Raw genomic sequence first — 72089 nt, forward strand, 5'->3', positions numbered from 1 at the left:
AGGCTCTGTCAATCAGGAAGCTCTTTCATTTGGGGCCTTTGCTGTGTGACAGGAAAGGTTGGGGTGCCATCAGGTTCTATACAACCATCCCTGATGAGGAAAGGATGCTAAGCAATTTTCTGCTGTGATGTGTGTGATGACGGTGAAAATACCACCTTTTAAAATACCTCCTAGTGGGGCTGTAACTGACTAGTCCCTTACAAATTCAAGACAGTAACGAGGCAAAATCAGTCTCAGCCCCTAAAGTGCCTAAGGATGCCTGAGTAAGAGATTCCTGGCCACTCCTGTTTGACATTTCTTTCTTTTAAATTCATTGTGCACTGAAAACCAAGGTTGTCGGCATGCCCTTTCGAAGTTAGTTTGAGTGGCATGTGTGAACAAACACGGAGCTTTTCGGGCTACACAAGAGATAATACTTTTGCATCTGTTTTCTTCTCCTCTTTCCTCCTTCAAATGCAAAGCTAGCTAACATGCAAAGAAAATCAAGACTAAAAGGAAAGCTAGATTTTAGTTGGGGTGGCTACAGGTCTATGTAAGAATTAACTAACGGAAATGGTAATGGCACGCTTCCTGCATGGTAGAGTGAAACCGAGGCTTTCAATAAGAAAAACAGGAAGAAAAAAAATCGTATTACAGAATTTACAGAGCTAGCTAACATCCGAAATGGTGGCCTATATTGATAAACATATTTCTAAATAATATAAATTAAACTTTTGTTAGGCTATTTCTGTAGTTTCATGATAAATATAACACTTTTGGTAGGGCCAAGATACATAGAAAATAGATTTGTCCATTTATCAGATTGTTAAGTTAAATTTCTTTGGGTTTTTAAATGAAAGTTACAGGAAATATAATCCTCACCACCAGAGACTCTGAGGATATTATATATATGGTAACTTACTGTTCAATAAAAAGGCCTATTCCATTAGGTCCTACAAAATAGTATAAACCAGTACCATGTCTAAAGGGTGACTGAATCAGAAGATGTGCTCTAATAAGTGCTCAAAGTTATCTCTATACCACATGTTGCTAGGCAAACCTAGTAATTTTAGCATCTGTATGCATGTAGAGATACCTTTGCATGATTTCTCAGCCTTGATCTATTTAAAATATACATAGCTTGTCAACATAAAAGTGGGCTAATTTTGCTATTGGTATGATTTCTAAGACATAGTACATTTGTTATAAATAATATTTCAAATTAGATCACTTGGTATCAGGAATCAGATTGATGCTCAGACAGTGCTGGGTCAGGGGTTGGCAGGACCACACCAAGGCTAGGACCACACCTAGCCTTCCTGGACATGCACAGAAGCCCTGGTGTTCCACACCATGAGGGTAATTTTAAGACGTGGAATTGCAGACAGAGAGCATCAAGCTGCGTGGAGCAGATGTTAGGAAATAATCCACTGCTGCTGTTCTCTGATACTGTCTATTACCCCGGAGCAAGCAGGGCACAGATCTGTAATGAAAGTCTGAAATCAAACCATTCATCTGGAAAGAACAGAAAATGCTGCACAATCACATCCCAAACTCCAAAGCCCTTCTCCACCCACTAAGAGCAAGAGACCAAGAGAATCACAGACCCACAGGACACCCTATGGGAGCTGCCCTGAGCTGAAACCATGGAGCAAGCAAACCCAAGCGAAGACTGGACACAGGCAGCCTGAGCCCCGGCAGGAAAACTATTTGCAGAGGTAAATGAAACGCTCGCTGTGGTGGGCCCTCAGCATCTGAAACACACAAAAGCAGGTCCATCCAGAACACTCAGAAGGCAGGAATAGCTGATGCCAAGCGTCCCGAAGGCACGCACACATGACCATGCCCGCGTGCACCATAAGAAGGCAAGGAAACATGACTGCTAGAATCAAGATCAGCCATTAACTACTCATACCATATCCATCTGTGGCTGTGTCCCTTCCACCTTCATAGCTGACTCTGCACACAGGCCTCAGGCTAACAGACTCACCCCCCCCCACACACACACACACCACAAACCACCACCACCACCACTTAGAAACCTGAGACTTCAGCGCATACTTCAGACTTCTCTTTGATTTCACGGTATAGCACCTCACTTTCCTGTGAAACCCTTAGGGAAGGACTGCTCCTGCTTTGCCACGTCGGCCTGAACTCTCCTCAGAGCCTCCTGCCATTCTTCTGCCTTCCTGCCTGCCTGTCTGTCCATGGAATTAATAACTTCTAACAAATCTCTTACCCCAGAGGACAATCTGTCTTAGTGTCCTCCTGGAACCCCAAAGCTGAAGCCTTTCAATGGCTCCTCTGAAAATCATCAGTTTGATATTTGAGGTATGAATTGGATAAAATATCTGACAAATAATTTGAAAAAAAAATTATAGAGAGACATGCAATCAAATTAAAGAAGATGTGAATAAACTTCTAAATGAATGCAAAGAGAGTGCAAATAGTGAACTGGAATAAAGGAGGTTGATACAAGCTAGGAAAAGGAAATTAAATAGAGAGAAATGCTTACAAATTTTGAAACTTAAAAAAAAAAGGTTAATCAAATTAAAAAACAGTGGAAAGTTTTACTAATAAAACTGACCAAGTAGAGGCAAAGTATCAGGACTTAAAGACAAGATCAATGAGTTAAAACACTCAGATAATTATTTTTAAAATTTATTTAGGTAGTTATTCACTTTGCAACCCAATTGTAGCCCCGTTCCTCCTGTCTTCCCAGTCCCATCTTCCCTTCCTCTTTCCCCTACTCCCCTTCCTTATCCTCAGAAAAGGGGAACCCACTCCCACTAATCCACCCCAACATAGCAAATGGAATCATGGCATCAGGACTGAGCACATCCTCTTCCACAGTGGCCTGGCAAGGCCACCCCACCAGGGGGAAGTGATTGAAAAGCAGGCAACAGAGTCCATTTCAGAGACAGCCCCTGCTCCCCTTACTAGGGAACCCACATGAAGACCAAGCTGTCCATCAGGGAAATTATGTGTAGGGAATCTAGGTCCAGTCTATGCATGGTCCTTGGTTGGTGCCTCAGTTTCTACAAGCTCCCCTGGGTCCAGATTAATTGGCTGTGTTGGTCTTCTTGTGGAGATCCTGTCCCCTTCTGGGTTCTTCCCCTACTCTTCCACAAGGCTCCCTACGCTCCACCCAACGTTTGGCTGTGAGTTTCAGCATCTGTTTCAATCTATTGCTGGGCAGAGCCTCTCAGAGGACAGCTATACTTGGCTTCCATCTGGGCTTTCTGGATGAGTCCTCTCAGTCCCTCACTATGTGCTGCCCTTCCCCAGTGCAAGCCCAGCAAAATTCCACACTCTGAAGCTTCCTGGGTGAATTGCCTCAGTTTCCCGCCACATGTCACCTTCCCACGCTGACAGAGGAAAAGAGACATACTTGTTAGCTTTTGAGGTGAGTCCTTTTAGTCCCTCACTCTGAACCTTGTACTAGCAGGTATCTATGAAGCTTTTTGGAGAGTCTCGGATATGTTACCCCCTGCCCTCCCAGCCCCCAAACCTTGCCCCAGGACCTTACCCAAGCTATCACACACACTGCCACTGAGACCCTATTGACAAGCTGAGCTGAAATCACTACAGTCTCTATAATATGAAATAAACACTGAGCATCTGAAGAACTTAACAACATACTTCCATACCTAATCTTAAATCAACCCGAGTTTGGGAGGTAGCCAAAACAGGACCAATCTCCCTCCCAATATAGGAGGTGGATGATAAACTCATATCAGACACAGAGCTAAGTGCCCATACCCAGGTCCCATTGCAAAACCACAAATAAATGAAGGACCAAATCAATATGCCCTCCCATAAGACCCACCAGTCATGGAAGTTACCAAAACGAATCTCAGAAAACAGAGTTTGAAAGAACAATTATGGGCTAGGTCTGGCTACACACATCTTCAATCCATCACTTCAGAGGCTGAGAGAGTTGCCCAGGTCAACTAGGGCTACATAGTAAGACCCCATCTCCCCAAAAAAATCAAAGAACAATTACAATGATGATTGAATAATTCAACGAGTTTAAAGATGACAAAAACCCCTGAATGAACTTAAAGAGGATGGGTATAAAGAAAACACAGATGGCTGAATTAAATAGCAAAGGCAACCAGGATTTAAAAAGTGAATTCACTAAAGAGAAGCACTGAAGAAAATTCAGGGTGAAATGAAGATGGAGATGAAAATCTCAATAATCCAATTAAAAAAAAAAAAAAAAGAAACTCAGTGGAAAAATCTTCCAAGCAGAGTGAATCAAAAAAACACAGAATATCAGGACTTGAAGACAAAGTAGAAGAACTAGTCTGTTCAATCAAAGAAACTGGTAATTTAAAAAAAGAAACAGATGAAAGGAAAACACAGGAGTTTTGGGACACCATGAAAAGATGAATCTATGGATTTAAGTCACAGGGAAAAAAAAAAAAAAAGACTCCCAAGTACATGGAACAGACCAGATATCAATAGAATTGAAGAAGAAAATCTCACTAAGAAATGACACACCCACTCAGCCACAGAACACCAAATAGAGAGAGGACCAGAAAACAATACACACGAAGTAATAAATAAATTAAACAATTAATTTCCACATTCCACATTTCCTCCCATATCCTCCCTATGGGACAAAGTCCTCTGAGGACTGTAGTCATTTGTTGTAAGTTCCCGATACAGCTGTCTCCTGTGGCTTAGATTGCGCTCTCTGAGACTCTTCTGTCGCAGGGCTCTGGCTTATTTGGCGTTGTGACCTTGGATGACTCCCTTGGGGACATCAGCCACTCTGTTTGTGCAAGCACCACTGCCCGGTGGTACGGCTGGTGCTGCTTCTCTGGGAGACGTGGATTGGATGGGAAACTCTCACTCACCTGGTGGCTCCATGCTCACCACTAGCGCCCCAGGCCAAAGCTGACCCCGGAAAATGTCAGCAAACGGACGCTGCCCCCTGTGCTCCCACAGGGAGCACAGCTTATGCTGTAGGCCACAGCATAAGCTGATGGCCAGACATGTGTGTTTGGACCTTGTGTCGTGTCTGAATTTCCTGCTACAAAGGCAGTCTCTGTCTCTCTGTTCTCAGAGGCTGGTGTCCTTAGGATGGGCTAAACGCTGGCAAGGCGGAGGACAACTGAGAGGCATCTCTGAATCTTCCTCCCATGTCCTTTATGCTCTCAGTAGCCCGGGACCCCCTCTTCTTTATCCCAAAGCATCCATATCATCTTCCATTGTTTCTGGGCTCCCCTTGACCCAAGTATTTCGTGCACTGGGTCAGGGGAGGTTGCTAGCCATGCCGGTAGTTCACTCTTGCCTCTAGCGCCAGAACCTTCCAACTGTCCAAAATGCAACATCCCCTCTTCCCGTAGCTTCCACCATGCCCTGTGCCTCTCGTGACCTCTCAATACTCTTCTGACCCTCAGCCTCTGTCCAACACCCACTTTCTAGGGGCTCTCTCTGGCACCTCGTTCTTTTCTAACTCTCGCTGCCCATCTGCCCCTTGTGCATGCTGCTATCCACTGAAGCTTCACCCGTCCAACTGCGCTCTCTCTCACACACACACACATTTAAACACATAGCCATACTTACATGCACACACCCACCAACTCGCATACAACTGCAGAGCTCACATGCACACACATACAGTGATTGGCATCACCAGGGAGCTAACACAGCGTCTGTTGGTCCTCCAAAGGCCCACCCTCCCGTGAGCTAAGAGACCCTCCCACCAGACCCCATCAGTTCTTTTTCTTCTCTACTTCCCTCGCTGGCATATCATTGCTTAAATGTCTCCTTCCTGAAAAAAAAAAAAAAATGAGAAAGAGGAGGAAGAACAAGAGGAGGGGAAAGGTCAAGAGGCAGAAGAGAAGGAAATGAAGTTTCTCTTCGTCCCAAGTTCCTCCCTGTTCTGGCCCTTCTATTGCAGCAGCAAACTTCTGTGCAGAGCCTGAGATTGTGTACATGCACACACCTGTACACACCTGTACACACCTGTACACCCCTGTACACACCTGCCCCTGGGCTAGCCTGCCCAGTGCTGAGTCACTGCCCAGAGGATTCTTCCGGCTGGGTATGTTCCACTCTTCCCCAACTTACTTGCTCTCGGGAGCTTTATTTTCCTTTGTGCATATATGTGAGCTGTGCACGTGTGTATGTGTGTTCACATGAACTTGGGTACACGTGCGTGTAGGGTGTGTGGCAGGTGTACGCACACGTGAGTGTCGGAAGTTGATTCCTGGTGTCTTCCTCAACTGCTCTCCATTTTTATTTCCTGGGGCGTGGTCCCTAGCTGAGCGCAGAGCTCATCCATCCTAGCCAGTCTAGCTGGCCGGTGTGCTCTGAGGATCTTCTGTTTCTTCGCCTTGAGTGCTTGGATCTCAGGCTGCTGCCACCCTCAACCCCCACAGTGACTGTCCCTGACCCAGTTCCCCAGCTAGCCTCTGGTTCTCCTGTCAACCCCTCTTTGTTGCAGCCCTGGCTCTTCTTGCCTCTGAGCATTCCCAGAGGAGTCATAACATTTGCTGACCAGCTCACTGGGACCCATTGATCCTTGTGCCTGCAGCCTTGCGCCCTGCGTATTTCACTCCTATCCAGATGCTGTCCCCTCCGTTCACCTGAATCTCAGACACAGCAGGCCAGGTCCCTGCGATAAAGGGGCTCCACCCACCCACTCCATAAAGCTAGACTTGCCTCTAGGTCCAGCTTGCATAGCACAGATGTTCTTGTTCATTCCCTCAACCTCCAAGGATCTTCTCTCCCCCCTGCTTCTAAGAGTCTTCTTGAAGCATGATCTTCCCCAAGGCAGATCCTACCATGTTGTTTATACCATCAGGTTATGAACATGCTTGTTGCTCTCTGAGTACTACCTGTTCTCCTGGCCTCTTTTTCTTATGCTACACCCTGTTGTAGTATTTATTTTCCTCTAGAGGGCTATTCTATGACCCAGCTGTCTCCCCCAATAATTGAGACAGAGACTTTAAACTAGTCTGGCTACCTCCCAGCTACATTCCCCCCAAGTTCCTTGTCAATAAGTCATCCTGTCGGGGCTGGATCTTCTCCACTGGGCCATGTCCTCTTTCTCTATCCTCTTCCTTCTCTCCCTCTCCCTCCCTTCTTCCTGGCCTCTTGGTCCCTACCTGAGACCTCGAGTCTGGGAACTGTGCTTGCTGTCCTGTCTGCGGGGGGCCTTCCAGTGGGGACTGGTGCCTCTCTAGATCTCTTGTGTTCTATGGACTTGCTGAGCCAAGGGAGGTGAGGTGGGCGGAAACGATATGGTCAGGTCATGCCCAGGCGACCCAGGTAAGGAAGGGGTGGCATCTTTTGGCCCAAGCCGTAGCCATTACCCTTTCTGAACTTTCTCACTTGCCTGCCATCACTACCTGCCTCCCCCGAGAACAGGCACCCAGGAAGGCCAACACGGCCTGGCCCATACTAGACCTTGGTGGTCAGCATTTATGGGAAGAATGAAAAGGAAAGATGCGTGCACCCACGGGTTTCTTATTCCAGTCCAAAGATGTCAGAGACTTTTTTTTTTATTTTTATTTTTTCTGTTTTGCTTTCTCTCTGACGGGGCATGGTTGGCCATCATCACAGCTGTACTAGTCAGAATTTCCCAAGAGGAACAGAGCCGCTAGGAGATGTGGACATGTCTTAAAACTTGTATTATGGGCGTTTCTCACATAGTGATACAGGCAGAGAAGTTCCAGAGCTGATGGCCCGCAAGCTGGAGACCCATGACAGGAGGCGATGTGGGTTCAGCACCAGGACAGCTGATGTCATAAATCTCCATCCCTAGGCAGAAGAGCCATGCTGCGACCCAGATGGGGCAGGATGGGAGAGAATCCCCATCCCTCTTCCCTAAGGAGGCCCTCAGCAGACTGTGGGGGCCTTGCTGAAACCCCTCACAGACACATTCAGAATCCTGGTGAACCCAGGGGTCACATGGGCCAGTGCTGATGGCATAGTCAAGCACCTTGTCACTAGCCTTCATGCTTGGGCTCACCTGCCTTGACCATGTTAGCTGCTGAGACTGGACAGACACCTCTTTAGTCAGGTCCACTAAAGACCAAGACATGCGACCTGGCCGCCAGGCACAGTGCCACGTATTCCTGGCTCACAGGGCCAAGTGGACAGCGACAACTATTGAGAGAGAACATGAGATTTTAACCCAGGGTCAGTAGCTTCAAAGCTCCCAGCCCCTGGCCACAGGCTCTCCAGGGAAACTCATGCTCAGTGCACTCTTCGGCTCCGTTGCCTTCTGACACAAACAAGGACATCGCCAAGCTGGGTGTGCTCAGTCCCGAGACAGGCAACATCCTTAGGGACCCTCCCATGTCTGCCGGACCCCTGCAGTGAAGGGTTTATATGTATGCATTACCCTTCTTCATCTGGGTGAGTTGTGCCAATTCACAACATAGCACAAGCATAACCAAGCCAAACATCTTCACAGCTAGTCAATGATGGTTACCTTATGTAACTATATCACATTGATATTTACTTGGAGGCATGAATTACACACACAAGCACACAAGCACACACACACACACACACACACACACACACACACACTGCATCCACCTCACTTCACATTTGGGAGCCTGGATTGTTTTTTTATGAGAAGGCTGAGGAAGACAGCAGCACCAGGCCTCAATGATTTCTTAAGGACATGTCTCTAAATGATTTAATCTCTTCCTGAGACACTGCCCATGAATTGATGACCTTTGCTTTTCCTCTCTCTTGTCTGATGAGCAATGGCCGTTCTGACAAGCCAGTAAATTTTTCCAATTGCATCCACTGAGACTTTTTTTTAAAACATGATGAAGTGAAAGTGCTTTATTGGGAAGCGCTCTGCACCCACCCCCTCACTTAGCCCCGGGGGTGGGGCTGGGGGTGGGGGAGAAGAAGGACAGGCTGGTGGCAGTGATCTGGAGCTGAGCGGGAGGGAGACTGTTAAACAAATGCAGGTACCTTCCAGTTGGTGACTCATGCATAAAGGAGGCTAGAGTCAAGGAGAGAGGGAGATCGAGTGAGAGAGAGAGAGAGAGAGAGAGGGGGTCACCTTCCTAAGGCATACCAGGCTCTGCAGCCGCAGGGCCAGCAGCAGGCCACCGCTGGTCTCTTCCTACCCAAACCCCTCCTAATCAGCCATCTAGGGAAGTCCAGAAGGCTTTGCAGAAATCTGGGTAAGACCCTACTACATGCCAAACAGCCACCACCACCGACTGTGGATCTGTGATCCAGGCCCACAGCAAACTCACAGCTGCTGGGAGGAAGGATTGGTGGAGGAGACAGGGCAGGTACAACATCAGAGGGAGCGTGACAGAGGGAAATAAGCTGATGGGACAATGCAGAGGGAGAAGGACACAGTAGGTGTCCTTCTAGGGAACCAAGGGGGCCTCCATTGGCTGCCTAAGAGTCCAGGAACCCCGTCCCACCCCTTTGCGGACTCTGCAGCTGTAGGACACCCCTACCCCCACTGGGCACATTCCTCCCGCTCCTCCCGCTCCTCCCGTCCTTGGCTGAGATGGTCCTTTGGTTCAACCAGGAGGCGAAGGCTGCTGACTTTGGCACCGCACGGTGCTGGTGCCCCAAGCTCTTCACTTCTGGGAGAAAGCAGCCGGAATGAGAACTGAGCACTGCTCGGTATATCCAGGCACTGACCACAAATGCCTGAGACCTGCCCCAAAGACCGCTCCCATCCAGGCCAGACAGTGCCAAGGGCGGCCTCCCAATCTGAGTGGAGGTGCCAAGAAGATACACCTGTGCATGAGAAATAGGGCCGTTGCCCCCCTCCCTTCAGAATTACCATGACCCACAGCCTCTCCAGAGACACTGCCATAACCTATCATTGACTCATTATGTTAAAATCTATTTTCTGTTTTATTGATGTTGGAGTGTGCGTGTGTGTGTGTGTGTGTGTGTGTGTGTGTGTGTGTGTGTGTGCGCGCGCAAGCATGCAAGCATGCACATAATGGTGCACAAAGGCCAACTTGTAGAAGCTGGATATTTCCAACTCCTATGTGAATGCCAGGAGTCAGACTAACCTGTTTGGTGGTAAGGGGCATTACGCACTGAGACATCCTAACAGCCATGTTTACTCATTGCTTCTGTCCAGCCTCCTTCCAGAAAGGATGTCCTGCAATTGTCGATCATGAAGTGCAAAGACTGAACGAAAGTCTCCTCTGATGAAAAGCCAACACAGAGCAGGGGCTACGCCAGAGAAACAGCCAAATGGAGCAGATCTGCTGTCAGCCTAAAATGATACTGAGTTTCCTGGAGGCCAAAGCGAAAAGGAAATCCATGGCTAGAAGCTAGCATCATCTGTTGAGAAGAGCCGATGTTCCCCAGCACCTATCAGGGTGTATTACTGTTGCTAGACCCTGAAGATACATCCTTTATGTGACTTAGTTTCATCTTAGCATGCTCAGAACACCATGTTAGGTCCTGGTCCTCCGACACATTTTATCACTTAGTAGCTAACTCAAGCCTGAGTTTTGTCAGAAACGTATAAATGTCACAGTCACAACTGCTGGTTCAGTTGTGTTAGCTTTCATCCCATGGTGGGTACAGACAGGGGGAAGGAGTGTGGCAAGAAATGAAAACGCAGGTTCCCTTCCCTGGCTAAGAGCGGGTGGTGATGTCGGGATTCTGTACTGAGACACAAAAGGACACAGGCAGGTAGCAAAACAAGGAGAGTCGCCAGCTTTGAAAACTCCCTGTGAACCAGCTGTCAGCCAGAGGCCTGGCTGGAACACAGATCTCAAAGGTGCCTGCTCTGTCCTTAACCAACACCCCCTTTTCCTCTTAGAGTGCAGGATCCACGTTTTCTGTGTCTCCTGGGACTGGTCATCTGCGGCAGGTCACCCGGGCTGATTTAGCCTCCTGGAGCTAAATTATCCTCCAGTTACCAGGGGTGACAGAGCATAAGAGACAGGATCAATCTAGGAGCCAAGTGACAAGCAGAGAGAAGTTTAGAACTTTGGTTTCTTAAAAAATCAAAACAAAATGACAAAACCCACGGCAATGTTATTAGAATGTTTTCGTTTTAGTCCCAGGTGTGGGGATATGGGGCTGCTTCGCAGAAGCTGACTCTAATTTATTTGCCTCACATTCTAGCAGAGGCGTGGTTTTGCCAGTTGCAGAGAGTTTCTGGAATTCTGGAGACTTTTCAGAGGGTATGTAAATGCTGGAGCCAGTGGACCTATGCCCCAAGAAGGCCTGCAGGGACCAGGGGACCCCAATAGGCATCCCCTTGTCTTTGCCTTGCTCATAGGAACCCACAGGGAAACACCCAGTTGCAACAGGGAGTAAAGAGGCCCTGACTTTACTGCCCAGCCCCACAAGGGAGAGGAACACTGTGCCCAAATGGCCACAACAGCCACGAGGATGCAGAAGGAGAAGCATCTTCTGTCTTCAAGGTCCCTCTGCGTGCTCCCTATGGTGCTGCCAGTGCCTGGAGGATATGCTTCCGTCCCTTTGTGGCCCAGCTTCCCTCACTCTTGCTGGGAAAGCCGAGCTCACACCCCGCAGCTGGGTGCACGGCCCTTCACTCACACACACACACACCCCCCGTACTATCCACTTGTCCCTGTGCTTATCGCTGCAAATGAAGCCGTCATTTCTAAAGCCAGTCGGGGAGCTGACTGAGTCGGGAAACTTGAGAAGCAGGTGCCTCTCCTTCATCCCCTGGAATGCTCCTGTCCAGTCCACCAGCTCCTACCTGCTTTGGATGCCTGTTGAAGGCCAGGACGATCCTGGCGAGAAATCCTGGAAATTAACACAATCCTCAGAGTCTGATTACAACTCATTATCCTAATGGAGAGAGTTTCTGGACATTTCCCAAGTCTCTTGTCTTAAAGTGTTCCATTAAGGACCTAACTTTAATAGAAGATGACCGCTGATTCTCTTTGCTCAGTGTTTTTTTGGTTTTTTATTTTGTTTTTTTGTTTTGTTTTGTTTTTGTGTGTGTGCTTGTTGTTGTCGTGTTTCTAAACGAATGAAGCTCAATCATTCCGAATAAAACCGGAGCCAAAGAGAAGAGGTAGACCGACAAGCATGGCTGGTGGAGTCAATCTGGACTCTTCCCATCTTGTATCCAGCTGGTCCCTGGGGGCGCCGGGCCCTTCCTGTCTAGAGAAAAGCTGTGAGCATGGAGAAGCGTGCACGCCCTGGGAGCCGGCCAGGCTGCCAGCAAGGCAGCTGAAGTCTTGAGAAAACTTCCTGATTGCATTAACAAGGTCACACCAGCAGGACCTAATCAAATCCCCCTGGAGAGGGCGGCTTCTGGAAAGGCTGCTGCTTCCACATGGCAGAATGGGGGCCACCAGGCCCAAACGCAGCAGGAGGGAGGCTGTGCTGGGAGTCTCACTGCCTCACCCGGACTGAAGGGGCACACGAGCCAGGAGGCAGTGCTGGTCCCGTGGCCCAGGACCTTTTCCTCCCAGAGTACATGAAGACACTTGGCAAGCCAGGGCCCCTGGTGAGCACGTCTCCCGTGCAGATCAGGGGGTGCCTTGGGAGGCCACTGGGCTGCAGAGGGCAGGCTCTGAGTTACCTGCAAGGGCTCCTGCTCCCCTGTATTCACTCTGATAAGGAAGAGCTCCTAAGGGCGCTATGGCTGGAGACACACACACACACACACACACACACACACACACACACACACACGGTCACATAACAGATCCTGCATATCAGATCTTTACATTACAGTTCATAACAGTAGCAAGATTACAGTTATGAAGTAGCAACGGAATAATTTTATGGTTGGGGGTCACCACACGTGAGGAACCGTATGAAAGGGCTGCAGCGTTAGGAAGGTCGAGGGCCACTGATCCAGCACCTTCTCCTTATCCCCTGTCCAACAGAAGAAAGGCTGCTCAGCTTCTCTTTGGCTCAGTTTCTTTAACTATGCAGCATTAGGGATGCGCCGAGGTTTAAAACAAAAGGGCATGGAAGTCGTGCCTTGCCTAGGACAAAAAAAAAAAAAAAAAACAACGCTCCAACAGATGACAGGAGGCGCCCGAACTTTCTTAGCCCAGAAGGGAATCTCCGATCTGCCTTTTCCCTTTACAGTCTCGGAATACTTGAAACTGCGCTCCTACTAACAAAAGACCAGGGGATACACCCAAGTATATCTGTGCCAGTGTTTCTAAGTCTCCGCTAAGAACACATTTTTCCCCCTTGAAAGTTCCCAGGAACCTATGTCTATTCCTAGGCATCAACTGTAACAAGATTACATATTGGTGACAATACAAGGACGGATACAGACATGGCAGACTGGATGCCCCCTAACGTTCATGAAGTCTGCTTCCTGAGGGGCCCCAACAGGCTTGATCTGGGCCTGAGCTGGGACCCCTATGGCTCTGCTAGTTCATGCTGTGCTCCAGTGGGTTTTCCTACCTCCTGGGACCCCTGGAATTCTTGACCAACCGGCAGGTCCTTGTTGCCTTGAAGGTCTAGGCCTATTTTCCCTTCCCCAGACCAATGTGGTGGATAGCTCTTTGTGTCCAGGGCAGGGTACCAGTTGCTGCTTCACCTACGCTTTCCCCTTCCCTGGTTCAGGAACTCTCCTCAGCCTCCCCGGCACAGAGGGGAGCACACCCCCACACCCCAGCCCTGCAGCCTCTACTGGGTCCTTAGGCCCTGAGCAGCCCACGCTTCCGGTCCGTGTCCCTCCCGCTGCTTCCTGTGATCAGCCCAAAGCAACTACCCTAAATCGCCCTAAGGATTGAACACAGGGCCTGACGTTTGCCAAGCAAGCGCTGTACCACTGAACTATGACCTTCATTATTTATTTACACATCTGTTCATCTCGCTTAAAAATTTAATCCACCTGGAGTTTATTTTAAGGCCTCGAACAGAGGAGCGACTTCATGCCCGGTGCTAGGGCCTACCAATGGATGCCTTGGGCCAGAACATGGGCAATGATCGTGCGCTCTCGTTCCAGGGCGAAATTCTGCAATGGCCGCTTCCCTCTCCCTCCCCTCAAGTAGAGAATGAAACCTAGTGTCTCTATAAATAAATCCTTACACCCCCAAACACGACCCTTAGGAGGCATCTAGGCAGCGGCTTCTCCCTTAGCTCTCTGCCAACTTCAGCATACTTCCTCCCAACTTGCTTGCCCTTCTTCCTGGCGTTACCCTGCGGTGCAGGCACACAGCTTAGAGAATCCTAGGGCTGTGATAAAACACCATGACCAAAAGCAGCTTGGGGAGGAGAGTGTTGATCACATCTCCACATCTTAGGCCATCACAGAAGCCAGGGAAGGACCTGGAGCAGGGCAGGAACCATAGCAGAAGCCATGGAGGAGCACCAGCTTGCTCCTCATGGCTTTCCTAAGCTCGGGGGAAGCACTGGCCCCTTCAAGCTGGGCCAACCCGCATCACGGTTAATCAAGAAAACGCACCACAGCCTTGTCTACAGGCAGACAAGGGGGCTTTTTTTATTTTTTTCTTCAATTGAGTGTCCCTCTTCCCAAAGGACTCCAGCTGATGTCAAGGTAACATGGCTAGCCAGGACACTCACAGTCACACACATGTGCAGAGAGACACAAACACACACGTGCGTTCCCACAGGCGTGGGCGCACCTTACACCTCATGCTTACTCGTTTATATTTATTCTAAAAACTGATTTTATGTGAAAGAATGTTTGCAATAGACTCAAAGATGTGTCCAAAGTCACAGAGCTACTGACTGGCAAAATCAAAACCCTTTTGTACTTTTGGCTCAACACTGGATGTTTTAAATAACACACTTCTTTCTTAGACAACAAACAAGCATGCAAAGCTCTAGATAAGAGGAGAGAACTCACGTGCTGCAGTCAGCCCTGGGGATATAAACCCTAAACAATCCTAAGTGTCCTGTCTAGCGGTTATTCTTGTGGTCAGGGCTCACTGTATGCCTGGGTCAGCATCCCGGCTGGCCGCAACCATCAGCCTTCAGTGTGAGGGGGCGTCTGATGCGGAGGCCCCGTCAGGCTGGCCTTCCTCTTCCAGGGCTTGCCTATGGCGCCACCTCGTGGCCGCTGCGTCACTCCCAAGGAAGAGGCTCTGATGGGGGGGGGGGGGGGGGGAGCGGGGTTCTTAACCGGCCCCAGAGAGCAGCATGCAGCCTCTCTCTCTCTCTGAGCGTCGCAGCTGCTGCTAATCTCCCATCAAGATGCCAGGGAAGGGGACTCGTGCTTCTTTCTTAACCCCCTGGGAGCTAACGGGGAAAGAAAGGCCTCTGAGTCCGCTAGCCACGTGTGAGCACGTGCGTTTACAGCTGTCTCGCCTGCGTGTTGGACCGCGCACACCTGCAGGTGCTCACATGCAGCTGTACACACATTCACTCCTTCCCTCCCACTCGTACCCGGACACGTGGAATCGACGCTGGTTCCGGCCACCAGGGCGGACTTCAGAGCCACGGCGTATCCCTGGTTCTGCTAATTATATGAAAATCGACGATCCTCAGTGTGCGTCGCTGCCCTGCATACGGGGAGGGGGGGGGGGGGGGAGAGAGGAGTAGGGCGTAGGGCGGGTATCTGGCCAGCTCCCCGCCTGGAAAGCCGACCCAAGGGAACAGTCAACAGCTTCGCTCCCAGTAACCTGGTCACTGCAGCAGAGCTACAGAAGGCACCTCCCTAGGCCAGCCTTCCGGTGCGGTGCTGTTCGGCTAACAGATGTAAATAAAGTTAAAAGAATGGGCAGGGACAGACAGACCTCGCGCTGTGGCCAGGGCACAGAACGCCCAAGTAAAAGTGAATCTAAAGCAGCGGCAGGGCAAGTGGGGACAGAACAGAGCCAGGTGCTAGGGCTATAGAAGAAGGTGGGAAGAGGAGAGCAGCCGTTAAAATGCGCCTGGAAGATGGTGAGGGCTTAGATTGTGTTCTGGGGACAAAGTTAGCTCACTTCCTATCTTCCTATGGGTACCACAAGAAGTGTCACTGTGCTGCCTAGCTTCCTGTCAGCTTAGCACAAGCTATCTGAGAACAGAGAACCACAACAGAACTGGTTAGCATGCCAGGCCTAGAGCTGGCCTGGCACCTGCTGGGCCTCTGCATGCAGAGGATTACTGTTTAAGTGTGCTGGCTGTGCTTATGTCAGCTTGACACGCTAGCTAGAAAGGAGGGACCATTAACTGAGAAAATGCCTCTGTAAGATCTGGCTGTAGACATTTTCTTAGCGATGGGAAAGGGCCCAGAGCATTGTGGGTGGTATCATCCCTGGGCTGGTGGTCCTGGGTTCTGTAAGAAAGCAGGCTGAGCACACAGTGGGAAGCAAAGCAGTAAGCAGCTCCCCTCCATCTCTGCATCAGCAGCTGACTGTCCTGTCCTGACTTCCTTCAATAATGAACATCAACATTGAAGTATGAGCCAAATAAACCCCTTTCCTCCCCAACTTGCCTTTTGGTCTCGGTGGTTCGTCACAGCAACAGAAATCCTAAGACAGTAGGCAAGTCTGTCCTGATTAAGGATGGATGTAGGAAGGCTCACTCCACAGAGGCGTGGTGCCAAGTGGGCAAGTGATAAGTTGTATGAGGGCAGGCTGAGCAAGCCATTATGTAAGCAGCACTCCTCCACGGCCTCTGTACAGTTCCCGTCTCCAGGTTCCTGCCCTGACCTTCCTGAATGGTGGACTACAAGTCCTAAGGTGAAAAAAAGCTCCTTTCCTCCACAAGTTGCTGTGTTTTATCACGAAAACTCTAAGACTATCACTGTTAAAGTAAAATTGTGTGAATTGAGTAGTTGGTGTTAGGCATTCAACTGCAAGGTTGGAAACAGTGAAGAAGGTACGTATGAGTATGAGCAGACAAGGACAAGGCAGTTCAGAGAAAGAGTCAGGCTGGGTCTTTTCAGACTCCGGCTGGCATGGATGAAGCCCCGCCCTTTCCCCCATCACATCAAGGCATGCTGCCTTTTCGAATATTTTTATAATGCATTCAATCAGAACAGACTAAAGTGTTAGCTTCTAGAAAAGCTTCCATCCATTCCACTAAGGCGATCACTCCAGACCTCTGTAGACAAGGAATTAGAGATGAGCTAGGCAAGAAGCTGTGACTCAGTTGCTGTGTCTGTTGATGGTGTTAGAGGTAACTTCAGGGTCATAAAGCAAGCGGCCACTGAAGAGGAAGTTTCTTGTTGTGTCATGTGATTGTTTTTTGTTTTGGTCCTAAGTGTGGGATGTGGGAATGTTCCCCACCAAGCCCCCTCCCCCACAGAAAACAGACCCCGTGAAAAGGTGTGTGATCCTTGTCAGCTGGAAACTACCTTGTGCTAGGGAAATGGTTTTTGTGAGCGGGAAAACATCCTTGTGTGGATTATGAGAAGGGATAAATAGAAGCCCACAGTGAGACTTTTTTTTTTTTTATGATACACTTTGCAATGATTCAAATTGCTTTACTGATTTTCAAAGAAACACTGAAAACTTCGTGTTGCTTTGGTGGAGTTTTGCCACTTCTGCAAACTCCTGCTGTTCGGGTAGAATCTAGGCCCTTTTGCTGAGGTACCACTGCTGCTGCTTGCTGCTACTGCTGTGGTTTGCTGCTTTTCTGTTTGACTGGACTGTTGGTATCCTGACAACTGAGACTGGTATATCGCCAAGGAATCCAATGACCCTAATCAGCAGGAAGTAGCTGAAGGAGGAGATTCCCTACGAATCTCCTGGGTAAGGTCGGGGGTTGGAAGGGAGGTAGAGGTGTTTAAGGTGTTTGAAAAATCTAAGCCTACAGGTCACTATTTGAGTCTGGACAAGGGCAAGCTTTAGTCTTGGCTGTGCTCAGGAGAGCCAACACAGAAACACAGGATGTACTTGGTTTTTATTCTAAGGAAAAGTAGCGACTCTTTTTCCCCACTGGGGTGTGACCTCCCAGTCTTATACAGTTGGCCAGTCTAAAAAGAATAAGCACCAAAACAAAGAGGGATGGGCCTGTTATTCAATCGGAGAATGCAGCAGCCTTTGTGTGAAGGTCTGACTGAGTGTGTGTGGAGTGTGTTAAACATTTCTGTGAAAGGTGGGGGAAAATAAAGAGTTTAATTCCTTGTTCTAACCCCCTCCCCCTGCCGCCATCTTCCCTGCAGTGACGGACTGTACCCTCCAGCCACGAGTGGAATCCTTCCAGTTGTTCTTGTCAGATCAATTACAAGAAGAAAAACAACACAAGCCAATGTGGAAATTCTGAGGGTTCCCAGGTGCTGTCTATTCTAATTTCACATTTGGATCTAAGAAAATAACCAGCACTTGGGTTTCCTTGCTGGGGGCCAAATCTGAACTCAAGCTTATTGATCATTCAGCCTTCATGAAAACTGGCTTTGACTGGTAGGCTACAGTGACATTGTAGGTCTTTTGAATTAGTGCAAATTCTTTTGAGCAAATGCAAGTGCAACCGATAATAAAACCAGAAGTTCCACAGCAACTCCATACACTGAGACTCCTTTGAATGAAGGACCTCTTAGTCTGTCCCTCTTATGGTAAACTATTTAAGACTTGTAACTTATAAATAATGGAAATGTCTTTCTCTTGGGTCTGTAGATGGAGAATTCTAAGCACATTTGGGCTGAAGAAAGCTTATCCTTGGCTTAACAGATGATATTGCTTGCTGCACACACTCATATTCTGAAGGAGAAAAACAATGTTCAATCTCATTTGTGAGTGGAAGACCTTCATAATGTCATTACTTACTTAAGAGCCCTGCCTATTAATGCTCTTGAAATGGGGCCAGGGTTCAACATTCAGATCACAGAAGGGGTCCAACATTCAGATCATAGAAGGGGGGTGCCAATATTCAGATCATAGAAGGCAAGTTCCCAGAGGGGCCTATGGCCTTTTCCCAGGAAAAGCATACAATGAAGGAAAGGAAACAATTGAACTTTTAGGGGACTGCTAAGTGTTCCATATTTTTCACAGACACATACACAAAGTGCAAATAAAGCTGGAACAAATCAAGAGTAAAAATCAATGAACTGTGATACCTGAAAACTATTAACAGTAGGAAAAACTGAGCTGAGTTTTACCCTGTGTGAATCTATGGTGATGTGATACACCCATATACAATCAACAATGTATTCATCGTACATTCATACCTGATCTGGTTATATTAATAACTTCAATTACAAACCAATATAGCTAGTCAAGTGTAATGCCGTGAGGATCATCTAAACCAGGACAATGCCCTGGTTTAAAGCTTTTAAAAGCATTTACCTTAGGCCAAGCACGGTGGCACACACCTTTAAATCTCAGCTCTCAGGACAAATAGGCAGGGGGATCTCTGTGAGGTGAGTTCAAGGCCAGCCTGTTCTACAGAGTGGTGAGTTCCAAGACAACCAGAACTACATAGGGAGACCTTGTCCAAAACACCAAACTAAACCAAACTAAACCAAACTAACCAAACAAACTAAAACAAACTAAACCAAACTAAACCAAAACCAAATCAGAAAGTACCCACTTCACCTAGCTATTGTACTAACCCATGAAATATATGAAATAAGAAAAAAACAAAATAATAACAGCAAAAAAACCCACTAGGAACAGTGACCAAAGACTAAGGAGACAAAAACAAACAAACAAACAAACAAAAAAACAGAGAAAAAAAAAAAAAGGCAGCTACAATAATGTACTCTTCACACACAATCCAAAAGCTTGATTTAATATTTTTCCTCCTGGGAAAACTCATGAAGATGGTAGAATAAGCAGTTCATTAGAAGCATGCTGCCATGTATCCACCTCCAAATAAATCACTAGGCTGAAATCAATGGGAAAATAGTTTAATACTTTTATAGCACAAAATAAAGCGAGACAGAGAGAAGCAATGAGTTAATTCACAAAACTCTTAAGTTACCCTTCCATGAACCACGTCTCGCTGCACACCGTGAACAAGCACATGCTTGTTCACACGCCTACTCGGCTAGGCAAAACAAAAAGAGCACACCAGCAATCTTTCCACAGTTCCTCAAGGCACAGCTGGAGCACACGCCCAGTTTCCGCAGGCTCTCACCCTGACTTGCCGCTCTGAAGCCATCACGGCCCAGCTCCGGAAGACGGTCCCTCCATTCTGGAGATACTTCAGCTGTCCTCAGCTCCTCTCAGACTGGATTTCTGACTTCGCTTTTCCTTCTGACCCTGGATCCGGAAGAGCTTCTTCCTCAGGTCCTTCTGCCGCTTCAGCTTCTCCTCTTCCTCCTTCTGCTTCATCTTTACATGCTCCTTGTTGTGCAGGTGTCTCTGTTCTTTGGCCTTTTTCATTTTCTGCCTGTGTATTGTGCTCAGGGCATCTAGCAGAGCCAGGACCTGACAAGACAAAATGGTGAGCATGAGCCAGTCTGAGCCTACCTGCACCTACATGTCAGCACCTCACCACATGGCTCACGGTATCAAATGAGATTTAATCAAAAGTGGAAATTTAGTGAAGATTCATCACAATTTGCATAGGAATGTACGTTATGCATGTATTTTACGTTTATGATAAAGCCACCTACATTTATCAGTGTATGGAACCATATACACCTAGCTAAGTGGTTTCCCAGACAGGTGGACTATGACTAACTCAGGATACTAAATAGCCTCTGGCTGGAGGAATCCAACTTCCAGTTCAAGGGCCCTGCATAAGTCTGGCCTATGCTTTTCAGAATACAGTAGAAAAGACAAGCCCTGCTGAAAGCACTTGTCATAACTAAATGCAAAAAGTCACTTGTGGACAGTACCTTCCTCTCATGAGGTTCACGTATGACGGCTGGTCTCTGCCTGTCCCGTGGCACTTTGCCTGCCTTTGCTTGGTTCTTGGGCTTGTTCTTAAATGGCAGAGCCTTCTGTAAGGCTTTTGGAATGTGCAGTGAATTAAAATGTTTCTTTTGTCTCAGGATCGGCTGAAAAGAAACAAAATAAAACAGAATATCACATATTTAAAGTATAAACTATATGTACTTAAAACTATTATATAAGATCTTCTCACAGATTAACTTTTCTACAAACTCAGCCACACTAGCATCTACTAACTACCAGGAGTCAGGATTCAAATCACCCATTCAATGTAGACAGCTTCAGTAGGCACCTGCTCAGCCAGGCAAAATAGAAAGAGCACACACATTACATTTACAGGTCCAATAACTGAGCCTGCTTAAACAGAGTGGAGCTATGGGTCTTCACCAGAGCACAAGAACACACTCAAAGTTCACCTCAGCAGAGAATTTGGGTTTTGTCTTTGGAAATCTGGGTGGTTCACCTCTAGTGGAACAGTCCAGCTTCTCATTCTGACTATCAACCTTTCTTCCTCAGCAGCCAAAGTTTAGCTCTGATTCCGATGGACTGATGGCAAAATAAGATTTAACTAGCACATTACACATAAGCTATACACTGATTTCTATGTCCAATGACATTGCATGATCTAGATAATCAACCACTCCAGAAATTACTGAAAACAGTAGTTCTTTCTGCAGGAGACAAGCCAAAAGTCAAAAGCAAGTATGTGGAGAACATTTCTGCAGTGTTTCTATTTTCTCTCTAAAGGTATCACCCATGGTACCTTCTAAAGTTTTGGTTAAAGATTTAAATAACTCAGAAACAATTTCTCCAAAGAGGAGGCAGAGCCTCACTGAAGAGGATCTCTGGATGCAGGTCCTGAGGGTCGCTAGCCTGGTCTGGCTCTCCATCACTCTGCTTCCTTACTGTGGATGGCATGTGCCTAGCCATCTCTTGCCATGTCTTCCCCAGCATGATGAATTCCATCTCTTTTTAAAATGTGAGCAAAACCCAACCCTTTTGTGGATATAAACATGTTTTTGTTTTGATCCCAGGTGTGGGATGTGGGGCTGATTCAGATGGTCACCAGTAACACACTATCTGCTTCTTGTGGGCTCTGAGAGGGGCTCTTTGTCAACTGCAGTTAAAATCTAAGGACTCTAGAGAGAAAATATATGTCGGAGGACAGAGAGAAGAGGCAAGAGAAAGAACAAAGCTGCTCCTGCTTCCCCCTTGCTGCTCCTGGTTGCTATTGTGAGACAAGAAGTTAGAAATCTCCTGAAATGAAGAATGGACTGGCTCCAGGAACCTGACAACCCTAACCAGCAAGAAGCAGCTGAAGAAGAACCGCATCCCCTCTCCCACTAACCCTTTCTCTCTCCTTCCTGGTGCTGGGGTGTTGAAAGGGGTTGGGGTGGAGTAGGTAGAAAAAATACCAGAAACGTAAATAAAAGAGTTTTTTAAAGTCCGACAACACAATCCTCCCTCCCTAAGTTACTTCTCCTCAGGTATTTGGTCGTAGCAATGAGTTAAATAAGTAATGGAGCCTGCAGATAAATTTAGAGCATACAAGGGATCCTACACTGAAACCGGGTACATGTGTGCAAACTGGAGCCCACACTATGCCTATCTCACATACCTGAACATTCCAGGTACCCAGAAAAAGAAGAAACATGAATTTTTGAAACAAAAAGAGGAATTAAAAAGCAATTAACAGAATGGCAGAAATGAAATTTCACCTCATTTATACAGCTAAATGAGTTCTCTAAAATACAGATGCTATTACATGCTGCCTAGCAGAGATAGACTTTGGAGTCAAGGACATCTAAGTTACAAGTGAAGAGATAGAAGAAGATATCCAATACCAACAGTTAACACAAAACTGACAAAGCCCACACTCTTTATATGCTCTGGATCCATTATCTACAGCCTAAACGATGAACAAGACATTAGAAAATAGGAAACAATAAAAACTCTCCCATTTACACCATCTTCCCTAGTTACTGGCAGCCTCACACTAACTGGAATACCATTTCTTATAGGATTCTACTCAAAGACCTGATTATTGAAGCCATTAATACATTGTGTACCAACACCTGAGCCCTTTCAATTACATTAATCGCTGCATTCCAAACAGCTGTCTACAGCACCCATATTATCTTTTATCTGCTTTTTTTTTTTTTTTTAATCAGGGAAAACAGGTTAAGTCAAAAACTGTTACAAGAGAGGCTGGAGAGATGGGTCATTGGGTAAGCGCCACTTGCTGCTCTTCCAGAACACCCAGGTTCAGTTCCCAACACTACAACCATTCATAACTCCAGTTTCGCGAATCCAGTGCCCTCTTCTGCCCTCTGCAGGCACCAGTCAGTCACACACGTGGTACACAGACATACATGCAGGCAAAACACCATACACATAAAAATAGTAAAATAATTTTTTAAGGAAAAAAAACTGCTGTAAAAAGGCAAAGATAGTCAGGCATGGTGGCACACGCCTGTAATTTCAGCACTCTGGGAGGCAGAGGCAGGCAGATCTCTTTTTGAGTTTGAGGACAGCCTGGTCTACAAAGCAACAAGACTACACAGAGACACCCTGTCTCAAAAAACAAAAAACAAACAAACAAACAAAAAGAGGCAAAGATATGAATGATAAAGGTACAACTTACTATGATGACATATCTGTGAACATACATATGTACCCCTCATATATACATACTTAAACACATACACGCGCTACAAATAAGAAGGACAGCAAAGCTCTTGACCTAAGACCTGAAACTCTGAGGCAGGTAAAGGGAAACAGCAGGTGGATCTTCAACACACTGGCACAGGCAAGTCACTCAGGACACAAGACCAGGACCTGACAAACGGGACCTTACGAAATTCAAAGAAAACTGTTAACCAAGTGAAAAGACAGGCTACAGAACAGAAGAAAATCAGCTATCCATCTGGCAGATGACTGAGAAAGAACTCCAAAAAAACTGAATAGGAAAACAAGTGCCCTCTTCAATGAAAAGAAGCTGAATACAGACTTCTTAAAAGGAGAAAAACAGAGGCTAACAAACTGTTTAACATCCATGGCCAACTGGGAAATGCAAATTAAAAGTACTGATATTCCATAATCACCCCCCTGACAATGCTATCACCATGATAACAAATAACAACAAACGATGGTGAGTGTAGAAAGAGGAAGATTTATTTACTGATGACAGAATGTAAACTGTTCAGCCATTATGGAAATCCATGTGGAATTTTTTCAAAAAGTGAAAAACTGGTCTTGCACATATATGACCCAGCTATACCACTCATGGACATATACTCAGAGATCTACATCAAAACACAGAGGTGTTATTATGTTCATGTCTGCTACAGATCTCTTCATAACAGCAAAAGAAAAACAAGGACAACATCTATGATGTACACTGACATGAATGATCAAGTGTTAGAGAAAATGGAATCCAAACTAAAAAGAATTTATAAGACTACATGTATGATTTGTTCCTAGAATGCAAGGAAAGTTAAAGAGATGGAAATCAATTAATGTGACTTTTTCCCTGTTACTGTGATTTAAAACAAACAAACAAACAAATAAAAACCACTTATGGAAAGTTTGTCTGGCTCACAAATTATTGTGGGGATGACAAGGTGGTAGAAACCTCAAGGAGGCACTACCCAGTCAAAAGCAGAGAGCAAAGGGATATTACAGGGTACAGCTGGCTTATTCCACTTTTATACACGTCAGAATCTCCTGTCCATTTCCTGTCCTGAGACCCACAGCCAGCAGGTCTTCCAACCTCAATTAGCATAATCAAGACAAGCCCCACAGGCCAACTTGACCTAGACAGTTCTCTGAGACTCTCTTCCCAGGTGGTTCTGAGATTGTGCTAAACTGACAAAACTAACTACCACAGCAGCAGATATCACACCAAACCCCAAAACCCCAAGAGAAATCAGCCTAACATAAAAAGCTCCTGCACTACAAACAGAATAGTCAAAAAAAAGCAAAGGCAAACACTAAATAGGAAAAAATTTGTGAGCTGCCTATCTGTAAAAAGGGTTAGTAACCAACACTTAAAAACAAGACTCTCAAGCCAGGCTTTAATCCCAGGACTCTGGAGGCAGAGGCAGGTAGATCACTGTGAGTTTGAGGCTAGCCTGATCTACAAAGTTCCAGGACAGCCAAGGCTACAGAGAGAAACCCTGTCTCAAAAACAAAATAAAACAAAAAAAGTACTCTCACAAGCAAATCACACACTAAAAGCAATCACAGCAGAGAACCAGCTCACTCTAGCATTTTTTGCATCAATGTGTGAAGCCTGGCTCCAATCCCCTTTAACCTCTCCAAAACAACTTGTCCTAATAACAGGCAAAGCCCCTGGATAAGCATCTCTCCAAAGAAAACAAAAATGAGTAATGGGAAACAGGGAGAAGGAGGTCAAAAGATTCAAAACGACAGAAATACAGGATGAATGTGACAATACACAGCAGAGATGGACCTAGAGAAGAGATCTGATAACATGAGAACCATGGTTTATAGAACTGTTTTGTATTTGGGATTTTCATAAAGCAGATTTTTGAGCTAGAGGGGGAAAATGCTCACCTGCTTCACTCATAGTATGTAACCAGCTCACCAAATCCCTATATATAACACAATGTCACTAGTAAACCTCAACATAACACTACGATTTTACAAAATGTTTTAATTTCATTTCCAATTCTGAGAAAACCACTGACACCATTTTTCTGTGTTCCTCTCCCCAAACAGGAAACAAATTACAATAGTTCAAATCAAATTTAGCACCAGACTTTATACTTGAAAATTCAAGTCATATAAATAAGACATTGCAGGCGTGGTGGGCTGGCTCAGAGGCAGAACACTTGCTTAACATAGGTTTGGTCCCTAGCACCACAAAACTACACATATTACAAATAAAGCACCTATGTGATGCTGTCTAGAAACACAGACACACGTGATTTTTACCTTATACAAAGAATCTTTGTTTGGCTTTAATTTGATACCATGGGCGAGTCTCAGTTGATGTGTTGTCCGCATTCCTGACCAGGTGTCTTTCTCACCCACTGGTTTCAACAAAGATGTTACTGGATTATAGAAGGCCGGAATGGAGACAGGATACCACGTTCGCATGAAAACAATATCTACAAGAAGAGGTTTCAAAGGATTTGCATCCATTTCAAGAAAGACACACACGTGTACCCCCAGCTCAGCCCAGCACCTCTACCTGGTTAAACAGTATTGGAAGAACTTAACCAATTAAACTACTGTTAGTTTCACAAAGATCTGGGTGTGAGCCCAGCAGGTACAAACACAATGTGAGTATGCCAGCAGGACAGAACTGGAGCTGACTGGCCTCTGTATGAAATCGCACTAATCAACACCAGCTAGACACACTAATGAACAGTAACACAGTGTCCTGCACACACCACAAAGGATTCTTACCACTCATTAGCAACTTGTCCTCAAAGCTGGCTCGGAATGCTCCTTCTGGAGCCCGGAGTGCTTTCTTGATCTGTCCCCGTATTCCACTGACAGTTCGAATGACAGCACCTTCAAATTTGGCTACTTCCAAGGCAGAATTAAACATTCCCTACAGGCAATGAAATAAAAATACTCACATGCACACATTATCACTTACAGCACTGGTTAAAAACAAAAACCAGTTCACTAAAAGTGAAATAACTAACATCAAGCACTTTTAATGAGTATTGCCTCCACCTTATACAAGCACCTATCATAAGCTCCAGTTCTTAGGATCTTAACTCTGTGTTTCTAATGGAGACTCCTTTCCAAAACAAACTTTCAAACTGTACAGTCTGCTGAAATCTTGCTGTTTGTTGCAAACTGCTTTATCTATTTTCTACTGAACAATTAAGACAAATTTAGGATTTTTTTTTCCCCCTTACTAACATAGTTTTAAATAAGAAAACTCAGTAGATGCGTGTGTCTTGGCTCTGGGGCAGTCTCATAGAAAGATCATAGCTACAGTTACTGAGAATCACTGACTTTAAGTACAGGACAAATCAATATAAAGAAAACAAAAATAGCAAATGTCAAGATTTCAAACACTTTTCTAAATACTTTAAACCTGTACTTTATAAGTACAAGAAAATCTGCTCTCTAACCCCATTTGATGATTTCTAGCCAAAACAAAGGCACACTTGAAACACTGTATAACAGGACCTTCATGTTTGTGGATAATGTATCAATTATTTGTAGTAGAGGCCTAAGTTTCTATCACAAAGATAGCCCATTACAAACATTTCAAAACCTGAAGAGAAGATCCACACTGGAAATACTATCGTTAAACATTTCAGGAAAATAAGGGTCTTCTACTATTTCTTTAACAATACATACATTTATAACATATGGATACACAGATATACAGACCTTAATAAATGAAGTATTCTTGAATATTTTAAAAGGAAAACCAGTTAGCTTTAACTTCTTCACAATTTTTATGGATTTATCCAGGTCAAGAACAACTCCAGTGGCAGCGATCCGAAATTCAGGCTAAAAGGAACCATCAAAATTTGAAAATAGGAATGAGAGGAAAAGAAAAATTACAATTCTCTGTGATGCTATAATAATGCCAAAACTCCTTTTATTTATAGTTAGGTACAAAAGACAGAATTCATTTACTATCTTACTAGGTACTTACTAGTTTTGTCTGCTTGAGAAAGGGTTTAATATACCCCAGGCTCACCATGTGGCAGAGGATGGCCTAGAACTCTCATTTCCCTGCTTCCACCTCCCTGGCTGTGAACCAGGATTGTGTACTAAGTGTGCTAAGCCACTGCTGCTGACTTGAACATTCTCTTGAGAGTGATTTTATGGTAACAGTTTTACCAACAACAATCAACTCAAAACAAAGGAAAGGCAAATTCAGTTGCAACATTTAAAAATGAGATTCTGGACCTTTTTAGGTGGACTATCTAACATGCTTTTTTCTCGGGTGTTGGGTAGAGCCAATGAACGAAGCTTGTTCTGCCCAGTGAAAGACAGCTGTGAAGACACTCTGTCCACACTGCACTACTAAAGGACAGCTACATGTCCAGAGGGTTATGATGGTTCCAACAAAATGCAGTGTAATACCGAAGATACAGTGAACACTGCTCAAATGTTCTTTAAGTCCAAACAAGGCACAAAAACATATAATGTCACTGGTGCCATTCTAATTTTCCCTCTCTCCTGACTCCCACACTCTACTTACAAAAGCCAAGCAGGGCAATGTATACCAGGAATCCTGACATTCGGATGGCTGAGGCAGGAAGACTTTTGAGTTCTCCGCCAGCCTGAGCTACATATCAAGACCTTGCAACAGAGAAAGGGAGGGAAGGGGGCAGAAGTGAGGGAGGAAAGGAAGGAAGGGAGGGAGGGAGGGAGGGAGGGAGGGAGGGAGGAAGGAAGGAAGGAAGGAAGGAAGGAAGGAAGGAAGGAAGGGAGGAAGAAGATACAGGAAGATACAAAACAAGGAGAAACTAAGTATTACATATTAAAAATAGTAGGTTTTCAACAATGCTTCATGAATACAGCACATATTCTCTAGTTAATTTGCATAATTGATAAAAATGCATCTTTGACATTTACCATTACACCACTGACAGACTGTATTGCCAAAAATCCAGTTCCTTGTGGGGTGATAGGACCTTAAAGAAAACAGAAAAGAAAAAATAGTAAACCACGTATTTTACTCCAACTCCTTTTCTCAAAGAAAAGCTGGGGTTTCATGAGAGGAAAAGAACAAAACTATAATGGTACAACCTAAGTGGTATAAACTGCTGTTATAAGTTAATTGTTATGATCACGACTTACCCCAAAAAGTTGCTCCACAATGCATGTGCTGTGGGGTGTATTTTAGAAGCCTCTGTCTGCCATTGTGGTCTTCAATATAATACAGTGGGATGGTCTGAAACCTCCTCCATCCTACAGAAAAAATAATTGGGTCTCGAGACTTGAGGATTTTCTTATACCAACGATGTTTCTTGAGGCGCATCTGGAGACATAAACATTCAATAAAACAAAGTGTACATCCACATAACCCATCTCCAAGCACACAGCAAAGGGTACCTACCTGCACATATCCCACAGTGCCCTCACTATTGCCCAAACCACCCAGAATAATTGGGTAGTGTGGGTCAAAGTTCTGCACGAATTCACAGGGGATATTTTCGATCTCAATTCGGACATACATTCCAGGTCGAAAACCCTCATACTGAACTCTGGTTTCATCTTCTTGATCTTCAAATTCAGCCTGGTTAAGCTACAGATGAGATAAGAGGACAAAATAGAGGCACAATAAGCCTATCACACCAATATTCTTAATCAACTTTAAGATTAAATTTTTATTAAACATTCAAAGGAACCATGAAAACAACAACTTAGGTTTTATTGTAAGAAAAAGTTATATCCACTTCGCCCTATACTTTAAGATATGTACTGTTTCTTGTTGCTCCAAGTCACAGCCACTAACTTTAAAGAGATCCCTGAATGCTGCTCAGCATTGGTGCCTAGGCTATACCCTAACTCTCCTGACTCTCATCAATCATTTTTCTCTGCTCCTCCTTCGTCTTAGAACAGCCAATGCATTCTCCCTTATCCTCACTCTTAGCTGACGGCTATTTCTGCTTCTAGTCAGCTGTATTCTGGCGTTTATACCCACATACTACCTTTTATTATAGCTCCGCATTGTGGGTTAAGGATAAGTAACTATCTGGTAGAAAAAAAAAAACTGGACAGAAGATCCATGTAGCCCAGGCTTGCCTAGAGCTTCCAATCTTCCTATCTCAGTCTTCTAAGGGCATGAATTACAGTTGTGCACCAACAGGCTAGGCCATAAGTTAAGCAACATTTAACCGACAGTCTTCAGGCACTCTGTGCATGGAGTGGCAGTGACATGGCACTAAGCAGCGCCAGAGCACCTGGCTTCACCACACCTCCACAACGGCAAACCTCTGGCTCCAAAACAGCTTCCTTCTGTTACTTTCCTCATCTTTTCCAAACCTTCTTGAATTCTCTTTCTTCACCAACTATTGCTCCCTCCATTTCTCTGCTTCCCTTTGACCAAAACTCCACGTGTCCTATGAGTCAGTCTCCAGAGCATTAAATGCTTTTTGCTAAAGCCACTTTCACCTACCACTGTTGTAATAAACATTAAAAATGGTTGTTGGGCTAAAAAATATTCATTATTAGTCCTAAGATAATCATGGCGGTATTATTTAACCCGCTTTCACAAATAATGAGACACAGATACCTGTTAGACTTATAATTGCCTTATTTCCCTTGTGCTGGGCAGATATTTCATTTACACTGTCTCAACATTCTCATACATCTCCCAGCCTCCACCCAATGCCACCCCTCTTAGTCCTCCTAAATTGAGTATCTTTTATCTCTAATCCCAAGGGCAGGAACAGTTGGGGTTAATTTGTATGAGCTGGCTGAGAGTCTGCCCCGCTATACTGCCTCAGTTTTCACAAATATTAGTAAGTCTTTGTGTCATTGTTCGGAGCTGATGAATCCAAAAAAGTTCCACAATAGTTCTGACTACTCAGGAGACATGTCTTCACATGGGAGCCAGGCTAATCACTATCCTTCCAACCTTAGTATGTGCTGAGATGAGCAGAGGAGACACTTCTCTGATTAGAAGGTCTAGACTGAGCAAAGCTTGCCAACCACATTTTCAAATTCAACAGAATTCTCAGTGCTTTCACAACAAAGTACAACCAGCTCTCCACGAAGTCCATGTACAGCTTTGTACCTGCTTCTGGGTGAAATCACTACCTCCAGGGTCCTCAGGCAGGAATACCCCCACTACCTTCCTTCTGTAACACATTCTAATCCAATCTGCATCTGACTTCACATGTAATACCCTTCTGGACACCAACCAAGATGTGTCAAAACATCTCTGGAAAGAACTGTGTGCACAGAAGCCACACACACAGGCCAACAATCAGCTACTCCTTCAAAGCAGTAAGAAGTGATCAGAATTTGAACTTAACACTTGTACTGTATCAAATCAGTATGTCAGAGCTGAGAGATGCAGTCAGCACCACTACAAAAAGCCTTTCCTTTTAAGGGACCTCCACTTAGGTAAGCCAGGCCCTTTACTATGCCACAGAAACGAACTTCAGGGCAATTACAGAGAGCTTAAGTTACTGAGTTCATTTAGCTATTTAGAACAGAGACGGAGAGTTGGCAGCCACAATTCGGGGGTGTGGATGTCTTGAGAGTGAGTCATATTTAGCTGTCATTATAATGGCAGATAACTTTTGCATCTTTGTAAGTTACATTTTTTTCAAAAAGAATATAATTTACAAAATTATATTATAATTATAATTTATAAAATTAATGTTTAGTTAAGTGAAAATATATAGGAGCTGGTTCACTTACTCATCTTAAAGAACCTTCTTCCACGGGCTTGGGAGCAAGAGTGCTTGCTGTGTAGGCCCGAGGAACACACACACAGAAGTCGGGCATGGCCATGCATGACCACAATCTCAGCTCTGTGAAGGGTGGACATGGGAGGGTTGCTGGGACTTGGGGGCTACTGGCAGAGCTTCAAGAAGAGTTCAGAAAGAGACTGTATCAAAGGGCTACCACAGAGATAATAGAATACAGCAGATGTTCTCTTTCTGCTGTGCACACAGATGCACTCATTCACGTACAGAGAGAGAGAGAAACATCTTTCCTTTGTAAATGAAATGTTAAGATGGTTTTTATGTGATGCACTGTTTAGATTTAGAAATGAGTTCAGAGGGGAGTGTTAACACATTTAAACTCAAGGCCACAAACGTGGCCTGAAATAAACATAGTTTGAGGTTGGTTGGTTGGTTTTTTAATATCAATTGTGGTGATGTTTCTTTACTCTCATTACAAAATATAAACTAGATCCCAGGATAATGTCCTGTTCTTCCCATAGTCCCTTAACTTTTCTGTCTTTCTATCCTGTCTCGCACGCAGGAGCTCCTCAGAAGTAGAGACCCTGTCTCAATCACTACTGCTTCCTATGCATAGGTGCTTGATACAAAAGTGATACTGAGCCTTTCCTGGTGAGACAGAAAAAGCAACTAAGGTCTAAAGAATCCCATCACATGATTTCAAACTGGGTGCTCAAAGGAAAACAAGGTCACCAGGGAGTCAAGAACTGCTTTCTTACCTGTGCTTGTCTCTGCATTTCACCCTTAAGATCATCGAAATACGTGCTTTCTCCTTCATCGTACTCTGCATCAAACAGCTCCTTCAACTTTCTCTTCTTATTCAGATGCTTTTTCTTAGCATTTTCCTCCTCACTTGGGTCAGTTTCTTCCTTAACTTCTTCTTCTATGTCTTCACTCTAAAATTTCCGGAATAAAAAGTATGGAAAAGCTTATGGAAACTTTCTTTAAACAAGCACAGCAGATGTGTATGAGCTACAAAATTCTTTGTTATGGTCCCCATAAAACAAACAGTCTTCAGGCTGCTCCAGGAGACAGCGCACAGCACTGCACCCACTTCAGCTGGCGGGGTGTGCCAGACGCATGAAATAGCAAGTGTCTTCTAGCTAGATGCTCCACGACACTTTCAAAGTACCATCAGGAAGAATAAGCAATTTTTTATGACTTTTAAATTTCATCACTGGATGATGGCAAAAGAAAGACAAATGAAAGCATGAACTTGGTAAACAACTACAGCAGAGAGGGAGGGATTATTCATAAGCTGTACAAATGAACCATTCCTCTGTTGCCACTCTTTAGGAAGGTAGCTATCCATCTGACAGTAAAGTCAAGATCTACATTTCTCAATCTCTCAAGACATACTGACTGGATCAAGCTAGCAAAGGCCACATCAAAGCCATACCTGAGTATCCGGGCCTGGTTTTCCCTTGTGCACGTCCCCTGTTTCTAGGTCTTCAAAGTCACCATAGAGTTCCTCTGAAAAAAAGCATTTAGATGTTTGTTCTGTGATAACAGCACTGTCCACCCTGGCTGACCCTGTGCTCTGCATTCCAAATATCATCTGTGATGTTTCCATCACTATGCGTGCCACGCATCTTAAACTTACATAGCTTTAAAAAAAAAAAAAATCATTATTTGCTTAGGAAAAGTAAATGGACCCAAGATTTGAAATCCACTTAGCCAAGGACCATCTTTTAGGTTCAAGTAATGGACACTGTGTGAGAGCCACAGCGTAGCCTTCAAGGTACAACTCTGACCCACCATTTCAAAGACTAAGTGAAAAGACACAGCCTGGTAACAGCCCATTTCAAGTGTCTGAGAGAAGCCAACACATCGTGAACTGTGCCGTGGGGAAAGCGAAGACTATCTAAGTATAGAACCTGGAATAAAATTAGGGCCCAAAACAAGGCTGAGCTCATATGAAGAGTTCAATAATTCATCTATTTGTTCATTTTTGGAGCTCTGGGTTCAGTTACAGGCTGTCCTCTTAAAATAGGCAAGTTAAAAATGCCTTTGGGGGGGTGATGTTTACTGTTATTAAAGATATAATCATAGAACAGATAGGAAGCTCCTACTTGTAATAAAAATTGTAAAACATAAACATAAAACTAGAACTGTGTTGGAAATTTACACACTAAAATAAATAAATAAATAAATAAATAAATAAATAAATAAGTAAATAAGTGGGTGGATGAATAAATAAATAAAGATATGACAGGGCTGGTGACATGGCCCAGTGAGTAGAGGTGCCTGCTGCCAAGCCTGAGGACCTGAGATCAAAACCCGGGACCCACAAACTCCTGCAGGCTATGTCTGTCCTCCACATACATGCTAGTCATGGAGAAGCTTTACTCTGTTTCCAGGAGCCATTACAGCATTCTATTAACACTAGTTCCAGCGCACCTGACACACTCTTCTGGCCTTCAGGGGCACATAGTGCACATATATACATGCAGACAAAACATTTGTACATGTAAAAAATAAATTTACCAAACAAATTTAAATAAAACCTAAGCCCCAGCCAAAGTTTATATATAGTACTCAACAGAATGAAAACAATAAACTAGATACTAAGTCACCCTGCTGATGAGCATACAAATAAAATGATCTTCAGGGAAAAAAGGTAATTGTGAACCACAAAAGGTGATCCAAGAGTTATCTGAAAATCTTGCGTCAGTGAGTGTGTGTGTTGGGGCGGGGGGGTTTACTGGGAATGAACTCAAAGCCTTGGCTTACGTTCAGTGGCCACTCTATCACTAAGATGCATTCTAGGCCTTCTCCATTATGAGGCATGATCTTCCTGAGTCACCCACAATAAGTCATCCAAGCAAAGTAACGATACATTTTTAAAGTATAATTACATGTTTCCTGGCTAGTTTTATGACAACTTGACACAAGCCAGAGTCATTTTAGAAAGGGCAGAAACCTCAACTGAGAAAAAACTCGATTACCCACTAGATTACTCTGTAGGCAAGCCCATGGAGCATGTTCTTGATCGATGACTGCTATGGGGCAGCCCAGTTCGCTGTGGCTGGTGCCACTTCTAGGCAGGTGGTCCTGGGTGCTCTAATAAAGCAGGCTGAGCAAGTTAGTGAGCAGCACCCCTCCATGGCCTCTGCATCAGCTCCTGTCCCAGATTCCTGCTTTGAGTTCCTGTCCTGACTTCCCTAGATGATGAACTATAAGCTGTAAGCTGAAATTAACCCTTTCCTCCTCAAGCTGTTTGTGGTTAAGGTGTTTTATCATAGCAGAGGACACCCTAAGACAACAAATAAACTTCATATATACACACAGTTTTAAATGAGGAGAAATCGCAAATGTTAACAGGTCAATTACGTGTACTAGAATTTCAATGTTATATGTACTTTTCAATTTTCCTGCTATTGGTATGTACCTTTTAAATTTTCCATGACTATTACTTTCACTAAAACAAAAATGTTAAGGACAACCCCCCTACACACAAACTCACAATTTCTGTTTCTAACAAAATCTATAGGAGGTTTCTCACTTTCCTTCAAAGTCCCTGTACAGCAAATAGCAAGTTGTTTAGCCAAGGGGAGAAAATAGGGTGCTACCTGTCAATTCCCCAAAGCATTCACAACTGACCAATTTCCAACCTGACTGTACTACACAAGGAAAATGTGAAGGTAGGAGAACGGCTGGTGGTAAAGTGCTTACACTTGCAAGTTCAAAGACCGAAGTCCTCTCCTTAGAGTCCATGTAAACAAAAGCCAGGCTGCCTGCAATCCCGGTTAGGGAGGTGGATCCCTGGATACGGCTGAGCGGCCAGCCTACCATACTGAGTTCAGGGAAATAAAAGACCAGGTTTAAAAATAAATAAATAACAAATGGGCAGTCAATATCCGAGGAGCATCACCTAAAAATGACACCTAATGCTGTCTATATGATTCTAGAGGCGTGTGCACACTCAGACATACAAAGCAAATACGCGACCCTTACTCACCATCTTCTGCTAGGACCTTGGCTGCATCTTTATCATCTTCCCACTTTCCAGTCACAAAGCAATCTCTGATACTGTTCATAACCTTACACAGAAAAATCAGCACTTAGTTCATTTACACAAAACAACTATTTTTGAGAAATGATAGCAGACAATAATTTGCCTCTATTTCTCAGGACACCTCAGGCTGGACCTGGGGGCACATACCTATAATCCCAGCATCCAGGTGCTGAGGCAGGAGAATACACTACACAGTGAGGTCTAGGTCAGCTTAGATTACACAGACAATGTCTCCAAAAATTATTAAGAAAGTAAACACAGACTTTTGTGGATACACTCACTCCATGTAAATGTATGAAATAATTTCTACAGCACAGTAGAAAGGTATCTGCAAATCATGTGTGGAAGGAATATGTACCCAGAATAATCAAACTGATAAGGGACAAGTTCTCAAAATACATAAGCAACTGTTACAACTGAAGGTCTAAAATTTTAAAAATGATATGAACAGGTATATAGACAAAAAGACAGCAATCACCTGAAATGATTCTTGGCAGCACTAACCACTTAGGAAATGCAAATCAGCATCATAACATGACACATTTCATGCCTTCTAGTGGGGCTAAAATAAAAGATAACTCTTAGTAAAGATATTAATGAACCAAAACTCATAGACACTTCTGGCAGAAATGAAAAATTGCAAGAATGAAGAATATATAAAGGAAAAATTTGTTTTCTCTAATCTTATCAACAGCAACTAACTGTTCTAATACAGTTTTCTACATTAACACAGATCAATGAGATGAGCAGTTACATGATTTCTCTAATTTTATTCCTTCAGAATCAAATGGGCTAATTCTCTAGGAGGGATGTATTTAAAGATATAAATAAATAGATAAATAAAGAACATGAAATTGAGGAGAGGCAGCGCAGAGTGGATATGATCAAACCGCATGGTATACGTACAATAAATTATCAAAGGCTAAACAAGCCACCTTTCCTAGGAAAATTAGTTTTCCCCTTTCCTGCCCTTCTGCTAACCAGCAGCCTCCTGCAAGAACAAGCCTAATTCCAGACTGAAATCTCTTCATTTGGGAACCACCTCTGCCTGTTAAATCTGTTCTTCTCTTTGCCACCTGTGAGACTAGTTCTGTGCAGACTTGACACAAGTCATTTGGGAAGGGGGAGGCCTCAGTTGAGAAAATACCCTTATTAGGTTAGCCTATGGGCAAAGCCAGTGATGCATTTTCTAGACTGATACCCAGCTCACTGTGTTGGAGTCAGCCCTGGGCTGGTGTCTGGTTACTATAAGAAGGCTGAACAAGCCACAAGGCGACTCTCCTGCGCAGCCTCTGCATCACTTCCTGCCCTGATCTCTCTGGATCACAGACTGAACTATAAGGAGAAACAAACTTTCTTACCCAAGCTGCTTTCGATCAATGTGTTCTATCCCAGCAATAGATACCCTAATTAAGACAGCACCACCCATGCCCTCCTCCTGTCACTATCTGCAATCACAAAGGCTAGTTCAAGGCCAAGGCCCACAAACCCTTTTTGTTCTTGAAACACCACTGCTAGGTAAGTGGCTTCCTCCTTTTCCCATTCCCTCCCAAACTGTTACACCCACACCCACACCCACAGGCCTAGCTCCAGTCCATGCCCTTCAAACCTGCTTTCTTCAAGAGCCATCTTTGACTGGTAGGACATTCCTTTCCTGTCAGATCTTTCCATCAAGCCCCTGGCCATCATTGCACCTACAGGCCTAGCTCTGGACCATGGAGTCATCTTTCCCTTTTCCAATCACATAGCTCATGCACTAATTTCTTATGACCTAACTCGGGTCATATATCTGTACTGGCCAAATCTATGGCAGGCCAGACTATCACTTTCAGACATACAACCAAAGAAAGAAGTCCCCATGCCCAGGTAAAATGACTAAAACAAAAAATAACATGAATAGCCATGACAGATGTTTCCCATCAAACTCAGTAGTCCTATAGAAATGTTCTCTAATGAGAACTACCTAGATGAACCACAGGACACAGCATTTAAAAGCACATCATAAACTTTAAAAAAGGTGTGAACAAATATTTCATTAAACTCCACAAGGGTAACAAGAAACACCTGAGTGATATCTAAGAAAATACAAATACATGGGTGAATGAAATGATGAAGATAAATCACAGTTTGAAAGCTGAATTCAATAAAGAGAAACACTGATGTGAATACGAGCTGAAATGAAGATGGAATTAAAAAAAAAAAAAAAAAAAAAACAAACACCAAAAACTCAATATCCTGATTAGAAAACTGAAGGGAAAGCCGGGCAAGTGGACTGAATCAAGCAAAGATAGCATGTCAGAACTCAAAGATAAGGCAGAGGATCTGGATGAAAGAAGCAAAGAATATGAAATAATACTAAAGCACAGGAAAGGAACACTCAGGAAATGTGGGATACTATCAAAAGACCAAATCTTCTAATTATAGGCATAAATGACAGAAGAGAAGCCCAGATGAATGGCTGAGCCCAGATCTTCAACAAAACCATAAAAGGAATATTTCCCCAAATTAGGGAAAGACACAACCATACAGATACAGAAAGCACACAGAAACACCAAAAGGCCAGAAAAGAAATAGCCCACAGCATATCATAATTAAAAGACTAAGGCTATAGAACAAACAAAAAACACTGGAAGCTGCAAGAAAAAAAAAAAAAAAAACTACAAGACTCATATAGAGGAAAATCTATCAGTAACACCTGATTTCTCAATAGAAACTTTGCTCTTGGAGCAATGCACTAAACACCACGACTACCAGACTACTGAAATCATCCAACTATCCGCCATAGTTAAGAAGAAAGACAAGCTTCTTTATAAATATAGCCAAGAGACTCTAGGAAGAAAACAAAGCTAAACTCTAATGAAATACAAAGTACAACTAAGAACAAAATTAGCATGGGAAAAAAAGCAACCAACTGACTGGAAGTTACACACACCTTTTTAATTATAACTATATTCATAGCCTGAACTCTCCAACCAAAAGACTCAGGCTAGCTCAACATATTAAGAAACAAAATCCACCTATTAACTATAAGAAACTTGTCTTACCTTTAAAAGTGAAAAAACAGAAAAAAGTATTCCAAGAAAATGGGATCAAGAAGCAAATAGGCATAGCCAGCTAATAGCTCATAAAACAGATATTGAACTGAAACTAATCAGAAGAGATAAAGAAGGCACTTTATTCTAATTAAGGAATCAATTAATCAGGAAAGTATCACATGCCCCAAACACTGCTGCACCCCATTTGGCTCAGCAGCAGTGGTTCAGAGCACTGGCTGGTCTTCTAGACCCGAGTTCAATTCCCAGCACACATATTGTGCTCACAATTGTCTGTAACTCCAGTCTCACAGGGTCTGATACCTCTCGCCTCCATGAATATGATGCTCACACAGACGTACACGCAGACAAAACATCCATACACATAAAATATACTTTTAAAATCAAATAAAAGAAAACACACAGATTAACACAAACCTAGTAATTGTAGGCAATTTCAACACCCCACTTTCTCTAACACACGAGAAAGAGAGAGAAATCTCATAATTAAAGGACATCAAAGAAACCTACAGGAATATTCCACCCACATGACAAACACACTCTCCTCAGCACAGGGAGGCTTTTCTAAAACAGACCACATGCTGGGTCACAAAACAAACCTTAACAGACATAAAAACTGAAATGATTCCATGTATCCCACCTAACAGTATGCAATAAAACTTAAAATCGACAGCAAGCAAAACGCCAGTAACTATAGAGACGCTAAATTCATGTAAATTAAACAACTCATTCCTACATGATGAATAGGTCAAAGAAGACAAGAAAGAAATAAAAATGTTCATGAAACTAAGTGAAAATGAGAAAACAACACAACAAAACCTCAGGGACACATTCAAGCAGTTCTAAGAGGGACAATTAGAGCTCTAAGTGCCCGTCCATCAGAAGGAGCACAAGTAAATGACTTAATGATGCAGCTCAAGAACCTGAAAAAAATAAAAAAGACAAACTCCAACCTGGTAGATGGTAGGCAAGAAATAATAAAAAAATCAAAACAGCAATTAATGAAATGGAAACAAGGAAAACACCACAAAAAAGTCAATGATTCTTAAGGCCGGTTGCTGAGAAGATAAGCAAGGTTAACAGATCCTTGGCCCAACTACTAAAGCAAAGAAAAAGGAGAGCCAAATTAATAAAATTAGAGATAAGCACAGAAACATTACAACAGACAACAAAGAAGTTCATGATATTTTAAGGGAATCCTTTAAAACCTGTACTCCTGCTAGGCGATGGCGGTTCATGCTCCCGCCTGGTCTACAAAGTGAGGCCAGGACAGCCAGGGCGACATGAAGAAACCCTGTCTCGGAAAAACAAAACAAACAAAAATATAACTCCCCCCCCCCAAAAAAAACAAACAAACCTGTGTTCCATTAAGCTGGAAAGCCTGAAAGAAATGAATGACTTTCTTGATTCATTCAAAGAACCAGAGTTAAATCAAGAGGAGGTGAATAACCTAAAGAGACCCACAACAAAGACGGAGAAGGCAGGGATAATGAAAAGCCTTCTAGCTGAAAAAGTCCAGATGGAATCACAGCAGACTTCTACTAGAGTTTCAAAGAAAAACTATAACCAATCCTTACTGACCAATCTTAAATTCTTCAAAAAAAGAAGGATCACTCCCAAACTCATTCTAGGAACCAGTATTATTCTAAATATCAAAACAAGGCAAAAACAACAAAACTACAGACCAATACCCCTGAGGAACATAGAAGCAAAACTCAAGATACTAGCAAACCAAATAAAGCATGTCTCAAGATCATGCACCACGATCAAGTAGGTTGGCTTTATCACAGAAATGTAGGTAACATTCAACACATATTACGTCAGTAAGTAAAACTGTATAGTCTTAAAGACACACACACACAATCATCTCAATAAATGAAGAAAAGGCCTATGACAAAAATCCAACATACTTTCATGATAGAAGTCCTAGAGATAATCGGACTGGAGGGAACACATTGCAACATAATAAAGGCAATATAAGACAAACCCACAACCAACACTATCCTTGAAGCAATTCCATTAAAATCAGGACTGAGACAGAGCTGCTCACTATAACCCCTCCATGGTTAGAGCACGGAGCAGTTAAGGCAAGAGTAGGCCATTAAAAGGATATGAATAAAAAAAGAAGGTAAACTATCCTTATTTGCAAATGATATTATTATACATGAGATCCCAGAAATTCCACCAAAAACTTCTAGAAGCAATCAACAATTTCAGCAAAATGGCAGTTTAAAAAAAAAAAAAAAATCAACTTACAAAAAAAAAAAAAAATCAGTAGTCTTTCTATACACCAACAACAAACACACTGACAAAGACATGGCCACACGCCCATTAGCCATAGCATCAAAGACAATAAAAGACAATAAAATGTCTTGGAATAAATCTAACCAAGGAGGCAAAAGACCTCTACAATGAAAACCTCAAATCTCTGCAGAAAGAGACTAGAAAGTGAAAAGATATCACTTGTTCATGAATTGGTAGAATTAATGTGATGAAAATGACCATCCTACCAAAAGTTATTTACAAATTCAACGCAATACCAATGGAAATAACCACAACATTTTTCACAGAAATAGAAGTAAAATCTTAAGAGTCACATGGAACCAAAAAAGATCCCAGAGAGCCAAAACAACCCTTAGCTTAAAAAAAAAAAAAAAAAAAAAGAGGCAGCAATGCTTTCACATCAGTAACTGACATCTCCTTTCCTTCCTGCTACAAGTCCAGAGTTCAGTTAAATTCAGACCTGTGTGCAGGAAACATTCTGATATGGAGAAATGATCTGTGATAGAAACAAGAAGCCAGTGACAAATACGCAATACTGAAGTCAGAAAATGTTCTTCTACAGTAATTCTTTAATGATTTCCCTGCATGTGTGAAGGAGGTGAGGGGCGCTAGGGACTGAGTCCAGGCGTCCCGATGGTAGGTAAGCACGGAGCCACTGATACACATCCAGCCAGTTCTTCCCAACGAGAACAGACCACTTAGCATTACCTCCTCTAAATCCCAATCATGAGGGGCCTCCACAAGGAATCGGGAGCAATCCAGAGAGTCCGCCTTGTGCTTGCACACTCGATCCGGCTGGCTCACACGAAACAGTCCTCCAAGCTCTTCTACAGTGTCTCCATCTTCATCTTCATTATCCTCTGTCACTAAAGAGACCATCAAAAGAGAAAGACAAAAACATACACTTCAATGCTAGAGTACTCATTGCCCTGAACTAGTTAAAGCACACATCTTAGAATCCATAGAATCCAAGGAACTTTAGAATTCTGCCCATTATAGACATATTGTATCCCTGGCCACTCACCTACCAAGAACCAAAAGGCCAAAATTCCAAAAAGCTACCACTGAATGTGACTGGAAGAGCTAGCTTCTTGCAAAGCAGCAGCAGAGACCATAGAGGAGTGAAAATACTGGAGGCTGGGGAATGAAAGTTATTTAAAGGAAAAGATCTTAAGAAAGACCTTCTATGCAAAGTTTCCTTAGAACTTCCCATCACTAAATATCTGGAGATAAAATCTAAATGAAAATCAGATCACTCTTCAATTTTCTTATCGAGAGGCAACTTATTTCTGCATTTTTCCCAAAAAGAACTTATAAACAAGATTAACAAATCATAAAAATTAGCGAACGTGGGCAAAGAAAACAAGAGGCTTTCATTCTTACAAAGAGGAGTGGGGAGGGCCTTTCATAGGCAGAAATGTTTCTAACATTAAACATGCAAACAAAAAAAAGTCTCATGGAGGACTTTATAAAATGACATAATGGACAATCTTCTCATCAAAAATTTCGATGCAATTGAGCAATGTGTTATAAAATCAATATATGGTTCTGTGACATGATCATAAATGTCTGCAAAGGCCAATGAAAGGCTCAGCAGGTGAGGGTGCTTAGCATGCAAGCCTGGTCATCTGAGCTGAATCCTAGAGACCCATTAAAAGGTGGAATGAACAAACCACATTTTCCTTGCAGTTTGTGTGTAGACAAACTCTACACATTTGTCCTCTAACCTCCACATCATAAATGTGCGTATGCGTCCACACACACACACAGTAAGTAAATAAAATTTTTAAGATCTGTTTTTAAAATGTCTGATAAATATATAAAAAGCTGATAGCCAGGAATAATGAATGTCTAAAGTATAATCCTAATCTACATATCAATGACTTCAGTTCCTTTTCAGAAAGTAATTAAAGAACCTAAAACATTTTGAGCTCTTTACCTGTGCCATAAATCAGCTTTCGAAGATTCGGAGTTGCTTGTTGCTGCCTCAAAAAGGCCTCTGCTGCCTTCCTGGAAAGGTCTTCCTTCCACTTGAGGGCACCTAAAAGACCAACACCCAGTTACACCTGCTCACTGCCCTCTGCCTCACACTCTAAAATTCACTCATTTGAAAACATATTCATGACATATTTAAGTAGTTAACAAATCCAAAGTGCAGACTCAAACCTGTAAACATTCTATTAATAATAATCGTTTAAGTCCCAAATTTATATGAGGCACTAACGCAGTTTAAGGATGCCTGGCATTTCTGCGAGTATTACCTGTAGTTTCTATAGAGCTGCTATTTTCCTCCTTGTGCTCTTCTTCCTCTTTGAGTAGATTTTCAATGTCACTGCTCTCATCAACCATGTTCTCCGACTCAAGTTCCTGAGGATTGACACGCTTTCCCCTAACAACCTCTCTGTGCTCTGTGTCTTCCTCTGAACTGAGCTCTGATTCTTCAGACTCATCTTCAGAGGGAAATGCCTCCTCAGCTGTACAGTGCCCAGAATCAGAAGTGGTGAGGACTGCTTTCCTCACCGGGGAAGGCTTCTCTACATCCAGATGGTCCCTCCACTGAGGGGCTACGGACAGTCCCGCCCCACTGTCCCCTCCAACAGACTTGGGCTCCCCCATGCCCCTCTCTCCTGCAGTGGAGTCACCATCCTCACTGCTTTCATCTGCCTCCTCTGCCTCCTCCTCTCCCCCCGAGCTCCTCTCCAGATCGTCATCGCTGTCAGCGAATGCTGGCAAATCCACTTCACTGTCTTCTTCCTGCTCCTCAAGTTTAGGTCGTTTACTTCTCCTAACAGTCATGTGTTCACAGCTCCTGGCTTCAGCACCTTCCTCTTCCTCCTCCTCCTCTGCGTCATCATCACTAGAGCTATTTTCCATCCTGTCATCTTCAGACATTTCTTCATCATCTTCACTCTCTTCATCTCCAGATTCCTCTTCTGTGTCTCCAAAAATGGCTTTCCGACGTACTCGACCAGTTTTCACATCCACTTGCTTTTCCTCTTTTGGCATGCACAACCTGTATTTCAAATAAATAAAAACCAATTCAAGCTGTATGGTAATTAGCTAATCTAGAAATGTCAACCACTTTGCAAAGAAAAGGGAGGCTAAGGAGGAGGGTACAAGGTTCTAGTCCTGCCTGGGCTTAGAGTAAGTTAAGACGACATGGGCAACTCAGGAACTTAGTGAGACCCTGTCCTCAAATTTAAAGAGTTTGTTGGTAGAACCATGCCCAGCCTGTGCAGAGTTGTGTTTATGCCTTAGCATTTACTAAACAAACAGCACCATCATATTCCCAAAATGACAGCACAGAAAAATGATGACAGAGCCAGGCATGGAGGTGCATGCCTGTAATCCCAGTACTCAGGGAGGGCAGAGGCAGAGGGATCTCTGCAAGTTTGAGGCCGGCTGGTCTACAAAGTGAGTCCAGGACAGCCAGGGCTACACAAAGAAACCCTGTTTCTAAAAACAAACAAACAAACAAACAAACAAAAAATGATGCCTAACACTTAAATAATTAATAAGCAAACTCACACAGTTCCCTAATGACACACTTGCAAAGCACTAATAAAGAGAACAAGGAGGCTTTTGTTAGACAAACAGTTTACATTTAGAAATCTACTCAAAAGGAAAGTTAGTATTTAGTGCATCTTCAAAACAAATCCAGGTCTAAAGCACAATGTAAGCTTTGGTCACCGTGTTGTGTCAGAAAGTACTATGCTCATGCTCACAGATGAATGGGAATGTGCTTAGAAGACACGGGAGACTCCACACTGAGGGTCAAATATGGGACAATGTAAAGAAAAATGACAGTAAGAATGGTAACAACAAAATAAAACCAAAATCCAGAGTGGACAGTGATATAAAAATCAAGCAGGAAGAAAAAGTTCCTTGTTTAGGAGAGGTAGCTGGCCAGAGTTCTGAAAATGCTCTGTGGTTGGCTGACTCATCTTCTGGGTGTTGCTGGTTTGTAGAGGATGATGAGACGGGCTGAGGATGATGCCTCAGCAGTTCAGAGCACTCACTGATCTTACAGAGGACCTGGGTTCCATTAATTGGTACAGATTCATCAAGATGGTAAAGCTACGGGATAAAATTAAAACTAAACAAAGCTATTCAGTGTTAGTGAATAGAAAACTGTGAAACCATCAATTATAAAAACCTAAAGACAGTTCCTAAGTCAGAAACACAAATAATAAAGCAGTGGCCACATAAAAATGCATAGACAAAAAACTATGCTGTTTATTATGTGTATGCATTTGTGTGCCTACAGAGTTTATATGTATGCGCATGCAGGTGGCCAATGCAGTCAGAGGATGCAGGGTCCCTGGAACTGGAGTTACAGGCACTTGTGAGGCAACAGATGTGAATGCTGGACACTGAACCCAAGTCCTCTGCAGAAATAGGAAGTGCTCTTAACCACCAAACAAGCTCTCAAGTCCTGGGAAGAGTGACCCTCATATGAACTCTTTTAATCTCTCAAGTTACCATGTTAAGCAATAATGCACAGTATAATAAACTATACTGTACACAGTCTATCAGTTTCAGAATGATTATGAGGCATAAGTAGAACAAAAATCAATGTTAAGCAAAGTACCCACCAAGTACAATGGTACATAAGTACATAAACTCCTATTCCAGGCTGAAAAATGAGCCATGTTATCTACCACGGTGATTTAAAAAGAAAAAAGGAAAAAAAAAGTATAGAAGACTTTCAGAGACAAGGCAAGTGCTTTGGACAGAACGTGAATAAACAGCTAGACACCACTCCAGAATTTTGCTCACTAAACAAAAAACTTGGAGTCAAATCCCATCAAAATAAAACTGTGATGTAGAATAATAGATAATATTTTACTTTAACTTTTTAATATTAAAAATTAGGAAAGAGCCATACCAAGGGTCACTGGGCTGCCACCAAGCCTCTGAGCTTGATTCCTGGAGCTGACATGCTAAGTAGAGAACCAACTCTAACAAGTCTGTATGTATGCACACATGCACAAAAAATGTTTAAAATTTAAAAACAAAACAAAACAACACAAAACACCAACGTAGAAAAACGGTAGACTTACCCTTGATTATCTATATCTTCTGACCCCAGAGGTTTGGAATCAGAAAAAAGTGTCACTCTGCTTGAAGCCATCTTAGCATCGATACTGGCATGGGTGGAGATGAGACTCTGGACCAGCTCATGTGTAGGGCCTGTTTCCTCCTGTCAAAGCCAGGAAAATGTGCATGTGAGGAAAGCAAAAGGATTCTGGAGACATACAGGTGTCATCACTTCTCAAAATGACCCTAAACACAGGCCAAAGACAGCTCAGCAGCTACAGCTGCTCGTGCAGAAGACTGAGAGTTCAGTTCCCAGCACAGCACCCACACTGGGCGCTCACAGATGCTTGTAACCCAGCACCATACAGATCTGCATCTCTGCCTCTGAGGCCACCTCAACACACACACATACACACACAAATAATAATTAGTTTTTAAAATTACCTTACAGTTCTAAAACCCTTTCTCACTGTGTCAGAAAAAAAGAAGGAAATTCTTATACTGCTTAAACTTGATCCTAAACAATGTAAGCACCTCTTAAGTTCAGTCTAACCTAAGCACTTAGCTAGGACAACTCCAGGTCTCAAAACTGTAGACAAGAACTATTTTAACCCAGCAAGATTACATTTCAAAAAAGTAACAAAAAATCTTAAAGTCCCCATCACTCCCAAGGCTCAGGGAACACTGAAGAATACAGGGTGGAGAGAACATAAGAGCTGAAGAACAAGAACAATCTGTGTCACACTGTCCTCTGCTCAGGGCATGGCCACTGTTCTCATGAACTGACAGCACTGTGCTGATCTGCAGAAGCTGGAACCTGTCAACATTCTCATTAGGGCTGGAGATGGGTTCATGAGTCCCATCCCTCCCTGAGGAGCAACTGGCAGTTAATGGCTGCCGAGAGGGGGGAATCTTTTTTTCCCCCTAATGTATAAGGGAGTTTTGCTTGCACATACTCATCTGTGCACAACCTGCATGCCTGTTTGCCTGTAGAGGTCAGAAGAGGGCATCACTCCTCCCAACCCCCCAAAACTGGAGTAATAGTCAGCTGTAACCCACCATAAGGGTGCCTGAGAGGTCCCAGGTCCTCTGGAAGAGGAGGAAGCGCTCTTAACTACATGGATGTGGGCAGTCTACAGCCAGTAAGTAACTCCAGGCCTATTCTCATGCACATAACCTAATTAAGCTCAGAGGTCATGAAAAAGGCATGCTGAGAAGAGTGTCAGAAAACAAAAAGGGAGAGGGAGGAAGGGAAGCAAGTGTGAAAACTGCTAAAATCCATCTCACACACACACACACACACACGTTGGAACTAGTCAAAGAGTAAGTTTAAAAAGGGCAGACCGAGAAGGCGTCCAGTAGGAGTGTGAGGAATGAAAGAGTAACTGGGGTGACAATGATCAAATAGAACATACTCATATATAAAACTGTCAAATAAATACTTCCAAAACAATAAAAATATCCCAAACTTCTTACACTTACACATACCTGGTTCTAACCAAGAAAAAACAAGTTCAACAAGGAGGAGGATAAATAACACAGGATGTTTAATAAAGCCTCAAGAAATCATTATTTTATATTTACCTAAAATTATTCATAATACATCAAGTACATGTATACAAATCTTACCTCTCACACACACACAGACCTTAAATGAAGTATGCTAATTGGCCTGACACTGCTCTTCACAGGAGCCATAGATTATCTACCAAAACCCCAACCCCCAGCATGAGAAACTTCCACTTGAACAGTTGGTCAGGGGAGTCCACTGCTATTGACCTTGGTTGTATCTCAGAGGCTGAAGGTAAGCGAATACTGCTGAAGACACCACATATTTAGAACACAGAACTCAGAAGATTCAAGCTGGATCCGACCTGAAAGCTCCTTCGTGAATGCTCCTTCCTGAGGTCTACCTTTCATAGTACAGCTAACACTAAGCAAGCCAAGAGAAGGAAGCAATACATAGTCCTACCCAGCTGTGATGCCTGTGAGCCATAACCATAACCAGTGTGACAAGATGCTCCCAGGGTGTAATACTGGCACTTCTATCTGGGCACTAACCAACAGCTGTCTAACTGGACTGAAGGCCCGTTCAATAGCAAGGAAACCATGCCTGGTACTGGCAAGCTAACCAACTAGGGGCTAGTGAAGTCATGGATCTTAAAGGATGTATTACCACCAATTTATTAGATCAGCAAAATTCCCAATTGCATTCTAAAATGTATCCTTATCCCAGAGATAAGTGCAGCTATCACCCCTCATCACTGGAGCTTCTCTTTATACCAAAGAGACCATTACAGAAAACCATAACTGGCCACAACGCACAGATCAACAGATCAGGGCCAGCCCATTCCCAACAGGTGCATCTATAACACAACTAAGGGGGACAGGAAGATTCTAAGAGCCCGAGTACCAGGAGGTCTGTGGTTGAGATTTTTGTCTCCTAGAAATGACAGAGAAGCTACAGCCCTGATACCGCAACAATATGGCTGCCTAAACAAGACTTGAACAATGACAACACCGACAAACATGCTATTGTGGTAAGGGAAAACTACAGGCAACTAATGACTACTGAGAGAAAAAGAATTAGTCTTCCCAAGGGATGATTCCCTTAATAAACTATCCAATACAAAGTTAGCCCTGAAATTTATACAAACACCATCAAATGGACTCAGTTATATTTATATATTTACATACACAAATATATTTACAATAATAATAACCAAAGAAAAAGAGGCTATCTATTGGGAGCAGGGAAGGAGTGGGAAAGGGAAAGGGGAATGTAATTTTGATTTTTAGAAGTTGTAAATTAAAAAGTATAAAAATAACACCAATTACACACACATGCACACACATAACACACAAGCCAAGGCTATATAGAAACTCTGTCTCAGAAAAAAAGAAAAACCAAAGTAAGAGCATTCTAGACTTTTCTAGAAAGATGAGCAGGACAGACGTCATGCTGACAAAGGTGCCAACAAGTGGGGACTTCGAATCTGGAGAGTATGGCATAAAAACTCAGGGAAGAGACCGGTTGTTACCATCGCCTGGAAGCCATGGCTGCCACCAAGGTCCACATAGACAGCATCCTTGTCATACAGCACACCCCCAACTCCAGAGAGAGGGGCGTAAACCAGCTTCTCCTTCTCATTCAAACAGCGCTTCTTTTGCTGCTCTGGAAGAGCACAGGGGTCTGGGAGAAAACTGACATCGCTGGTGACAAAATCTCCTACGCCTGGAAGACAGAACCCAGGAAGCAACTTGACAAGAAGCCAAGCATTCAAAACACAAGTGTCAACTGTTGGAAAAAATATTCCTGCATGTGAAGGCTTGAGGCAGGACACGGAAAAGGCACTACTAAGCCATGGACCTTGCCAGCTAGACAATACTGCATTCACTCAGCACTTTGGGCAGATGATACATAGCTGAGTTATTTTTTAAACCTCCATAATATGGCTTTGCCTTGTTTGGCAATTCTTTACTGTTTCAGAGGAAAGAACCATTGCAAAAGGTCAATAAATACAGCGTGCTTTATAGAAGAGAGTACCTGGCATGTGAATCTGGCTGTTACTTTTCAGGTAGGCTCCTCGTAAATAACCATAAAGAGACACCTTCCGGTCACACTTGCTGTTTGTGCGGATATCCTCAGGGTTTGTCAAGTCTTCCATCCTAGAAAAGTAAAATACAATCACGTGGCAGAAAGGAGCGTAAGAAGTACTTATACTTCTTTGGCATGCTGACAAGTCTTAATTGTGGGCTGGGAGCACAGCTCAGTGTCCAACACTGCCCAGCACATGAGGCCTGGAGTTTAATCTCAAGCACCATGAAAAAAAGTCTTGCTCCTTAAGCACATCATTTAGAAAACTACAAAATACAGTAATAAGGAAGCATGGTCCACCATCTTCCAGAGGACAGCAGCAGAAACATGACTGCCTCCAACTGGCTCTATGATAATGCATTCCACAAGGCACTTCTAAGGGAAATGATATCTTTATTGTGTCCGGGAAAAACAGAGAACACGTTTAGAAAAAATCTTTATGGAAGAGTTAAGAGTAACCTGCTGGCTGAGGTGTTTCAATTAGCTTAGATTCCTCTAAAGAAGGGTATTATAAGCTGAGAAAACATGAAGAAAAACAAAAGTAATACAGGTGCATGACTGACTGGTGCTCAAGGACACCATCACTGAAGCCTCAAAATCTTCCCATTTTTCTGTTATCTGGTTTATTTAAAAAAAAAAAAAAAAAAAAAAGGCAGGCGGATCTCTGAATTCAAGGCCAGCCTGGTCTATGGAGCAAGTTCCAGGTCAGCCAGGGCTCTACAGAGAAACTCTGTGTTGAAAAAACAAACAAAATAACAGATAAAGAAAAAAGTAAAAACAAGAAACAATGCCAGAGGCTTTGTGCAAACCCTCTCTGCACTGAGCTGCATGCCCAGCCCTTGCCCTCACTGTATATATTTCATAATTATTCACTCTAGAAAGCATTGCATCTTCTAGTGACTGCACCCAACAGGCACTATCACTCATCTTTCTCAATTCTTGAAAAAGTTAAAAAGAAATACACACACCGGGAGGAAAAGAAATTCACACTTGTATTTTACCTGTCTGCCAGGATGTAAGGATGAGAAGTTTGCCATGTGAGAGGCCTGAACTTCATAACTGTAATAAATCGGCCCAGGTTGTGAATCTCTTGGTTCTGATACTCTCCATGTACCATTCCAGAAAGATAGAACAACTTGGCACCCTAAAATAGTAAAAGTGAATGTTAAGTAAACACATGTCAATACTGTAAGAAGCGGGGTCATTACAGGCCATTGTCTTGGCATTTTCAAAGCTGGCTGCCCTCCTCAGGTCTTGTCATGTGTGGGCCTCACAAAGCACACTTCTCTCAGGTAAACACTGGCATCTGTGGAGAAGGCACTGAGATTCCTGAGCAGAAAAAGGACTTTGTGAGCAACTGGCCACAGCAGCATGAGAAAAAGAAAGTACAGGTCCTGGTCCCTAACAAGCAGAACCGTCTGAAGCATCAAGCACACCTGACAGTGCACCCTGCCTCATGTGTGTGCAGAAGTAAACAACATACACCAAGAAGCATCGACAAGACCATGGGAGGAACAGGCTAAGGATTAGAAACACATGCACACAGAGAAGCCTAGAGATTCTGTGAATAGCTCGTCATTCTGGCTACTTTAAATGATTAAATGTGACAGGACCCAATGATACTTTGCTTCTTACCGGGTAGACTTCTGTCCAGAACCTGTGCTTTAACCGTTTCTTTGTCTTCTTGAGTTGCTTGTTATGCTTGAAGGAGTCTAGATGGGTGAGAACTCCCATAATTTTAGGAAAGCCGTGTACTTGACAAATGTTTAGAAACTCAAATGTCTCCATTTCAAACCCAAAGCTGGCATCTATAAGCATTAGCACCTAAAAACAGAACACAATTTCTCACAGAAGCCGTGAAAATACTCCACTCAAAACAAGAATCAGAAAGTTATGGCCCATAGGTCAAATTAATTAAGCCACTCACATGCTTTTTTAAATATTCAAAAGAATGCCACAAAAGGTATCTCCATTAGAACTCATGCTCTCAAGATTACAAAATCATTAGTACTTCAGCCATTTATAACACAAGGTTTAGCAAGCTTATACTACTTTGTACTAAGAGTAACACTTAAATGACCTTCCAATTTAAAAACATATAGACTTAAAATCAGCATAGCTTGATGGGGCTAAAGAGAGACGGCTCAACTTGTTCTTGCAGAGAACCCAGGTTCAATTCCCAGCAACAACAGAGCAGCTAAGAACCATCTGTAACTCCAGTGCCAGAAGATCCAACCACCTCTTCTCACCTCTGTAGGCACCAGGCATTCACATGGTGCACACTCACATGCAAACAAACCACTCATATACATAAAATAAAACAAATAAATCTTACACACACACAATACTGTTATCCTGTCATAACAGGTTATGAGACAGCTAAAAAAAAATAAGTAATGAACACCACGAGTTCCAAAACTCAATTCAGGCTCTTTTTCTTCTGATTAGTACTATATAGACTGTCTATCGAACCCCGATCACTTCACCTTCTCTTAATCACTAAGAATGGAAATTTCACGGAATATACAAGACGCGGTGTGGAGGGGGGCTCATTAATGATCTCACCCAGGCATGAACCCCATGAGCTACAACAATGACGACCTGCCAGACAAGTTATGTCCACCATTCAAATGACCATTGTGGTGCTAAGCAACTGCTTTTTGAATGAATCTGAGGCCTGCTCCACAGAACTCATACCTACCACTGTAAACCTGGTCGAGAGCCTGTGACTGGGAAGGTCACAAGCTCTCAAGGAGAATCTACTACTGGTGTCTTTTTGAAAGGGCACAGTGTCCAGTGTCAGACTGCCTTCTAAACAGGTATGTTTGGCAAGGTATGGTGATGCAGACCGTTCATCCCAGCACCTGGGAGACAGAGGCATGTAATTTGAGGCTAGCTTGGTATATATAACGAGATGTAGGCTAGCACTCAGAGCTCAGAGACCCAGTATCAGCAATCAAAAAAAAAAAAAAAAAACAACAACAACAAAACAGACTGGATTAGTCTGACTCCAGGCCTTTGGCAGAGATCCTTTCTGCAATGAGTGGCAGTTAATACAGATGCACGGCTGCTCACAGCAACTGTGGCTCTAAATAGGTCAACTATATCACTCTATCATCCTCTCCACGGTCAAGAACACTACAGAAGACAGGGTGAAAAGTTAGAAGGTGGGAAGACTGCACTCAAGAACTCACTGCTTCTGTGGTTACCTGGACAAGACAGCCCACCGCCATTCCCTCAGGCATGGGGTTCTACCCGACACCAAGGCTACAGGCAGTTAATGGATGCTGGGGAAGGAAGTCAGTGATAAATTGCCAGTGTCCCAGGAAATAACCCAACTCATATACGCAGCCAGAATTAAACAGTGGGTCAAATAAATCACTAAATAAATAAATATAAAGACACCAGGCAAGGCTGGTGGTGCATACCTTTGATCCTAATAAAACTTACACTTTAAAAAGAAAAAGAAATGGAGATTCTGGCTCATTAAGAATAAAGGGCTTAGCCACGTGTGGTGCACACCTTTAATCCCAGCATTTGGAAGGCAGAGGCAGGTCAGCCTGGTCTACAGAGTGAGTTCCAGGATAGCCAGAGCCACACAGAGAAATCTTGTCTCAAAACAAAGAAAGAAAAATAAATGGCTCATGTCAAAACAAATTACCTAACTGACAGGAGCCTCAATTTCATCATCGGTAAAGTGTACATAATACCTGAATGAGCACATTGGTGACAATGCACTGGGAACCCAGGCCACCCTACTGACTTACCAGATCTGCTACTTTAGCTAGATCAATCATTACATTGATGTCACACCCACATTCGATAATGGTAAGTCTGCGCTTTTTACCTGTAAAGACAAAAACAGTACTTCTAAAGACCTTGAAAATGCCCTAGCCATTAACTCTACAATGATCATGTTTTTAACTGCATCTAGTAAAACACCATGTATCTTCACAGGAAAGTGATGATTTATTTTTATGGCCCAAACTGTCAATTTACTTAACTGATAGGAGGCTCAATTTCATTATAGGTAAAGTACACATAATACCTGAATGAGCACACTGGTGATTATGTGAGCTAAATTTACAGAAAGCTGTTAACATAGTATCAATTCTATCCTGATTTCTTTGCACAGGTCTCTCTTTAGTTTTAAAATATACCAACTGCACCCAGATAAAGATATTTTAAAAGGTACAATTCTAGACAGGGTTCATAATGACCATGATTCTGCTGAGCCACAGGCCACTCTCTTATCTCCACCAAATTTTCCTATACTCTTAATATGGCTAAAAATATCATCAAACCTAATATAACAGAATGTTCATGGAACAGTCATATGTTCCTATACTATTACTATAAGTAAAACCATCCTCAAACCTAACAAACCAGGACGTCATGACACAATAGCTTTCCCTATTAAAATGTAATGATCAAGGATACCCCAAAGATAAAAAAAAAAAAAATACCCTACTCCATCACGAATGTAACAAGGCACTTCAGTTTCTATCATCACCATTTGGAGAATTTGCTTCATTTTCCCTCACTTAAACACACAAATTCTAATCCCAGCATGCTGGAGCCAAAGACTCCAGAGTGCATCTCTGCGAGTTCAGCCTGGTCTATATAGCAAGTTCCAGGAGAACCACAGCCACAGAGAGACCCTGACTCAAAAACAGAAACAAACAAAATTCTCCTCAGAGAATTACACAAATTCTAAGAGCAGCTTTGAGAAGGAAAGCGGACGTGTGCAGTGCACAGGAGCTAACTGACGGGACCAGCTAAACCTTCCCAAGAAGCACACTTGGCAAAGCCAAGCAAGCGGTCAGACTAAGGTGGTGTACACCTACACTGTTACAGCCGAAAAGTTCCCTTTGAAGTTACAGACAACCCAGAAAGAGCAAGTGTGGTCACAGGACATAACAGTGTTGCTACTATACTTTCTGTCTGAGAAAACAACAATCCCTTGGGCAGCAGTTGCCACACCAGCCTATGGCAGCGTTCCCTACCTGACACAATTGTCACAGGGCCTCTGATCTCAGTCAACTTCTGTCTGGTAAAATTCCGAATGAGGCACCGTATCAAAGTGCTCTTCCCAACTTTTGGAGGCCCCATCACCACTACCACTATGGGTGGGGGCTCCAGTGGAGTTCTGTCAACCACCGGGATGTGATGCTTTTTTGTCTTTAAATCCTGAGTCCTATTAGTTTAAGAAAGCAAAACAAAAAGTTTACTTCTAAAACACAAAAGATCTTTTTAAAGTACAGATGTCACAGATAACATATAACATGGATACAATTAACTTTAATTTAATTGGTAACACCTACCCCTCCCATCCAAAAATTACTCTTCAGTAAAGATAAAACAGGTGACCAAGAAATAAAGTCAATAATCAAATACATCATAAATGGGAGTGATTTGACTTTAACTACAGCTTTCTACTAGTTTACATTAAATAAAAAATATAAGGGGGGGGCATACCACCAGCTCCCTTATTGCCATAGAGGTATTTAAAGTTTAAGAAATTTTTGACAACTATATTTTAGGAATTCTTTCCTCTTGATCAAGGAAAAGGAAAAAAAAAAAAAAAAAAAAGAAAAAAAGGATGGATTAAAGAAAAAAAAAAAAAAAAGGCAAAGGGCAGATGTTGGAGGCAAATTCGTCTTTGAGTTCTGACATTTTAGGAAAAGCAGCATGGTACGCCTATGTCCTCCAGACCTGAATTAGACCCCCAAGGCCAAGTGTCACCTGTGAGAAGCTCCTACTAATTAGCAAAATGAAAGCTAAACGTACCTGTGAAAGGAACGAGCCATCCGCACAGCAGACTGAACTGCAAAGGCTTTGGGATTTCTCTTCCTGGCATCCTCTTCATCTCCAAGCTGTAGATTCTGCAGATGCCGTTTCTTTTTCTTCTCAGCTTTAGGCCCACTGTGCTTCTTTCTGTGTTTCTTATGATCCTTGGCCTCCATGGTGGCTATCTATCAACTACAAGTCTTAACCTACATGAAACAGGGTAGCATGGTGGTGGGAATATAATACAATCAGGGCAAAATGGGGGTTCGGGGGGTAGTGACTTTCATTTACTTATTTATGAAATGATGATGTATTTGTTCTCCGAATAGAGGTAGAAAATGCTTAGCCATTATCTTCAAATTAATGTCTCTTTCTTATGTAATAAAGTAGAAGAGTTAGCGGCACCAACATTTTCGCTTTTTGTTATGTTTTAATGTATCTTAAAGCTATCGGCAGTATTCATTTTTGTAATGACAGAAATATACTCTATGGTTCCCAATTCTGTTAACTGCACGTGGATACAGAGAATTTCAAACGTACCTTGGGAAACTGAAAAACAATCTTAAATTTTCATTAATTTTAAACTTACGAAGCCACACGTGCCTAACTATACTGGACGACTCAGGCCTGGCCTCTCACTGAATTAATCAACGAAGGGACTTTTTAATGTAAACGAAAACCAACATCAGAACAGTGCTGGACAGAACCCGTCTCGCAGTAATCGGAGGAAGCACACACCCGCCACACACAGACACACACACACCTGTGTTCTCTTTCTGCTGAGAAAAGCACACCCAAACAGAGCTGGCTAGTCCCTCCCTGATGGAGGCATCCTCCCCACTACTCAGGGTCGGGCACTGCACGAACCCACTCCCCCGCCCTCCACGGAGCCCCTCTCCGGCAGTTAGGAAACTTGCCTTCCAGGCCAGACGCTTGGGAGCAGCCTGTCGGGAAGCTTGAGGACAGACCTCCCCCGGAACCCGACAGACAGCGGTCGGCCACGGGGATCGCGAAAGCGCTCAGGCTCACGGCAGCAACTGCTCAGTCCGCGACCACGACACCGGAAACGGAAGTTGTCCTTCGCACTCGCCCGTCGTAGGGAAACCAGAAACTGGAGAGGAAGAGACCCGGGGACGGACTACTTTTCCAGGGGAAAGCCGGAAGTAGGCGCTTGATTGGCTGAGGGAGTGCGCAGGCGCACTGGCAGGTTTGGCTGCGGCTGCCCCTCAGGCACGACTCCGGCAAGGGGATGCTGCGCGCGTTGCGAGGATCCGCGCGGCGCTGTGGCCTGGCCGGCTTATTTGAGTCCTGGAGGAAAGCCGGAAGAGCCCCTGAGTCACCGTCAGTCCCGACTTGAAAACTGAATCCTACTGCCCTGGGCTCGTCCTACCACTGTTTGGGGTCCTTTCGCTCGTTGTTACAGATGCCAGCTGAGTCCGTAGATTCTTCAGCTCTCGACTGCCCTCTTGTGCCAGGACCGACGGCAGGGACAAACCGTGTTTTTGTGTGCTCCTTGACAAGGCTTTTTCTCAAGAGACGTTTTTGCTTGCCATTTTCTTTCTGCTCAGCCTTGCATTTCCAGGAATCCGTTCAATTCCAGCTGAGAAAAAGCCCTCAGATCCCAAGTCCCGGTTATTTTTGTTGGCAACGAGCAAAAGAAACTTATTCTAAGTACTAGCATTTTGTTTTCAGGCTCCATTTAATCATAGGGAGAAGCTAAATTCAGGGTCCCAGGTCCTAGGGGAACTGGGCACTTCCTGATAGTTGAACATCTTCTATTATAAAGAAACAGTTGTCTGAGTCCAGATATCTTCTGGGACAACTTGTAAGAAAACAGTTGTCTGAGTCCAAACACCTCAAGGACAGCTCCAGCTAGCTGGCAGGATCAAATAAATTCATGTTCCCAGGCCCAGGAACCTACTCCTATCCTGGTTGATGGAAATTCCCTTGCTCAACCCCTTGTGTCAAAATATGATTGGACGATGCTACAGGGCCTCCCACTCCCCCTTTTGTGTTCCCATCCTTTAAAAATGTTGTAGAATCTCCCTTGGAGGATGCAGTTCAGATCCTGAACTGGCTACCTCCCTAAGCTCAGAAAATAAAGCTTTCATTCTAAGCTTCTATATCTGGAGTGAGTTTTCTCCGCTTCTACCCAGAACCCAACAATTTTCTACAGCTATGCCAGACTCAAAACTCAGCCCTCATCTCAAAGAGAAAAAGAAATCGGTTATTCTTGCACCAAATATGAGTGACTGCGGCCTGAGAATACGGATTCAGGTTCCCACCAAATAACATATCCATGCAAAACATAACTCTTACCTCAAATAATGGGGCAAGAAGAGGGAGTCAGGTTGCCTCAAACTCCCCAATTTTGAGCCTTTTACTATCAATACAAAACAACTGTAAAGGTTTATATGGAAATTAGGAAACAAAATCAAAGGTTTAGTAATTTATAGTTTGTAAGTTCTGTACTCCTCTCTTCTGTCATTTGACCATCATTCAGCAACCATTATCCCGGCCTTCCTGCTCACCCCACAACAATGCCCCAATTTCTGCAGGAAGTACTTACAGAAAAGACCACATTGCCCTTTACCATCATCAAATTCTTTGAGGCTATTGTGAATAGTAGAGTATCCATGATATCTTTCTCTGCATATCTGTTGTTGGTATGTAGAAAGGTTATTGATTTTTCTAAGTTGATTGTAACCCAACAATTTGCTGAAATTGTTGACTATTTCTAGAACTTTTCTAGTTTTTAGAATTTTTGGGAACTCTTCCGTGTACCATGTCTGTAAATAAGGAGAAGTTGATTTTTCTTTTCCTATTTGTATGCCTTTAGTTTCCTTCTCTTGTCTTGCAGCTAGTGTTTCAAGTACAATATTGAAAAGAAGTGGGGATAGAGGACAGTCTTGTCTCACTTCTGATTTTAATGAGATTGCTTCACATTCCCCCCACACATACCCCTTAGGATGATTTTGGCTGTGGATTTCTCATCTATAGCCTTTATTATGTTGTATTTCCACTCTAATACTATTCTCTAAGACTTTAATCATGAAGACATGTTGGGTTTTATCAAAGTTTTTTTCTGCATCTATTGAGATTAACATGTGATTTTGTAGGTTCACTTATTACATGTTGACAATCTGGGATAAAAGCAACTTGCTCTTTTTGTTATATACCAGTATTCTGCTTGCAAATATTTTATTGAAGATTTTTAAATTTGTGTTCTTCAGGGATATTGGTCTTAAGTTTTCCTACTGTTGTGTCTTTTCCTAGTTTAGGAATTAGAGTAATACTGGCTTCACAGAAGGAATTTGGAGTGCTTCTCCTATTTCTGATTTTTGAATAAGGTAGTTAAGTATTAGCTATAGATCTTCCCAGAGAGTTCTACTATGAGGCCATCTAGGCCTGGGATTCTTTTAGTCAGCAGGTCTTTCATTGCTGTTTCAGTCTCCTTGTTCTCTGGGTCTGCTCAGGTTGTTGATCACTTCTTGGTTTAACTTTGGTGGTTTAGATGGACCTAGAAATTTGTCCATTTCTTTTAGAGGTACAACTGAGTACAAGTTTTTTATAGTATTTGCTTATAATACAATGAATTTCTTTGTATCTGTTGTAATGTTTTCCTATTAATTTCTGATTGTTAATTTGGGTTCTCTCTCTCTCTCTCTCTCTCTCTCTCTCGGATATTTGGGACAAAGTTCTGTTGATTTTATTTACCTTCTTAAAGAACCAGATCTTAGAATTGGTAATTCTTTGTATTGTTTTCCATTTCATTAATTTTTCATTTTAAAATAAGCTGTATGTAACCCTGGCTGGCCTAGATTCCTCTATGTGGACCGGGCCTTCCTCAAACTCAAGAGATCTGCCTGCCTCTGCCTTTCAAGTGCTGGGATTAAAGATGTGTGCCACCACACATGGCTCTGCTCTGATTTCATTATTGGTCTTGCTGTCTATGGGATTTGGGTTTGATTTATTTTTTCCTTTCAGATTTCTTAAGTTGCATCATTGAGTCATTTATTTGTTCATTTTCTGGATTCTTAATGTAGGCACTTTGAGCTATAAATTTCCCTTGCAGAAATGCTTTTAGTGTGTCCCAGAGATTTTGTTGTGTTCTTATTTTCATTTAATCCCACAAATTTATTTCTTAATTTCCTTTTTAGCCCATTCACCATTCAATAGAGAGCTGTTTAGTGCTCACAAGGTTCTAGAGATTTGTTTGCTGTCAAATTTAAGTGTTATTGCACTGTGGCCATACAGGATACATGAAGTTATTTCAACTTTTCTGAATTTGTTAACCTTTATTTTGTTCCATAATGTCCAATTTGAAGAAGTTTCCATTTTCTGCTCAATATAATGCATATTCTTTGTTGTTTCAGTGGAATATTCTGTAGATGTCCATTAAGTCCATTTGATGTAGCATGCCATTTAATTCTGATCTTTCTGTGTTTATATTTCATCCAGATATTCTGTCTACTGGAGAATTAGGGGTTCCAAAATGACCTGCTACTAATGGGTTGAGGTTACCGACGTTTGGTCATCCTTCAATGAAGCCTTTTTAATGAGGCCCATTTGTTTTCCCTAAGATCGAGCTATCCCTCTGATAACTTTTCCTATTTTGATTTTTTTTATGCATTTAAAATCACATCCTTTGCAAATGTACCTTATGTGTGCAGAGCTGACTTTGAATAGACTGCAGGACAAATGTTTTTGTGTTTGTTTTTGACACAACTCTTGGAATGCCATAAACTTATCCACCAAGAGCACTGAAAGCCATCTATGGTGAGTTCTAACTGGGTTGTTTTGGAACATACGATCACTCAAACTCTTCCAGTTGGGATAAGGGCCTACTCTGTGATCACCTGGATAGGATCTGTTACTAACAAACTAATTATTTGCGGGGGAGGGGGCGGTGTTGGTCAACTTGATAAAATGCCTCCATCAAAGTGCTCTGTAGGGAAGTACAGGGGGCATTTTCTTGGTTGATAGTTGATGTGGGAGGACCCAGACCACTGTGAGTGTTGCCAACCCTGGACTCGTGGCCCTGGAGTATATAAGAGAGCATGCTCAGCAAGCCACGGAGAGCAAGGCAGTAGTTAGTGCTCCCCTTACACTGGCTTCTGCTTTATTTCCTGCCTCAATCTCCTGATCTGACTTCCCTTAGACTGTAACTGGGATGTGAGACAAATAAACCCTTTTCCTACCCTAGTTGCTTCTTAGTAGTATTTTATCACACAGTAAAAGGAAATAGGGACAAAGATGTTGAAGAGTTGCATTCAGCATTATTAAAGCAATAGCCACAACTTGATGTTTAAAATATAATGCCATAGCTAATAAATAAGAAAAGGGGTGGACTGGTTAAAAAAAGTTCAGCGACATGTCACTAATTTATAGGGGGAAAAGCAGGGATGCTTACTTCACATATAACAAGGAACATCACAGAGATACGCTGTCAAATATGCAATTTAACATAATGCCTGACTTAAACATGTCAAAAGATAGGCATACCTGCTCTAGAACTCATTTTCAAAGGAAAATTACTCATAGCAAATTTTATTCATATGAAGCACGACACAGAAAATATGTTTCAATTAGTATAATAACTTTATTTCCATTACTAATGGTTTGGGAATTTACAGAAATGAACACCCCCCGCCAAGCTGCTTATTCCACATTTTTGCTCCCCAGTGTCTCCCTCCACCCTTCTCTGGGCTCACCTGCAGATGCACCTGGTTGGGTTCTTCAAAACAGGGTACTAGGAATTTGGTGCCATAAGTATTTCGTCAACGACAGCAGCTTGAACTGGGTGTGGTAATCCAGCTTACATCCTTGTCAGAATGAAAATGGCTACCTGCAGGCATTAGTCTGTGTTTCAACATCTCTAGATCACATTACTGGAGTAAGTCTACCATTAAAATCTTTTTACTTGAGGGATTCTATTTTCCACCAGAAAGAATTATGGCTTTAAAAAGCATCCATCCCTGCATCAAACTGTTACAAGGAAGTCTTCCCACAAACCTCTGTACTGAATGTTAGCACCTGGAAAAGTGATCTGTTATCAACTGGAAAGCCTTTAGCTCTAAGTACCAGGCAGTCCTAATAATAAACAGGAAACAGGTGCTGTTGAAAATAATACGTAGTCCCAGAAGTCTACAAAAAGTATTTGCAGAGAGCTAAACAGTTCCTCGACATCATTATCTGGGTCAGCTTTTTCACTGTGTGCAGTCATCTTCTGGCTGCTGCCCTCCCAGACCACAAACTATATGCCAGCATCATATGCCGATGTAAATAAGTGCATACAAAAGGGTATGATCTCTTTTCATGCCTCTTATGCCCTCTCACATTACCACACCTTCATCACTGAGAACTAATAACCTCAACAGAGCTGCCAGAAGGGAGTTCCCATGATTAGCTTTGACTAAGCTGGATTTATTACCCCCAAACCATCTGAGGAGGGATGTAGGTATGTTTTCAAACTTATCTTATTGGGGTTCTTATATCTCTCCCTTCTCCACTCCAATCCTTTCAACACCCCAACACCAGGTAGGAGAGAAAGGTTAATGGGTAGATGGGGCAGAGTTCTCTTTAGATACATACTTCCTGCTGGCTAAGGTCGTTGGAGTTCTTGGGGCAAGTCCAATCTTCATTTCAGGCTGTCTCCAACTTCTTCTCGTCAAACTCCACCAGCAGTAACTAGGAGCAGCAGAGAGGAGCAGCATCCATCTTATTCCTTCGAGCCACCTCTCTTTCTGGGCTCTGGTATTCATCCCTCTCAGAGAACCCAGAATTAAACAATCCACAGCTGGCAAAAATCATGCCCCTCTCAGAGCCCGAATGAGGCAAATAGTTTGCTGCTGTGGACAATCTAAAGTAACCCTATATCCCACACCTAGGATAAAACAAAAACATGTTTACATAACCTAACTGAGTGTTTAAAGAAACCAAAACTCCCACTACAGAGGAACACAGAGATAAAAATCAGCTCAGGAAAGGTGATCAGCATCTCTTAAACTACTGGTTAGTGTGTTTCCAGGAGGTATTGGGAATAGAACAAAGGAGGTAAAGACACTATACGTTAGTCTCTTGTTTTAAATACAATTATATAATTACTGAATTACATAGAACTACTGTTACATGTAATCATGCCTGAATAGATACACGATGGAATACCAAGAGTATAAAATGAACATTTTAATATGCACTAGCATTTTTAAATTTTTAGACTGTATTGCCATTTACAACTAATGGTAAATAGTTTACCACTGGTAAGCTGATGGTAAGTATTTACGTCATGTAAATACCATTTCTATTAACAGCATTTATATAATTGACACAGAGGTAGCTAAGAAAAACTCTCAGAAATATACTGTTTGATTTCTTCACCAAATGAGTACTTTGGTAATAATGGCCATACTTATTCATAGTCCAGAGTAGTGAATATGTTTTTGTGAGAATGTTTTTTGTATGTAAAATAATGTCATCTGAAGCACATACTGGCCAGGCTATCAAGAGACAGGTAATTTTTAGAACTGGACAATTCTGAGGTAATAAAAGGCTCAATAAACCATCTTTTGGCTTCATTACTATAAAGGCAGTTTGGTGATGATGGTCATAGCCACTTACTTGTTTTATGAAATACAAAGACGGTAGTTAATATTTTAAATCTGCCGTACAGTTTATATACACACAGATTCTCTGGGAAAACAAACAAACCAACAATCCTTTTCCACAGTGTAAACATTCTAAGCCCAAGCCACCAACATGAAAGGTATGTGGTCTGAAGAAGAGTTGCAGTAGCACACCATTCTACAACACTCTCAGCATGCACACCAATGGCACACAGCAAAGACAAGAGCAGAATACAACTAATTACTAGGAATGACGAGTGGTATTTATTTCCGTTTCTCAAGATAATTTAACTGTTAACTTCACGTAGTTTTAAACAACAGACTCACAAAATTCCTGAAGTTTTATAAGTTGGTCTGAGCTGCCCTTATGACATCACCATTTGTGTACAGGTACATGCATACAAATATATTCACATAAAACATACACATAGACCCACATTCACACATATTCATAAACATACACAACCCTACCAACCTAAAGACACTGTTGGTATCTAGTAGGAACAGTATATAACAATTGTTATTAAACTAAGGGTTCATATTTCTTCCTCACATCTTTACTGGGTTCCAATACACAAAACAAGTGCTTCCTAAATTTCTGTTACTGTCACATACTCACACAAGATCTATAAACATCAGGTGTTTCTTACATACAAGTTTAATGAGCTACTGCCGCTCATTTTTAAGTTCCGTATTTTCCTATGAATGCCAGTGAAATTAGTATTACCCTTTATATATTTAAAATACAAACTTTAAATAAACACATTTGGAAGACATTACACAATTGAAATCTATAGATTTTTTTTTACCGTATTATTTATATGAATAATTTCCCTTCAATACAATCTTTCTAATGAAAGTTTTTACTTTCTTGAAAGTGTTCATGCATTTCAACAAAATGGCATTTTCTAGTACTCTGTGGTATTCTTTGGCAGGCTCTAAGCTCACTTTTAAAACTGTACAACTGACTTGACGGACATATGAAGGCTGGACATTCAGGACGTGGAAAGAGCTTTCACCCTGGCGTGAATCCTCTGATGCTTGGTGAGCACTGACCTCTGACTGAAAGTCTTCCCGCACACGTTACACTGATAGGGCTTCTCCCCCGTGTGAGTTCTCTGGTGTTTAGTGAGAGCCGACTTCTCGCAGAAGGTTTTCCCACACTCATTACATTTATAGGGTTTCTCCCCGGTGTGAGTTCTTTGATGCACAATCAGGTTTGACTTCACACAAAATGACTTCCCACATTCACTGCATATAAATGGCTTCTCCCCCGTGTGTGTTCTCTGATGGACAGTTAGGGCTGACCTGTGACAGAAGGATTTTCTACACGCGTTACACTCGTAGGGTTTCTCCCCCGTGTGTGTTCGCTGATGTTCGGTAAGGTTGGACTTGACACAGAACGTTTTCCCACACTGCTTGCATTCATAGGGCTTTTCTCCCGTGTGTGTTCGCTGATGGTTGGTGAGGTGTGGTTTCTGGCAAAAGGCTTTCCCACACTCCCTACACTCATACGGTTTTTCTCCTGTGTGTGTTCGCTGATGTTGGGTAAGGTTTGATTTCTCCCAGAACATTTTACCACACTCGCTGCACTCAAAGGTTTTTTCTCCCAAGTGGGCTCTCCGAGACTGGGTGGGATGTGACTTTTTGCTAAAATTTTTCCCGTTGTCAATGTATTCATAGGGTTTCCCCCCAATCTGTATTATCTGATGTTTAAAGAGAGCCGGCTTTCCCCAGGTTTTGTTACTCACTTTATACTCTTGGGCAATCTTTCTCGTGTAAGCTTCCTGATGAACAACGAAAGCTGAATGGTCACAGAAGATTTTCTCATATTCACTGCGCTCATAAGGATCGTTTCCTGAGGGAACTCTCTGATGTCCAAACTGCAAATCCACATAAAAGGACTTCCTACAAACACTGCACTCCTGTGGGTCTGTGTGCACACGAGTTTCCTGAGACACACTGAGCTTCAAACTGTCAGTGAAAGTCCTTCCACAGTCAGTGCGCTTATAGAGAGTCTCCCCGAGCTGGGCGTTCTGATTTCTACAAAGGGCCTCTTCCTCATGGAAGCCTTGTCCATTTCCGTTGTACTCAAAAGGCTGATCAGAAATTGGCTGAGGGAGATCCTGGAAAAAGCTGAGGACATCTCTTTTCTCATCGTATCTGTATGATTTTGCTCCCACAGGAATTTTCTCGTGCCTGCTATCAGAGAGTGCCCTCTCACATATATTAAACTCATTAAGCTTCTTTCTGGAATAGTTCTTTTTACTGATAATTATACTTGAGATATTCTTCAAATTCATTTCACAGGAGTCACATATTTTGAGCAGAAAACTTCTTGAAGAAACAGGGTCCATGTCTAGACTGGCAGTTTTCCTTGTGTTTCCGCCACTCTGTAGCTGTACAGTCTTGTTGGTGAACGCGAGTGGCCAAAAATGTTCATCTTGATTTTCCCGGTTGCGCTCTAATAGGTCATCTACTTTCCATTTCCTTTCTACAAATGAGAAGAAAAAAATCAGCACACCTTGTGAATTTAATACTTGTCTTTGTTTTGTTTTTTTTAAGGCTTTTATAAGAGTGAGGAAACACAGAGACAGCAGGCACACGGGGGAAAAGGCCCCCCACAAAGCAGAGGAAGGACCTGGGAAGCTAAAGGGCCCTAACATGGCTGATGGATGTGAACTTTTACAGACATTCTTCAAGGTTAGTTCTTTTGTTTTAAACTCAGTTTCCTGGTACAAACTGAATCCAACGTATTTCCTTTACCATCCTGGTTTGAAGAGAAGACACAAATAGGATGCTGTGAAAGCGGGGATGGGGAACTGGTTATACTATTTAAAACATTATAAACGTCAAAACTCAAAACACTGATGGATATGGTAGGCACGCAGTGTCTAAACACTTCATGGATGTAGTACTGGTTGCTTTGGGGGGAAAAGATGAAAAGGAAATGAAAACTTAGACAAAGGAGAGACTATAAACATATTTCAAGCACAAAACGAGTTTGCTGGCTAGTTTTATGTCCACTCGACGTGGCTACAGTCATCTGAGGAGGGAAAAACTCAACTGGGAAATTGCCTCCATCAGGTCCCACTGTTGGCAGTCCTGGAGGGCATTTTCTAACTCCTGAAGGGGAAGGGCCCAGCCCATGGTAGGTGGTACCATCCCTGGGCTGGTGGTCCTAGGTTCTGTAAGAGAACAGGCTGAACAAAACATGGGAGCACCCCTTGATGGCCTCCCTGCCACCAGGTTTCCACCTGGTTTGAGTTCCTGCCTTGGCTTTTCTCAGTGGCCTGTGACTCAGGATATGTAAACCAAATAAACCTTTTCCTCCCCAAGCTGTTTTTGATCAAGGTGTTTTATCACAGCCACAGTAACCTTAACTAAGACACAAATTATGAGGCTTATTATAAAGTCTAGAAAACAAAATGAAATTATAAGACAGGTGGAACAGAATCATGTAATCGTCAGTGGCAGAAGCCTTATTTATTTCTATGGGCTAGGGAAAGAAAAACTGGATGCTTCATGTGGAAAAGGGGAAGGGAAAAAAAAGGAAAGAAAGCAACAATGACAGGAGTGAAGAGAACACAGAAGTCTGCTTTTGAGTGTGATCAGTGGAGAGTAACCTCATGAACAGGTGCCAGGATTTGGAAAGAAAAACAGCACAAGTAAGATGAAAGCCCTAAGAGCTGACACAAATGGCTGCCACTCAGAGGAACTAGTAAGATGGTAAGGTTGGACTATACTTGATTCCTCAGAAGTGGAATCTTGGGTAGTGATAACTGTGGTTTATTTAAAAACCCAGTTTGTTATGTGACTACGTTTTGGTTTTAACACCAGGTGTGGGATATGGGGCTGCTTCACGTTGTCCACAGCAGCTAACTCTGATTTGCCTTGTACACTGGCAGGGGCAGGATTTTTGCCAGCTACAGATAGTGTATGTTTGGAATTCTGAGGACTCCTGAGAGGGTGTAAATGTCAGAGCCCAGAGAGGAGTGAGGAGGGAAAAGGAGGGAGCAGGAGGGAGGAAGAAGGGGAATGAGGAGGAAGAGGAGGAGGAAAATGAGGAAGAGAAAGAGAAGGAGGAAGAGAAGGAGGAAGTGGAGGAAGAGAAGGAGGAGGAGGAGGCTGCACGCCCCCTCCCCAGCTGCTGCTGGTTCATCCTGCTGCTGAGTAACCTAATGAACTGTTGCCTTTGACTTGCCCCAAAGAACCCAAGGTCCCCAAATCAGCATAAAATAGCCTATAGAGAGGTCCACGCCCCCTTTCCCCTCTAACCTTTCTCTCCTACCTAGTGTTGGGGGTTGGAAGGGCTTAGGGTGGTGTAAGGTTTGGTAGAGAGGTTAAAATATAAGAACCCAATAAAATAGATGAAAAGAATATGTCAACAATCTTGGGCTTTGTATAATACAGATTGTTCCTTCTATATCTTCTCTAATGGAGGGACTTAGTAACTTTATGAAGATGTTATCGACCCAAAATTGCGCTGGCTGACACAAAGCCAAACCCTAGAAAAGGGTCTGGAAAACTACAGCATGAGGCAATTCCTTACAATTAAAAGGTTTCCTTCTTTCTTTCCTTTTTTTAAAGAGAAATAGTAGAAAAAGCAATAGGGATGAGGGGAGGACAAAAAGGGGTTATGGACCAAGCAGACGAAGACAGAAGAGCAGTAACCGCAGCAACAACAACCAGGACTCTCCATGACACTACACTGAACATATTTACTGTTTTGTTTTTTTTAAACAAAGAAGTCTGTCTATCTCAGCTCTAAATTCTGTCTAATCTCACACCATAATACCATCTAAATCGATGTCTTCAAATAGCTCAAATGCTCAGCTAGGCATTCCATTCCGGGATAACTCCAATCTTAAAGTGAACCCCAGGCTACATTTGAACAGTTACCTCCAACTTCTAAAACTGAATCTGTAATAATCCTTTCCCAACCATGTTTGTTCTGAATTTTCTCTACCTCAACAGCTTCTTAACTTGTCTAGTTACTTGAGATAAAGAACTCAAGTCATGTTGAACTCCTTTTTTATCCTCATCCAATAGCAATCTCTGTTCAAAACCTATTCTCAAGAGGTCTGTACAAACCCAGTGCTTGTCAGTCTCTTGTATGGTCTTGGCTACTACTCTTTCTTCTGGACTGCACAGCAGTTTCTTAGCTGGTGCCTTTTCATACTCATGTCCACCTACTGAACACCACCCCAACTACTGCACAAGCCAGGTAAACCCTTTGAAGCTGAAACAAACTCTGATGATTCCATCTGATCTACATTAACTCAACATAGGGCTTCTTGCATTGATCAAGATGAACCTGCTGTATCTTCCACGAAGCATGGATATAACTCACAACTCCATTCTCATCAGTCTTGCCCATACTTCCCACTTCCCAGCAACACTCTGCTATTGTTCAAACAGAATAAAGCTGTGTAGAGGCCTGGTACCTCAAGTTCTATCTAGAATAATTTCAGTCCACATGGTTTATTCTTACTCCATTAAAACATTATATATACACAGGCTGGAGAGATAGCTCAGCAGTTAAGAGCACTGGCTGCTTTTCCAGAGGACTTGGGTCCAATCCACAGCAACCACATGGCAGCTCACAACTGTCTGTAACTCCTGTTCCAGGGATCTGACACCCTCACACAGACACACATGCAGGCAAAATGCCAATGTACATAATAAAAATAAATAAATTATTGTCTGGGCATGGTGGCACATACCTTTAATTCCAGCACTTGGAGGCAGAGACAGGTGGATCTCTGAGTTTGAGGCCAGCCTAGCCTACACAGTGAGTTCCAGGAAAGGCAGGAATACACAGAAAAACCCCTGTCTCAAAAAAACAACAAAAAAGTGTGTGTGTGTGTGTGTGTGTGTGTGTGTATCTAACAAGCCTCATTTGTTTTCTCTGACCTCTTTGCCAAACAGCATACATCATCACTCTTTAGTTTCCCTTCCCCTCTGAGAGCTCTCTTCATCATACTTACCACCACCTACCTCTGTGTACATACACAAATATGTATGTACTCAAGTATATCTAAAAACAGATAACTGTATCTACATGTTTGTGCTGTTCACTGTAGCATATATTCTATAATATCTGGTATAACTCTCTTAATTTCTGTGGCTGTATCACAGTAATGTTCACTATTACACATCTGTTAAGTGGCATATATATGCTAGATAATGGGAGGTGTCCAAAGAAAATAGACACAAGGTTCATAATTTTTAAAAATAAATAGAGATTAACAGAAAAATATGTCTAAGATAAAGCCAACTGACTTTGAATTTATAGGTAAAAATAAATCACTCCAACATGTCAAAGCAAAAGAAAAAGTGACTATGGAAGAGAGTCAGATGGAGGAGTCATTCAGACAACAAGATGTGGGACACTGTTCTCCACCATTTCCAAAGATTTGCAATAAAATAGGGATTTCATATATATATGAAATTATATATATATATATGAAATTATATATACATATATATGTATATATATATACATACATATATATATGTATATATAAAGGCCTCATACACACACACAAACACACACACAAAGGTAACCTAAATTGCCAAATGCCACAAGGTTACTTTCCCTGGCCAATGAATGTACTACTGTACCTGGATTGCATTGGAATCCATTTTCTGGTATCCAGGGATCTTCTCCTTGCTCTATCTTGAAGATCACTTCTGGCTTAGCAACACAATACCCTGTTAAGACAAAATAGCACAGGATGCATTCTCAATAGCTTAGCTTTGTGAACTGAAAAAAAAAAAAAAAAAGAAGAAGAAAGATCCAACTTCAGCCATGGTTCAGGAAGGTCCTTAGCATTCTGCAGGGATGAGAATATACCATTGTCACAGCAAAAAGGGATCAGTTTCTTCAGACCTTCAAATCTTAAGCCTCAAATTGGAAATTACAAGCATTCCCTCCCGACTCAGGAAATGTGTGGCCAGTAGCCACACTGAGAATAAACCCTTACCTACTGAGACAAAGTTGCTATAGTTCTCCAGGGTCACATCCCGGTAAAGCACTTTCTGAGCAGGGTCCAGCAAATACCACTCTTCCTTGGTGAAATCCACACACACATCCTTGAATGACACTTGCTCCTGTAACAAAGTATTCTTTTTTCTGTATGAAGTCATTAGGACTGGGCAATATCGAGATTTAGCAGAACCATTTTCTTTAGCGCTTACTGAAAAATAATAAATAGGACACACAACCCCTTTAGCTACACTGTAGAGAATAAAAGAAAACATCTTGAATAAACTGAGATTCTGCTAAAGGTCTGGGAGTGTTTTAAAACAGTTGCTATGAATACTGCTGAGGCAAGCAAAAACTGAGTTACTACTCTCAAAGGAGCTGGTAAGGAGAATATACGTGTGTGTGTGTGCACGAGCGCTTGTGTGTGCACGTGTGTGTGTGTGTGTGTGTGTGTGTGTGTGTGTGCTCGCGCACACGCACGCGTGCTTGTGTGTGCGTGTGTTTAATAAATGGACACTGCAAGTCTGGCAGTAGACTTCACTTTTTATTAGGAACTACAACCTGAAATTGTTAGCAAAATTATATTGCTAAACAAGAGACAGTCTCCCACTAGAAAAAGCGCATGACTGACTAAAGTGCTTGCCCTGAGTCTTAACATCCACGGAACAGGATGAACTCTGTCTGCTTGAGGAGATCATTTTCTGGAGTCTTGTGGATTTTTTTTTTTTAAGTATGGTCATTTTATTAAACATAGTAAATAGTTTCCTGGTATGTGATCCAATAGTGAACAAGAAACAAACTAGGCAAAATAAGCAGATATTGAAATAAGCATGAACTTCAAAATAAACTGTGACTAATATGTTCAATGAAACAGAGGAAATTCAGAAGAAAATGAAAGGACAAGAGAATTCAACAGATCTGTGAGGGGTGTGATACGTTTAGGTTGCAGAGTAGTTAATAGGCCAAAGGCCTCTGAACCGTTTTCTACTCCTTTCTCAGGTTCTCTTTCCCTACGCTCACAATTACACATTAGTACAGAACGCACTGTTATTAACCCCTGTGTGGTCTCTAAAGCTGGCCCTTAGAGGCGATGATTGCAAAGATGAGAGGTAACTGTTTTCACAGTGTACTCACCCCTGGATAGGGACTGCACAGCACACCACCCCCCAGGAAGGACTAGGAATAGGTCCCATAGGCTGCAACTTGAACGGTTGTCAGCTCAGGGCCTGTCCCCTCCCTGCGGCCACAGCTTCTGCTGGAGCTGCTGGGAGATGTGGAACTTCCTGACCACTGTGAGTCTGACCTGCGATCTAATCTGATCACTCTCCTGGGTCTGCACCTCTGACAGAGAATTAGCATCTAGAATATACAAGGAACTAGAAAAACTAAACATCAAGAAATGACCCAACTAAAAGATGTATGTAGCACTGAACAGAGTTCAAAAAAGAATATAAATGTCTAGTAAACATCCTTAGCCACCAGGGAGATGAAGATTCCACTGTAACCCAGTCAGAACGGCAATCATCAAGAATACATGAGAATACAAACGATAACAAATGCTGGCCTGGGTTTAGGGAAAGGGTAACCCTTCCTTACACACTGTGAGCAGAGTGGAAATAAGACAGCCACTTTGAAGATAAGTCTTGGGATTTAAACAAAACAAAACAAAAAAACTCCTAAAAGTAGAACTCCATTGACCCAGGCACAACACGTACACATACACCTAAGGGATTTTAAGTCCTATCGTAGAGATATTTACACATTCTGGTTCTGAGATAGTTCCACATTTTGGTTCACTGTTCTATTCAAAATGGGGTAAAAAGTGGAACCCATTTAAATGACAACCAACTAATGAACTGGCAATGAAAATGTAGTTACATACACAGAATGGAATTTTATTCGGCTGTAAGTAAAAATACAATTATAGCATTTGTGGAAAAATTGGTGAAACTGAAAAATATTGCACTGAGATAATCCAGGTCCACATGTGAAAAGCCAAATGCTCTCTCTTCTGTATGGATCTCAGCTTCAAGTTCTTCTATGTGGATCCTTAAATTGATGTGTGCAGAGAGACCTGGATATGAGAAAGGCGCCTTGGTGGAAATAGAAGGGAAAGAGACATCGAAGAAGGTAGAGATGGGAGGGCACGTGCTCTATGAAACAGAAGAAAGAAATTCTGGGGACGAAAGGTTTAAACAGGAATAGAACGCTGAAGAGAAGAAGTGATGGAGGAGCATTAACCAAAACCAAAAATGTATGAAAAAGGCAGGCTGAAAACACAGAATGACCTGCAGGAAGTAAACAGACAACTGTGCTGCCTAATTTTATGTCACCTTGACGCAGGCTAGAATCATCTGACAGAAGAGAATGCTAACTGAGAAAATGCCTCCGTAAGATGGGCCTGTAAGGAAGCCCGTAAGACAGGTCATTGTGGGTGGGGCCATCCCTGGGCTGGTGGTCCTGGGGTATATAAGAAAGCAGGCTGAGCAAGCCATGAGAGCGAACTAGTAAGCAGCACCCCTCCAGGGCCTCTGTATCAGCTCCTGCCTTCAGGTTCCTGCCCTG

The 72089-nt window shown here is 42.9% G+C and overlaps 2 protein-coding genes across 5 annotated transcripts in view; both read right to left on the reverse strand.

Annotated features, from left to right (window-relative positions):
* Positions 1–19689: 19689 nt before the first annotated feature.
* On the reverse strand, positions 19690–55966 carry Bms1 (BMS1 ribosome biogenesis factor). Its single transcript, XM_055604264.1, has 23 exons — positions 55826–55966; positions 54909–55114; positions 54125–54315; positions 52886–52965; positions 50754–50942; positions 50120–50262; positions 49068–49189; positions 48562–48755; positions 45544–45683; positions 42742–43493; positions 42420–42521; positions 41189–41346; positions 35088–35169; positions 32526–32599; positions 31846–32022; positions 28765–28953; positions 28506–28686; positions 28281–28339; positions 27081–27203; positions 26133–26280; positions 25656–25831; positions 20642–20803; positions 19690–20228 (listed from the first exon to the last, which is right to left on the reverse strand). Exons 2-23 carry the CDS (start codon positions 55082–55084, stop codon positions 20004–20006), a joined length of 3843 nt encoding a protein of 1280 aa, XP_055460239.1. The 5' UTR covers positions 55085–55114; positions 55826–55966; the 3' UTR covers positions 19690–20003.
* Positions 55967–62050: 6084 nt separating this feature from the next.
* Positions 62051–72089, reverse strand: part of Znf248 (zinc finger protein 248) — a 14317-nt gene continuing 4278 nt past the window's right edge. For 3 of the 4 annotated variants that reach the window (XM_055604326.1, XM_055604324.1, XM_055604325.1), the window contains exons 3-5: positions 69523–69649; positions 69161–69250; positions 62051–65027 (exon numbers count right to left, since the gene is read on the reverse strand). In XM_055604326.1, coding sequence (XP_055460301.1) covers positions 63529–65027; positions 69161–69250; positions 69523–69649 — 1716 coding nt within the window. In that variant the 3' untranslated portion in view covers positions 62051–63528. Of the gene's footprint in view, positions 65028–69160; positions 69251–69522; positions 69931–72089 lie in introns of those variants that run through there. The other variant, XM_055604323.1, reaches the window with a different exon arrangement.

Source organism: Psammomys obesus, unplaced genomic scaffold (assembly GCF_907164565.1).
Source record: "Psammomys obesus unplaced genomic scaffold, mPsaObe1.curated_primary_1811, whole genome shotgun sequence".
Classification (NCBI taxonomy): domain Eukaryota; kingdom Metazoa; phylum Chordata; class Mammalia; order Rodentia; family Muridae; genus Psammomys; species Psammomys obesus.

Excerpts from the sequence above, each read along its gene's own strand:
- Bms1 (XM_055604264.1), bottom strand. The coding sequence starts at position 55,084 with ATGGAGGCCAAGGATCATAAGAAACACAGAAAGAAGCACAGTGGGCCT. Across the intron at positions 48,756-49,067 it reads CAGCCAGATTCACATGCCAG|GCGTAGGAGATTTTGTCACC; the intron begins GTACTCTCTTCT and ends TCTGTCTTCCAG. Across the intron at positions 20,804-25,655 it reads ACAAAGATTCTTTGTATAAG|CCGATCCTGAGACAAAAGAA; the intron begins GTAAAAATCACG and ends GTTTCTTTTCAG.